This window comes from Scyliorhinus torazame, chromosome 1 (assembly GCF_047496885.1).
Source record: "Scyliorhinus torazame isolate Kashiwa2021f chromosome 1, sScyTor2.1, whole genome shotgun sequence".
NCBI lineage: Eukaryota > Metazoa > Chordata > Chondrichthyes > Carcharhiniformes > Scyliorhinidae > Scyliorhinus > Scyliorhinus torazame.
The window spans coordinates 398415798-398487886 of record NC_092707.1 but is presented as its reverse complement, the minus strand read 5'-3'; positions in this window follow the sequence as shown (position 1 = coordinate 398487886).

Sequence of the window (72089 nt, the reverse complement as noted above, 5' to 3'; positions counted from 1 at the left end):
GTTTGAAAGCAGCTGCGGAATTTGAGGAGTTTGAAATTTGTTGCAGAGTTTGGGGATTTTGAATGTTGTTGTAGTGTTTGGGGAGTTTGAAAGTTGCTGCAGAGTTTAGGGAGTTTGAAAGTTAATGCAGTGTTTGAGGAGTATTAAAGTTGTTGCAGTGTTTGGGAAATTTGAAAGTTGGTCCAGAGTTGGAGAGTTTGAAACTTGGTGAAGAGTTTGGGATGTTTGTAAGTTGGTGAAGTGTTTCAGAAGTTTGAAAGTTTTTGCAGAGTTTCAGAAGTTTGAAAGTTGGCTTTGGAAACTTGAAGCTGCTGCAGAGATTTGGAATTTTTAATGGTCATGCTGAGTTTCTGGAGTTTGACTGTTTGTGCAAATTTTGGGGAGTTTGAATGTTTCTGCAAAGTTTGGGAAGTTTAAAAGTTGGTGCAGAGTTTTAGAAGTTTGAACGTTGATGCAGAGTGGGAAGTTGTGAAGATGTTAAGGTTCCGTAACAGAACCTAACATTTTCTAGGATACCAAACCAGAGCCGAAAACACTTTTTTTAAATAACTGTACGGAAAGGATGCTTCTCCCCAGGATCTGATTCCACTGACCATAGGTATCTTTTATATTAAAACAAACTTTATTATTACCACAGAAAATTGCTTTTGAATTCACTGTTAAACAATTCTAAAAAATAAAAGGAACCCCTTTTTTACTACTAATGTCCACCTTCTCTATCTCCAATTAAGCAAACCCCATCACAGGTCAAAAACCATTTATAATTAAACTTCCCAAACACAGGGGGCGTTGCGTTTCTCGACGGCGTCAACACAGCCTCAGGACCAGCAATTCTTGCCCCTACAGGGAGCCAGCACGGCACTGGAGCGATCCATGCTGCTCCAGCTGCTGATCCTGGCGTGAACTGGGTGCCACAAGGTCCTCGCATGCGCAGTGGCACCGGCGCCAACGCGCGCATGCGCAGTGACTCCCTTCACCGCGCCGGCCCCGACGCAACATGGCGCAGGGCTACAGGGGCCGGCGCGGAAGAAAAGGGGCACAATTCTCCCATCGGGAGACTAAGTCCCGACGCTGGAGTGAAAACCGGAGTGTTTCACACCGGCGTCGGAGGCCGTTCCCAGCCCCCTATTCTCCCGCCCCCGGGGGGCTAGGAGAGGCACCGTGCCATTTACGCGCCGCGTAAAAGTGGCCTCGTGTAAATGACGCGACCAGCGCTGTGGAAATGACGTCACCCGGCATGCGCGGGTTGATGCGCGGTTGCCGTCCTCCCCGCGGCCGCCCTGCAAGAAGATGGCAGATCGAACTTGCAGGGCAGCGGAGGAAAGGGGGTCCTCCTTCAGAGAGGCCGGCCCGCCGATCGGTGGGCACCGATCGTGGGCCAGACCCCTTTTGAGCCCCCCCCCCAGTGCAGGATCCCCCCTCGCCCCCCACCGGCCGCCCCCCAAGGTTCCCGCGCTGTTCCCGACGGCAGCAACCAGGTGTGGATGGCGCCGGCGGGAACCTGTCGTGTTGGGCAGGCCGCTCGGCCCATCCGGGCCGGAGAATCGCTGCTCGCCCATTACCAACGGCAAGCGGCGATTCTCCCAGTGGCCAGCCGCGATTCGCACCGCGCCGGTTTGGGGGGGAGGGGGGGAGAATCGCGTGTGGGCGTCGGGACTGCATGGCGGGACTCGCGCGACTCCCGGGCGATTCTCCCACCCATCGTGGGGGGGGGGGGGAAATCCGCCCAAGAGGCCCCAGGCAGAGAGGCCGGCCCGCCGATTGGTGGGCCCCGATCGCGGGCCAGGCCACATCGGAGCCCCCCCCGGGGTCGGAACCCCCTCCCCCCGGCACAGGCCGCCCCGGACCCATCCACGCCGAGGTACCGCCGGCTGAGAGCAGACGTGAACGGCGCCGGCGGGACTCGGCTATTTTCCGACGGCGGCTCGGCCCATCCCGGTCCGAGAATCGGCGGGGGCGACCACGTCTAGCGGCCCCCAACAGGCGCCGCACCAACTACGCCGGCACCAATGGCGCCTATTCTCCGCTCTGCAGAGAATCGCGTGCCGGCGTCGGGGCGGCGTGGCCCAATTCGCGCTGGGCGCAGGGATTCTCCGGCCCGGCCCCAGGCTGAGAGAATTCCGCCCCATATTACTTGTTGTGCAATCGTATAAGCCTTCCTTGGAAAGACTGATTGAAGAGAGAGAGAATCCCTTTCAGGAAACAGCCTGCGGATCCTTCTGTCTGTGTCAGACCACTGTTCAACCTGCCAGCCTTTGGCAAAAGCTGCAGCTCTGATTCTCCTGCATACCTACCTGCTAAACTGCCCGCTACATTACCGGGCATCATTTAGTACTGGTTTCCACAAATGTGCACCAGGCATGATGGTACCTGGGGGAGGGAAGTCCCACAGGCCATCAGAGACCCCCAGGTGGTCGGGGACAGTGCAGAGTGGTACCCTGGCACTTCGGCTAGCACCTGAGCACCTTGAAGTTGCCAGTTTGGTACCTTGACAGTGTCACCCGCGCACCCTGGCAGTGTTGGCAACTTGTAGACATCCCAGACTTCATAAACTGCACCAACTTTCAGACTTCCCAAACTCTGCACCAACTTTCTAACACCTCAAACGAGGCGTCAGACTTCTCAAACTCTAGCCGCAATTTAAGCAACCCAATGTCTGCACAAATTTCCAAATTTCCCAAACTCATCAACAACGTTCAGTTGTCCCAAACACAGCATCAACATACAAATGTCCCGAACTCTGCACCTACGTTCAAACTCCTCAACATCTGCACTAACTTTCAAACGTTTCAAACAAGCAACACATTTCAGACTTCTCAAACACTGCACCAAATTTTAAAAACCACACTCAAACCAGGGTTGCAATGTCCCACACCAAGCCCCAATTTTCAAATGTGCCCAAATTGGCACAACATCCAAACTTCTCACATTATGCCCCAACTTTCAAACTTCCAAAACTTGGCACCAACTTTAAAGTTCGCCAAACATTGCTCCAACTTTCAATCTCCCCAGCCTCTGCAGCGAATTGCAAACTCACTGGGCGGGATTCTCCGACGCCCCCCGCCGGGGGGGTGCACACGGTGGCGGGGATCACGCCACGCCGGTCGGGCCGTTGGCAGTGGTCCACCCCTGCAATTCCCCGGGCCCCGATGGGCCGAGCGGCCGTCGGTTTCTGGCCAGTCCTGCCAGCGTGTATTGGACATGGTCCACACGGCGGGACCTGGCTGGTAGGCTTGCTGGTGCGGTCGTCGGGGGGGAGCGCGGGGGGATCTGGCCCCTGGGGGGGGGTCCCCACGGTGGCCTGGCCCGCGGCCGGGGCCCACCGATCTGCGGGCAGGCCTGTGCCGTGGGGGCACTTCTTCCTTCTGCGCCGGCCCCTGTCGGGCTCCGCCATGGCCGGCGCAGAGAAGACATTCCCCTGCACATGCGCTAGAATACGCCGGCCGATCTGCGCATGCGCGGAACCACGCCGGCGGTTCTGCGCATGCGCTAACTCGCGGCGGCCCTTCAGCGCCGGCTGGTGCGGCACCAACCTCTCCGGCACCGTCCGAAACTCTCCAAAACTCTGCACCAACCTTCAAACAGATCAAAATAAGCCACAGGTTTCAAACTTGTTCCCCAATCTCTGCACCGCTTTCAAACTCCCAAACACGACAATGGGCTGGATTCTCCGTCGCTCCCGCCGCCGCGAACCAAGTTGGCGATGTGCTGGAGAATCTAGCGACGTCCAAAAAACGGGATCGACACCCGGCAACGGTATCAAGGTTTATGCCCCACGCCAACAGGTGGATGCAAATAGGCCAAATTGACCCATTTGCTTCCTATTAAGGGGTCAGGGACCGGATTCTACAAGCCAGTGTGATTTCCCGGTCCTTTGGGCTGGGATTCATGTGAGCAAGAAGTGGTGCAGGTACTGCCCAGCGTGCCACTGGCATGGTGGACCTAGCGGTGGGCCAAGGGGATAACTCTGAAAGGGAATTGCCTCCAAAGTCCATCTGAGAGCCCTTCTACCCTCCCACAATTCAAATCCTACCCATCCAACCCCCACCAGATCCCCCACCACACCTTCCCCACCAGAGACAGCTCTTGGACCATGCCAACCGCAGTTAAGTGCCTTCTGCAGAGAAAAAGGACAAAGTGAGAGCACTTAGCTGCCTTTGAAGTGGTCCACGAGCTGTCAGTCAGAGCTAGATAGACAAAACGGTAAGTTTCATGGCTGGGTACTAAAGAGCCATTCATGCATGACGAGGAATGAGTTTAAACAATATGCACAGCTGGGTGTGTGAAGACTGTCAATCACTGCCTCGCAAAACCATTTTCCATTGATGTAGGAATGGCTTGCAGATCAAAGATTTGACTGGTTTTCTCTTCCTAGGAATTTACACCTGCTGTCTCCTCTGCCTGAGCCAGCAGGCGTATTGCACGGGTGAGTTTTAAAGCTGTGATTGTTTTCACTATCTCTGTCTGAACTGCACTCCGTCTTCCAGCCAGGGGTCTCTGTTATGGGGGGGTTCCAGGCAAGTCTATGTTATGGGTGGGATTATGGTGGGGGCTCTCTTATGGAGGAACTCTGCTGGGGGTCTCGCTATTGGGGCGTTTTCTGCTGGGGGTCTCGGTAATGGGGGAGTCGGTGGGGGTGCCAGGTTAGCCTCGTACTGTGGGGGTGCGGGGTTGACCCAGTAAATCCTGTGGTGGAGGTGGGCAGAATTGCGTTGCGGGGGGGGGGGGGAAGGGGGCCAGACCGACGTACCTCACTGTCAGGCCGCCTGCTCAAAATGGTGGCCCGATAGCGGGATGCGTGACGGAACACCTTGCAATCCCCGCCACGCATAACTTTTCATGGAAAAGGGGGGCAGTGAATCGCCTCTGGATTCTCGTTCCTGACGCAAATCAGAGGCGTCTCATCTCCGGCGGGAAAATATAGTCTCCCAAATGGAAATGTCATCCCGTTTTCTAACTTTCCAAACTCTGCCCCAACATTCAAACTTCCCACACTAAGGAAGTGAGTAGCCATCTTGGAAAACGGGCAGTCAGCAGGGGGGCAGCAGCCTACATGTGGCTCCAGACACACAGCAATGTGGTTGACTCTTAACTGGCCTCTCAAGGGCAATTAGGGATGGGCAATCAGTGCACAGCCGGCGACGCCCACGTCCCCTGAACATATTTTTTTTAAAGCGGATTCCCGCGAGTCGACATGCCACGTTGCAGGCGGGTGCCACTGCCGAGCATCTCACTCAGACCGTGAGGCCTAGACACAGGAGGCTACAAAATCCATTAGGGACAGCAGACAGCAATCGAACACCCAAGAGCTGGGCTGCAGCACTGGGGTACCCCACCAACCAGAGGGTGGGTCTGTGGATCGGGAGGTGGGGGGGGCCAAGGGGCAGTGGTGGGTACCCGCGCCAGGTCCCAGTGCTGTTCCCGGCAAGGGTCCAGTGTCCAGGGGACCCTGTTGTGGCCGATGGGGGTGGAGGGGGGGTGGTGGGGGTGGGTGCAGGGTGGGGGGGGTGGGTGCAGGGTGGGGTCCCCCAGCACAAGTGGTTGGATGGCACCCTGAGAGATGGCAGGGAATGTAAGGGTGTGGAAAGCTTGGGAGCTTCGATGTACCTGGGTGGAAGCCCAAACTGATTGTTGGTCCCTCACCCTCTCAAATCCCTTACAGATATCACATGCTGGATGATATTGTAGACCCTACAGCAGCTGTCCTCATGTTGCCGGTGGTAGTCCAGGCGGCCAGACGCCAGAGAAGGCAGCGGGCGGCAGCAGCGCCGACAGAGGCGGCAGCCCATGTGCAGGGTCCACACTGCACCCTGAGGACCAGGCCGCCTATCAGTCCAGGGATGGACGCAGAGTGGGAGGCCGGCGAATGCTGGGTGTACACGCGTTGCTGGTCGTTCCAAAAGATGTTGGACAGCATGTGCCGTGGGAGGTTCCGCCTCACCTAGGGGATGGTGCGGTACCTGTGCCATGTCCTTGCAGACTTGGCACCACGTGGAGGAGGAAGACACCCTTCCAGTGGCCATCAAGGTAACCCCAGCCCTGAACCTTTACACCTTGGGTTCATTCCAGGGCCCGAGCAGGGACTTGTACAGCATATCCCAGTCAACAGACCACCTATGCTCTGTTTGCCCGGGCAGCTAACTATATAAACTTTGACCTGGACCAAGCCCAACAGAATGCCCGGGAAGCAGGATACTCTGCCATCTCCAGGATGCCCCAGGTCCAGAGGGTGATAGATGGCACACATGTCACCTTGCGCACACCAGGCAGTTCAGAAGCGCCCTTTATTAACAGGAAAGGGCTCCACCCCTTGAACGTCCAATTTATGTGCGACCACCACCTCAGGATCATGCACGTGTGTGTAGCATTTACAGTGCAAAAGGAGGCCAGTCGGCCCATCCAGTCTACACCGACCCTTGGAAAGAGTACTTTACTTAAGCCCACACCTCCACCCTAACCCGGTAACCCCCCCTAACCTTTTGGACACTAAGGGGCAATTTGGCATGGCCAATCCACCTAATCTTTGGACTGTGGGAGGAAACCGGAGCACCCGGAGGAAACCCTAATCTGCACCGGCCCTTGGAGAGAGCGCCCCACCTAAACCCACACTTCCGCCCTGTCCCCATAACCCAGCAACCCTACACAACCTCTTTGGGCACTAAGGGGCAATTTAGCCTGGCCAATCCACCTAACCTGCACATCTTTGGACCGTGGGAGGAAACCGGAGCACCCGGAGAAAACCCACGCACACACGGGGAGAACGTGCAGACTCCGCACAGACAGTGACACAAGCCGGGAGTGCTGCATTGTCAGAGGCAGCGTGCTTTTGGTGACAAATCAATGTCACATCGGCTTAAAGATGCATTGGTGAGATGGCGGGGTTAATTTGTGAGAGATGGGGGCCAAATGGAGAGCTCCTTTCATCTGAATTCATCCGTTAGCAAAGCCAGAAGTTCATTGACTTAACAGCTAGACAGGATGCAATAATTCCGGATTGTTCTGAAAGCAACCATAATAATATATAGGCCACAGCACAAATCTGCCTTTTATGTTGTTTTGCGTGGCCTGCAGGCAGCAATATACCTGACTAAAACAGGACATCCCAAATGCCTGTTAATTGAACTTACAGCAGCCACCGTTTGTGTGCATGGTAATATTCGAGGAGACGTATATATTATAAGTGACAGAAACATTTAATTACACATTGCACGGTCCTTATGGATTTAATTTTCCTCTCTCCCTCCATCAGCCGAGACAGTCAGGGAGCTGGAGCACTGCACATGAAATAACTCAGTCCCGGGACCTGTGACATGAAACTCCGGGGGCTGAATTCTCCATTCTGGAGACTCTGTCCCCACGCCGTCAGGAAAACGCCAGGTTAACTGGCTTCAAAAGGCCACAGATTCCCCGTCTTGCAGGGGGCTAGCAGGCGGCGGTTGTAGAGCTCGCAGCGCTAGCTGCCGATACGGCCCCCCGCACTTCCGGGTCAGAGGCCGCGCAGGCGCCCGGCGGCCGCCGCCCACGGCCGCGCCATGCTCCATGGCGGACACAGCCCGCGGGGTTGGACGGCCGAAATAGTGCCCCGCATCGGCCGCTCGCCTGCCCCAGACCGCCCACACACATAGCCCCCAGCCCCGAATGAACCCCCTGCCCGCCCGCCGATCGGCCCTCCCCCCGACAGTGGCGGCTCCAGACATTGTGAGCACACGTAAGCCACGCCGTCGGGAATTCGGCCGGTCGGCAACGGAGCATCACGGGGAGGGCCTGAGGCGGTAGATTCTCGGCGCGGCGTACTCCACGAGTACGCCGACTTTCGGGGGGGGGCGGAGAATTTAAAAACCGCCGGCGCTCCCGATTTCGGTGCATAAACGAATTCTCCGCCATGTCGCCGAACGCGGTTTTGCAGTCGGGGGGGGGGGGGGGGAGAATTCAGCCCTAGGTTTGCAGACATACGGATCATTGTAAACACAAATGTCTTCAGAGATTGCCAACCCCATACACAAGCTCGCTGCAAATTCAGCTCTGCTGGTTGCATCCTCACTTCTGACAGCGCACCAGGGCTTAAACCACTCGAACCACTTTGGGGCAGCACGGTAGCACAGTGGTTAGCACTGTTTCTTCACAGATCCAGGGCCCCAGGTTCGATTCCCGGCAAGGGTCACTGTCTGTGCGGAGGCTGCACGTTCTCCCCGTGTCTGCGTGGGTTTCCTCCGGGTGCTCCAGTTTCCTCCCGCAAGTCTCGAAAGACGTGTTGTTAGGTGAATTGGACATTCTGAATTCTCCCTCTGTGTATCCGAACAGGCGCCGGAATGTGGCGACGAGGGGATTTTCACAGTAACTTCATTGCAGTGTTAATGTAAGCCTACTTGTGACAGTAAAGATTGTTATTATTATTATAAAAACCCAGCACTTACAGAGCCAAGTATTGACAAGCATCGAGAGATTTATCGCTCCAAACGGGCATGAATGTGTCAAGTAAAGAAGAGCGGGACCGTCTCCCAGTTCTGTCCGTTCTTCGGTGGGCTCCGATCGCGAGTCAGGCTACCATGTGGGCACCCCCAGGGGCCAGATCCCCCCGGTGGCCGCCCACGGAGCCAGGTCCCGCCGGCAAATACCTGTCATAACATACGGCGGCGGGACCCACCGAAAACGGGCGACCCCCGCGGGCCGGAGAATCGGCGGGGTGGGGGGGGGCGCTACCAGCAGCCGCCGACCGGTGCGGCGTGCTTCCCGCCCCCACCAAATCCCCGGCACCAGAGAATTTGGCAGCCAGCGTGGGCGGGATTCACGCCACCCCCCAGCTGATTCTCCGACCCGGCGGGGAGTCGGAGAATCCCGCCCATGGTATGGATCAGAGAGGCGTATTCATTTCCTCCCTGCTCATCCCACTGAGACTCTTTGGAGCCACAATCAGCTGATTCAATCCAGGTAGGGATTGAGCCTGGGACCTTTCTAGTCCCAGGGCATCGGTTACTCAAAAACGACTTGCATTCATGTAGCACCTTTTAATGCAGAATAAGGCATTTGGGGAGACGGTGGCTGAGTGGTGTTGTCACACTGGACTAGTAATCCAGGGACCCAGACTAATGCTCTGAGGACATGGGTTCAAATCCCACCACGGCAGCTGGTGGAATTTAAATTCAGCGGGTAAACCTGGAATAGGAAGCGAGTCGCATTAATGACGGCCGCGAAACCAGCATTAATTATCCTCAGACCCTTTCAGGGACGACATCAGCCATCCGTGTAGCCACATTCATAGCTGTGTGGATGACTCTGAAATGCCTCTCGGTGCAAGGGCAAATAGGGATGGGCAACAAATGCGGGTCAACTGAAGCCAGTCCCTGGGGCTCAGTAGTTTTGGCCATGATACCGTCCCACATGTGTATTTTCAGCACTGTTATGTCTTGGATTTAATATCCTTTGAAATCACAGTCTTCTGCTGAAGGCAAAACTATGCAGAAGCACTTAATTGCAGCATTACATGAGGAAGTGTTTTGTTCATATGGGCTGCATGATGCTGTGTAGCATAAGTTGCATTGTCAATGCGCAGAGGATGTGGAATATGAGTAATCAGTGTCCTCTGGTGCTCCTGAACAACACAACTACAAAGCATTTACGTCAATTGCGGCAAGTGAGGTTGGAGTGCAACTGAAAGTCGAATCGGGTGGGGAGAAGCGGCCAGATGCTGCCTTAAATTAAGAGTTTGAGAACGACCCCCTCGTGGGCTTCAGCAGCACTCCGAACCCGTACACACTGGGAGGTCCCCAGCTCCGTCCCAAATTGGGACTGAGCTCTCCTCCTCTCCGCTCGATCGAGGCGACGATTGCTCTCAGCCTTCCCAACCACGGCAGAGGGAATCACTGGCGTGTGCACAGATTCTTTAACCATTACTGTAAGGCAACCCTCACCCAGAACCAGCATGAGTCTAACACGAGAGGTCGTCATCTTAGAATAAGAGGTGGCAAATTCAAAACAGATCTGAGGAAAAGCAACTTCTCCCAAAGGGTTGCGAATCTGTGGAATTCGCTACCCTAGTGTTGATTGATTGACTGATTGATTGATATTTATTGTCACATGTACAGAAGTACAGTGAAAAGTACTTTTCTGTGGCCGAGGGAACGTACACAGTACGTACATAGTAGACGAAAGAATAATCGACAGAGGACATTGACAAATGGTACATCAACAAATAGTGATTGGTTACAGTGCGGAACAAGGGCCAAACAAGAGCAGCATATGGCATTGTGAATAGTGTTCTTACAGAGAACAGATCAATCGAAGGGGGAGTCGTTGAGGAGTCTAGTAGCTTTGGGGAGAAGGTGTTCCTATCTCTGGATATACGGGTTTTCAGACTTCTGTACCTTCTGCCTGATGGGAGGGTCTGGAAGAAGGCAATGCCTGGGTGGGAGGGGTCTCTGATAATGCTGTCTGCCTTCCTGAGGCAGCGGGAGGTGTAGACAGAATCAATGGGGGGTGGCAAGCTTGTGTGATATGTTGGCCGGTGGCGGCAGGGACAGTGAGCAAATTTAAAGAGGAATTAGATTTTTAATTGGTAATGGGTTGAAAGGTTATGTAGAATGGGCAGGACGGCGGAGATGAGGCCAGGATGGGATCAGCCATGGTCACATTGAGGGCGTTAGGCTCGGGAGGCTAAATTGCCGACTCCCGCTCCGAGGTCATGTGTTCTAGGGTGGAGATGCTCGGGCTGATTTTGCAATCCAGCTCTTGGTCTGTAACATTGTCGGTAGCAGATGAGGAACATATCGACCATGATAGAACGGCGGAGCAGACTCAATGGGCCGAATGGCCTAATTCTGCTTCTATATCTTATGAACTTGTGAATTTATGAGTCACCCCAAGCAGGGGATAACAATTAGTCTATGGTCAGCGGGGGCGGAGCATTGCGGGAGGCCAGAGATTACTGGGTCAGGCCCGTTCGTGAGATGCTAATGAATGCTATGTATGTTTTGTATGCCCACTGCCCTTGAGGCGCCAGAGAATGGTGATCAATTTTCGGCTGACGCCGCATTCTCCGCCCGACCGCGATTCGTGATTCCAGCGTCGGCCGATGTTATGTTCGTGCAATGTGAGCTGGAATTCTCCAGAGTCTCTGTTCCCGCCGGCAGAGCACCCACGCCCGTGAAATTCCTGGTGTTGTGGGATGGCATCAATGGGAAATCCCATTGACAAGCGGCAGGAGCAGAGAATCCTGCCATCGGCGAACGCCACACCGCCACCAGACGCATGCGGCTGGAAGGCTGCAGAATCACACTCCGTGGACTTATAGGCCGGAATTCTCTGGTCAATCGCCGGCAGCGCATCTCTACCCGCAGGTTTCCCGGCGGCATGAGCTGGCCACAATGGGAATTCCCATTGGCAGGCCGCTGGAACGGAGAATCCCGCTGCCGGCGACGGCACAACGCTGAGGAACACGGCGGCTGGGGAAGCCGAGAATTCACCCCACTGTTTCCACAATACCATTTTTGAATTCAGAGTTGAAGCCCAGAGAACGTGAGCGTGATTCAGCGGCCGCGTTGCGCCCGGCGCGAATCCGGGTCCGCTGGGCGAATAGCGGGAGAGGGCAGAATCGGGGCTTTGCGTCTCTGAGGCCTTCAAGCCATCTTCAAATATTGTGGAGACCCATAACAAGGGCAATGACAGCTGAAGCCTGTCTGTCCGACCAAAACTGCCCAAGGCAGAGCCCTGCTGCAGCTTCTCTTCTGAAAGCCAATTTCACTCCCTTTGACTGTGAGCAGCCTCTAGCTTCACAGCTGAAGGCTGTTTCAAATGAGGAATTAGCCTTGTTGGTTGTGAGAGCACTTCACAGCTGTAGATGGTGTTTGCTGCATGCTCCTGCTGGTGGCTGCAGAGGCCTGGAGGCTGCTGTTGTTTCCTTCTATTTCCGTAGCTGGAAAGAAGGACATGTTTTTCCAAGATACCTGAGTCCTGGAACATCGAGCTCAGAAGGATGTATGGAGTCCAGAAGACAATCCGGTTTGGAGCAAGAAGACGCTGCGGGATCAGGGGCGTCATTCTCCGACCCCCCGCCGGGTCGGAGAATGGCCGTTGGCCGCCGTGAATCCCGCCCCCGCCCCCGTCGAAGTCTCCGGTACCGGTGATTGGGCGGGGGCGGGAATCGGGCCGCGCCGGTTGGCGGGACCGCCCGCTCAATTCTCCGGCCCGGATGGGCCGAAGTCCCGCCCAGATATTGCCTGTCCCGCCGGCGTAAATCAAAGCTGGTATTTACCTGCGGGACCAGGCGGCGTGGGCGGGGTCCTGGGGGGGGGCGTGGGGCGATCTGACCCGGGGGGTGCCCCGGCGGTGGCCTGGCCCGCGATCGGGGCCCACCGATCCGCGGGCGGGCCTGTGCCGTGGGGGTACACTTTCCCTTCCGCCTCCGCCACAGCCTCCACCATGGCGGAGGCGGAAGAGACTCTCCCCATTGCGCATGCGTGGGAAACTGTCGGCGGCCGCTGACGCTCCCGCGCATGCGCCGCATTTCCGCGCCAGCTGGCGGGGCAACAAACACCATTTCCGCCAGCTGGCGGGGCGGAAATCCCTCCGGCGCCGGCCTAGCCCCTCAATGTCGGGGCTCAGCCCCCAAAGGTGCGGAGCATTCCGCACCTTTGGGACGGCGTGATGCCCGTCTGATTGGCGCCGTTTTTGGCGCCAGTCGGCGGACATCGCGCCGTTGGGGGAGAATTTCGCCCCTGGTGCGCGACATCGATCCAAATGGGCCACCTGATGAGGGCGTTGAAGAAATGCTTTCTCAGATTGCTGGTGCTTTTGTTGCTGGTGTGGTGAGAGCTGCAGGTAACTGGCACGTCTCCGCGGGTGACACACACTGGAAATCAAGGGTGTTCAACTGCGCCTTGAGCACCAGTGGAATATGTGACTCTCATCGATGGCATTGAGAAGCCTGGTGAGGTCGGTATCGCCAAAGCGAGGATCAGTTCTGCGTGCCGCCATGCTTGTGTGTTGACTGGAGTGAGTTTTTTAAAATTTGTTCACAGGACGTGGGCGTCGCCGGCCGTGCCAGCATTTATTGCCCATCCCTAATTGCCCTTGAGGGCACAGGTAAGAGTCAATCACATTGCTGTGGATCTGGAGTCACATGTAAGCCAGATTGGGTAAGGATGGCAGATTTCCTTCCCTTAAGGCAGCACGGTAGCATAGTGGTTAGCACAATTGCTTCACAGCTCCAGGGACCCAGGTTCGATTCCCGGCTTGGGCCACTGTCTGTGCGGAGTCTGCACGTTCTCCCTGTGTGTGCGTGGGTTTCCTCCGGGTGCTCCGGTTTCCTCCCACAGCCCAAAGATGCGCAGGTTAGGTGGATTGGCCATGCTAAATTGCCCTTAGTGTCCAAAATAGCCCTTAGTGTCGGGTGGGGTTACTGGGTTATGGGGATAGGGTGGAGGTGTTGACCTTGGGTAGGGTGCTCTTTCCAAGGGCCGGTGCAGACTCGATGGGCCGAATGGCCTCCTTCTGCACTGTAAATTCTATGATAAGGGCATTAGTGAAACAGATGGATTTTTACGAGAATCGACAATAGTTTCATGGTCATCATTAGACTTTTAATTCCAGATATTTTATTAAGTTTGCATTCCATCACTTGCCGTGGTGGGATTTAAACCCAAGGTCCCCAGAACATTATCCTGGATTTCTGAATTACTAGCCCAGTGACAATACCTCTATGCCACCGCCTCGCCCTGAGGTGAGGGAGCGTTTAAAAGCCGCTCCCCCATGTTGGCGGCGAGCCGCTGAGGTGCGAATCGAGCGAATCAGACAGCGAGGAAGCCAGGAACGACGAGATTCACACGGGGGCTCATTTTCGGGACTAAACGCCGTTGAATGCAGGCCAAGGTCTCTTCAACGCGGCCGACGCGAAACGCGCCCAAAAGCAGATTGTAACTCTTGTCCGCTGAATCGCACCCTGTCGTTTGAAAAAAGCTGTTCAATCTTGATGCTACGTGAGTGGAAGAAGATCAACCCCCATGGTTGACGATGGTCTTGACACAAGAAGCTGTTTACGAGGGCGATAGAAAGAGGATCTCTGGTCACGTGACGGAAACGGGGCTGAAACCTTCCAGCACATTCCCCGGCAGCTGATGGTGGGTATGGGGCAGGCAAAACCTTTTGGCTTCGGCACGCCTGGAAGAACCACAGGCCAATGGCGGGCATTCATCCGCTGGAAAACATGCGGTCGGGGGAGGGAAGGGAGATTTAATACAGTAACTCCTTGGAACAGAGAAAGAGAACGATCCAAAGCAGCAATGGAACAAGACCCTACTACGGAAACACCAGGAGCAGAAACATCTGGTTGGTCTTGAAACTCTCTACCTGAGGAGCTGCACGAGGGTTTCCCTCTCCAGCTCTGAGTAAACCTTGAGTAGAGCAGGAGAAATCTGCCACGGGACCTAATGAACCACTGCAAATTTATCTTCCTAAATCTCCAGTGGACCAAAAGGATTACCAGCCTATGTCATCCTACAAGCATATCTTTCTCTTTGGGTTATTCTCCCGAGGGTCCCAGCCAATGCCAATGCCTCAATCAACGTTACAAGGACAGATTATGTGGACATAATAATAATAATCTTTATTGTCACAAGTAGGCTTATATCAACACTGCAATGAAGTTACTGTGAAAAGCCCCTAGTCGCCACATTACGGCGCCTGTTCGGGTACACAGAGGGAAAATTCAGAATGTCCAAATTACCTAACAGCACGTCTTTAGGATTTGTGGGAGGAAACCGGAGCACTCGGAGGAAACTCACGCAGGCACGGGGAGAACGTGCAGACTCCACACAGACAGTGACCCAAGCTGGGAACCGAACCTGGGACTCTGGAGCTGCGAAGCAACAGTGCTAACCACTGTGCTACTGTATCCCTCATTATCACATTGTTGAAGGGAAATCATGTTTAACCAATAAATTGCGGTTCTTTGAAGGAGTCACATGTGCCGAGGATAAAGGGGAACCGGTGGATGTACTGTATTTAGATTTCCAGAGGGATTGGATAAGGTGCCACATCTAAGGTTTTTTGCAGAAAATAAAAGCTCATGGTGTAGGAGGGTAACATATGGCATGGATTGAACATTGGCTGGCTGGCAAGAAACAGAGAATAGGCAGAATTGGTCTTTTTCAGGTTGGCAGGATGTGACGAGTGGTGTCACTGGGATCAGTGCCTCAACTTCTTACAATTTATATAACTGACTTGGATGAGGGGGACAGAAGGTTTGGTTGCTAAATTTTCTGATGACACAAAGATAGGTAGGAAAGTAAATTGGGACAGAGATAGGTTGGGTGAGTGAGGACAAATGGAGCATAATGTGGGCAAATGTGAAATTGTCTATTTTGGCAGGAAGAATGAAAAAAAGGTAATTATCTTTGGTGAGAGATTGCATAACTCTGAGGTACAGAGGGATCTGGGTGTTCCAGTGCATGAATCACAGAAGACTAGTGTACAGGACAGCAAGTAATTTAGAAAGCTAATAAACTGTTATCATTTGTAGTGAGGGGAATTCAATACAAAAGTAGAGAGGTTAAGCTTCAGTTTTACAGCGCATTAGTGAGACCGTGACCGGAATTCTCCAGCCATTGGGATTGTCTGTTCCCACCGGAAGCACACACCCCCCCCCCCCCCCCCACCCCGTGTGTTTTCCGGCGGCTTGGGGTGGCTTCAATGGTGAATCCCATTGACAAGCAGCGGGAGTAGTGAATAACCGCCGCCAGCGAACGCCGTTCCATCGAGAAACACGCGGCTGAGCGGCCCGGGAATCCAGCCCCGTATCTGGAATGTTGGCCTGAGTTCTCTGGGTGTTGCGATCACTTTTTCCCGCCAGCAGCACCCCCTCACCTGCGGGTTTCCTGGCGACATGGGGGGGGGCAATGGAAAATACCATTGGCAAATGGCGGGGAGACATAATCCCACCACCAGCGAACGGCTCGCCGCCGAGGAACACATGGCTGGGGGACCAGAGAATCCATTGCGCACGGCATTGGTCTCCTTATTTAGGGAAAGATGTCAATGCACCGGAAGCCGTTCAGGTTTACTGAACTAATACAAGGAATGAGTGGGTTGTCTTGTGAGGAAAGGTTGGAGAGGTTAGGTTGGTATCCACTGGAGCAAGGGACGACTTGATCGAAGCCATTAAGATCCTGAGGTGTATGGGCAGGGTACTAGGTTGGCACTGCCAACGTGCCAAGCTGGTATTTTTTTGCGCGCTGGCGAACGGGCTGGAGGTGTCCCGCACGGGTATTGGCGGGGGTGAGTGGGTGGGGGAGGGGGGGGGCTGGGGAGCCTCTCATAGTGAGTTGGGGCTTGGTGGAGGGGGAGGGGTTGCGTTGTGTGCCTCTCTCGCTGAACCGGGGAGCTGCAGCGAGCGGAGCTGCTCAGCGTACAAAACGGGGCCATGTACGGCCTCGGCCGCCCGTGGCCTGCTCAGGCCCTTTTTTTGTTAACGCGGGTGGCGTTTTAGAGCCACGTTTTTCTGGGCGCTTCGAACGGCAGGTAACACGCAGCTAAACGCGCTCGCTGTGGGACTTTGTCCCCTTTTAATTGAATCGCTCCCAGAGTCTGAATGTTTTAAGACAGAAGTAGGTCGATTCTTGATTAACAAGTGGGGGGGGGGGGGGGGTGAATGGTTGCTGGGGGAAGGCAGGAATGTGGGGCAACCAGCCATGATCTTACTCAATGGTGTAGCAACTCTGAAGAGCCTTCTGCTCCTAGTTCGTATGCTTGTAATTGGGTTCTTTCCTTGGGTAGCCACACCCCACTGAGCTAAGGCCAGAGAGGCTATGGCAGTGCTGTATTTATTCCGAGACACAAGAGAAGACATTCCATTTTGGTGAACCACACCCAGAAATGTGTAACAGACGAGAAATCACTGGCTGGCCGGGACGACGGAAATTCCCCCAAAGTCTCATAATGCTGGCCTAGCGATGCAGAGGCCTGAAATTGAGTTCAGACCCCCCCCCGACAACATAATGGTAGGTTGAACTCGTATAAGACACTCGTTCAGCCTGAATTGGAGCATAGTGCCCAGTTCTTGGCGGGCACACTTTAGGAAGATGTGAAGGCGTTGGGCAAGAGTCCAGAAAAGATTCACAAGAATGGCTCCATGGGGTGGCGAGTTTCAGCTATGAAAAGTCAGGGCTGTTTTACACAGCGAGTGGTTCAGGTCTGGAATGGACTGTCTGAGAGTGTGGTGCTGGCAGGTTCACTTGAGGCATTCAAAAAGGAATGAGACAGTGATAAGAACTAGGAGCAGGAGTAGGCCCTCTGGCCCCTCGAGCCTGCTCCGCCATTCAATGAGATCATGGCTGATCTTTTGTGGACTCAGCTCCACTTTCCGGCCCGAACACCATAACCCTTAATCCCTTTATTCTTCAAAAAAACTGTCAATCTTCTTCTTAAAAACATTTAATAATGGAAAGAAAGAGTGTGCTGGGTTACCGGGAGAAGGAGAGGGAAATGGCACGAGGCGAATTGCTCATTTGGTCGACCTTGTGCTGATGCGATGGGCTGAATGGCCACCTTCTGCACTTTCACAATTCTGTGATTCATACACGCACAGACTCACTGGGTCGCTCTTTGAAAGTTCGGCTTGGGTTTCATCCGTCATGAGGTGAAATTTTCTCAAAAGCAAAATACAGTTTTTGTTTTCATTCATTTACGGGATGTGGGCGTGGCTGGTTAGACCAGCAATTTATTGCCCATCCCTAGTTGCCCTTCAGAAGGTGGTGGTGAGCTGCCTTCTTGAACCGCTACAGTCCTTGAGGTGTAGGTGCACCCGCTGTGCTGTTAGGGAGGAAGTTCCAGGATGTTGCCCCAGCGACAGTGAAGGAACGGCGATATAGTTCCAAGTCAGGGTAGATACCTGGGAACCTTCAGGCGGTGGGGTTCCCAGGTATCTGCTGCCCTTGCCCTTCTAGATGGTAGTGGTCGTGGGTTTGGAAGCTGCTGTCTAAGAAACCTTGTTGAGTTACTGCAGTGCATCTTGTGGTTGGTACACACGGCTGCCACTGTTCGTCAGTGGTGGAGGGTTTGAATGTTTGTGGAAGGGGGAGCAATCACGTGTGCTGCTTTGTCCTGGATGGTGTTGAACTTCTTGAGTTTTGTTGGAGCTGCACTCATCCAGGCAAGAGGAGAGTATTCCATTACCCTCCTGACTTGTGCCTTGTAGCTGGTGGACAGGCTTTGGGGGTAAGGAGGTGGGGTACTCAACGTAGAATTCCGAGCCTTTGACCTGCCCTGGTAGCCACAGTATTAATGTGGCTAGTCCAGTTCAGTTTCTGATCAATGGTAACCCCCAGGATGTTGAGAGTGAGGGATTCAGCGATGGTAATGCCATTGAATGCCATGGGGCAGTGGTTAGATTTTCACAGGGGATTTTCACTGTAACCTCATTGCAGTGTTAATGTAAGCCTACTTGTGACACTGGTAAAGATTTTTTTATAGATCCTCTCTTGTAGGAGATGGTCATTGCCTGGCACTTGTGTGGCATGAATTTAACTTGCCACTTGTCAGCCCAAGCAAGTGGATGCTGAATATCTGAAACTAAAGCAGAAAACTTTGGAAATCTGAAGAACTCGAGTTAATGTTTCAGTACAATGACCTTTCTACCTATTTATACTGTTAACTTCAATCACCTTCCCTGCTCAATTATTCACAAGTCTAACATCCTGTTGTTCATAGATGATCTGAGAGATATTTTGCTCCTTCCTATCTGGTACTCGGAATATTTTATGTTCTCTGAAATACCTGCACTCATATAACTTCAGCCTCTTGAGCATCCTGTTATGGGCGAGGCGTTTTCAGAACCCCGAAATGTATTATGGAGTTCAATCAACCGCTTTTATGTATTTGTTGCTTTTCCAAGCACGCGGCTTTTTCCCTAGGTGTGGGATTACAATTATGGACACGTGGGTTTTTAAACACAAAACACTGTTTATTCCATGAACTCAACTTAACATCTTAAATAAACATTGGATCTCTTAACACCCCTTACTTCAAAGATAACTCAGAAAATATTGCAACAGTAAATACTTCCTTAAAATGTTACTTCAAACTTCCAAGAGACTTAACACCTTTAACCAGTATCACATCAGGTTAAAGGATATATATTTTTTCTGTAGAATGGCAGAGATATATTAGCTTGGTTGATTTCAGCTCTAGCACCTTGTTTTTTTCCTGCAGCTCTCTGGACACACACAGACACACCCAAACTGCTTTCTCAAACTGGCTTTTTCCTGTTAATCAGCTCACAGCAAAACAACCAGGCACTTTGAAGCTGCTCTCAGCAAAACCAGCCAGGCACTTGTTAAAACTGAAACTAAAGAACTAAACTGCAAAATGGCTGACCTGAGCTGAGCTCCACCCACTCGATGGCATCACTGTTTTCTTAAAGGTACATTGCTTAAACTTCCAGTTCTTAAAGGCACTCCTGCATGACACCTCCCCCCAAGAAAAAAAAATAAACCATCAACTTCAAGATGGTTTCATTTTTCACTTTTGCACCATCCACTAAGAAATGCACACAGTATATATACATTTTCAATTAAAGTAAACAACACACGCAAACAGGTATAATAATATAGTCCATTTTTCTTTGTTCTTCTTCCTCCAACCAAAATCCTTCTCGATTGACAGTCTCTTTGAACAAAGTCTCTGCACGGTCCATCCATTCCTCTACTCTTCAGCATTTCTCTTCAGAATCAGATAATTTAGTTCAATCTGACCACAGAGCCCCTTGCAATTCTCCAATACAGGAACATTGGTGATCACAGCTTTCAGGCAGTCAAATGCCTGTTGAAAGTCCGCTGCCCATTGAAATTTTCTAGGTTTCTTCGGCAAGTCCATCAGCGGAGTAATCACGCCACAAAACATTTGCACAAAGGTTCAATCAAATTCATTCATGTTAAGAGATCGCATTGCCTCCCTTCGTCTTGAGGGTATCGGAAACTCCTCAAGGAACGTGATTCGGGCTTCTCCAAATTCACTTTCGGCTAGGTTCATCACCAAACCAGCCTCCTGAAGTCAATCGAAGAACTCCATACGATGTTTTAAATGTTCTTTCCATGTCTGGAAGTTGGAAATAAAAGCAGATTGTCCCAATTTCTCAATGCAACCCTCCAAACGTGGGGTAGGATAAGAGTCCGTTCTTGTAACTGCATTCACCTTTCGATAGTCCACACACAACCGTTGGGTACCGTCTGGTTTAGGTACCATCACTATGGGTGAGCTCCATTGGCTGAAACCCACTTCGATTATGCCATTCTTCAGCATACTCTCAATCTCTCTGTCAACCTGTGCCAATTTTAAAGGATTCAGTCTATATGGATGTTGTTTGATAGGAACAGCATTTCCCACATCTACATCATGTACAGCCATTTTAGTACTTCCCAATTTATCTCTACAAACCTGCCCATGTGATATCAATAACTCTTTCAGGTCAGTTCGTTTTTCCTCTGGAAGGTAACTTGGATTGGATGGATTGGATTTGTTTATTGTCACGTGTACCGAGGTACAGTGAAAAGTATTTTTCTGCGAGCAGCTCAACAGGTCATTAAGTACATGAGAAGAAAAGGGAATAAAAGAAAATACATAATACGGCAACACAACATATACAATGTAACTACATAAGCACTGGCACCGGGTGAAGCATTCAGGGTGTAGTGTTAATGAAATCAGTCCATAAGAGGGTCATTTAGGAGTCTGGTGACAGTGGGGAAGAAGCTGTTTTTGAGTCTGTTCGTGCGTGTTCTCAGACTTCTGTATCTCCTGCCCGATGGAAGAAGTTGGAAGAGTGAGTAAGCCGGGTGGGAGGGATCTTTGATTACACTGCCCGCTTTCCCCAGGCAGCGGGAGGTGTAGATGGAGTCAATGGATGGGATGCAGGTTTGTGTGATGGACTGGGCGGTGTTCACGACTCTCTGAAGTTTCTTGCGGTCCTGGGCTGAGCAGTTGCCATACCAGGCTGTGATGCAGCCTGATAGGATGCTTTCTATGGTGCATCTGTAAAAGTTGGTAAGAGTCAATGTGGACACGCCAAATTTCCTTAGTTTCCTGAGGAAGTATAGGCGCTGTTGTGCTTTCTTGGTGGTAACGTCGACATGGGTGGACCAGGACAGATTTTTGGAGATGTGCACCCCTAGGTATTTGAACCTGCTAACCATCTCCACTCGGCCCCGTTGATGCTGACAGGGGTGTGTACAGTACTTTGCTTCCTGAAGTCAATGACCAGCTCTTTAGTTTTGCTGGCATTGAGGGAGAGATTGTTGTCGCTACACCACTCCACTAGGTTCTCTATCTCCCTCCTGTATTCGGACTCATCGTTATTCGAGATCCGGCCCACTATGGTCGTATCGTCAGCAAACATGTAGATGGAGTTGGAACCAAGTTTTGCCACGCAGTCGTGTGTGTACAGGGAGTAGAGTAGGGGGCTAAGTACGCAGCCTTGCGGGGCGCCGGTGTTGAGGACTATTGTGGAGGAGGTGTTGTTAACAATGCATCCTAATTTTTAAGAACATCCTCATTTTCCAATTTAATTTGTGGTATGTCAAATTCACAGTTATCTGGATTTGGTTCGTCATCTTGAGTTAGAATCATTAAAACCTCCTTTTTCTCTCCTTCCCTTTCAAAGTATCTTTTAAGCATATTCACATGACACACTCGGTGAGTCTTCCTTTTATCTGGTGTTTTTACCACATAATTCACCTCACTTAATTTCCTTTCAATCTGATACGGTCCACAAAACCTAGCTTTTAAAGGCTCCCCTACCACTGGTAACAACACTAAAACTTTATCCCCACTGCAAAACTACGAACTTTGGATTTCTTGTCCGCTACCCGTTTCATCACATTTTGTGCAACTTTCAAATGTTGTCTAGCCAATTCACCTGCTCTATTTATTCATTCCCTAAAATTTGACAAGTAATCCAATAATGTAATTTCCGATTTCTCACCCACCAATTTTTTTCTTAATCAATTTAAGTGGTCCTCTTACCTCATGAACAAAAATTAGTTCAAAAGGACTAAATTTGGTAGACTCATTAGGTGCATCCCTAATTTCAAACAATACGAATGGGATTCCTTTATCCCAATCCTGTGGATAATCTTGACAATACGCCCTCAACATTGTCTTTAATGTCTGATGCCATCTTTCTAACGCTCTCTGCGATTCTGGATGGTACATAAGAACATAACATAAGAACTAGGAGCAGGAGTAGGCCATCTGGCCCCTCGAGCCTGCTCCGCCATTCAATGAGATCATGGCTGATCTTTTGTGGACTCAGCTCCACTTTCCGGCCCGAACACCATAACCCTTAATCCCTTTATTCTTCAAACAACTATCTATCGCAGTTGATTTAAATTGTTTTATTCCTAAGTTATCCATAACTTCTTTGAATAACTTTGAGGTAAAATTTGATCCTTGATCCGATTGAATTTCTATGGGTAGCCCATATCTAGTAAAGAATTTAAATAACTCCTCCACAATCCTTTTAGCTTTAATATTACATACTGGAATGGCCTCTGAAAACCTAGTAGACACACCCATTATAGTCAAAAGATATTGATTCCCACTTTTTGTTTTAGGAAGAGGTCCTACACAATCGATTAGGACCCTTGTAAAAGGTTTCTCAAATGCTGGAATGGGTATTAAGGGTGCTGGTTTTATCACTGCTTGAGGTTTCCCTATCACTTGACATGTGTGACATGATTGACAAAATTCAACTACATCAGGCCAATAAAAATGTTTCTGGATTTTAGCTTGAGTTTTCCTTATTTCCAAATGACCTCCCACTGGTACCTCATGCGCAACTCGCAATACCTTCTTTCTATACCCTACCGGCAAGACTACTTGATGAACTTCTGCCCACTTTTCATCCACCTGCATATGTACAGGTCTCCATTTTCTCATCAAGGCATCATTTTTACGGTAATAACACTCTGGTATACTCTCAGAATCCTCTTCCGTATATGTTTTCTGATATATCTGTTTTATTTCTACATCTTTCTGTTGTAACTCCGCCAATTTTCCTGAACTAAAAATATCCGCCTCATACTCCACCTGTTCTTGTTCTTTTTTAACCATCTGATCAAAAATCGTTTCTGATAATTGCACTTCAACTTCATCTTCACTCTTTGATTTCTCCTCTTGTCTTAACCTGTGACTTTGCGACCTTGCTACTGCACAATCCAAAAATATCCCAGGATATTTGTCCTTCAACAATTCAGTTGACTGATTTTCCAATGGCTTATCAACCACAGTAGGCATCACTGCCACCTGCGATCCAGCTATATCATTACCCAAGATAAACTGTATTCCTGGACAAGATAGTTTATCTATTACTCCTACTACCACTTCACCACTCTTCACTGGACTTTCCAACCTTACCTTATATAATGAAACACTACTCCTCTCACCCTGAATTCCACATATCACCACCTTTTCTGGCAACATTCTTCCCAAACTACATAATTCCTCATCGCTTACCATTAAAGATTGACTAGCCCCTGTATCTCTTAAAATTGTGACTCCTTTACCTGCTCCTCCTGATACACATGAGTAACCTTTACCCACAGAAGTAAATTCTTTAAAGACATCTGGCACCTTCTTAACAATTACTTCTTGAACAGGTTGTACAATCGTTTGCACCTCCTTCGCTTCCCTTGGGCTTTCTTTTACCATTCTAACAAACCCCACTGTCTTATCCTGTTTTACCACATCAGCCTTCCCAGTGCTTTTCTTCAACCACCAACACTGTGACTTTACATGGCCTAGTTTATTACAGTGAAAACATCTGAAACTTTTCATTCTTTTCCACCCTCCTGGATTTCTTTTTTAATCTGAGGTACACTCTCTTTATTGTCTCCCATCAGATCACCTTTACCGTTTCCACTTGAGTATTTCTCATGTCCCCAGTTTCTTTCCCTCACCGGCTGAAACTGATGTCGGAAACCAATCTTTGATTTCTGAACTAATTCATAATCATCTGCCATTTCTGCTGCCAATCTCGCAGTTTTAACCCTCTGTTCTTCCACATGAGTTCTCACTACATCAGGAATTGAATTTTTAAACTCCTCCAAAAGTAAAATTTCTCTGAGAGCTTCATATGTTTGGTGTATTTTCAAAGTCCTTATCCACCTATCAAAATTACTCTGTTTGAGCCTTTCAAACTCCATGTATGTTTGACCAAATTCTTTCCTTAAATTTCTAAACCTTTGTCAGTAAGCTTCAGGCACTAGCTCATATGCACTTAAGATGGATTTCTTCACCTCCTCATACGTTCCAGATACCTCCTCCGGGTGTGATGCAAACACTTCACTAGCTCTACCTACCAGCTTTGTTTAAATCAGTAACACCCACATGTCCTGTGGCCATTTCATTTGTTTAGCTACCTTCTCAAATGAAATGAAAAAGGCTTCCACTTCCTTCTCGTCAAACCTTGGCAATGCTTGGACATGTTTAAATAGATCCTCACCACGTCTTCGACTATGACGCTCTTTCTCATATCCTCATCACTATCATCCAACTGTACTTTTCCCTTTACGTCTGCCAATTTTAACTGATTGTCATGTTTCATGGCCATTTTTTGAAGTTCAAACTCCCTCTCTTTATCTTTTTCCCTGATCTGTACCTCCCTTTCTTTTTCTTTTTGTTCTGCTAGGGCTATTCTTTCTTTTCTCCTTTCTTCTCTCTCCTTTTCTTTTTCCTCTCTCTCTCTTTCTCTTTCTTTTTCCACTCTCCACTCTCGTATGCAAGCCGCTTTAATTCTTTCTCATGTTCCATTTGATTAATTTGCAACTGAATTTTTGCCATTTCCAATGAGTCAAACTCTATCTCAGGCAACTTTAAATGCTTAACCACCGCCATAATTACCTAATCTTTTCGCATTTTGTCAGGTAATGATAACTGCAATGCTCTTGCCAAATCTAATAGTCTGCTTTTCGTTTCTGTCCATAAAGTACTACGTGTGACATTCTCCACCCCAAAAAACTTCTGAGCCTCTGAAAGAGCCATTGTTCACAACACTCGCCCCACTTAAACTAAAATACCACACCGGAAAAGCAACAATCCTTCACTGTCTTTAGGTTCACAAAAGCAAATCCAATAGATAGACTTTTATCCCCCTCGAGCTCCCAATTGTTTTGGGGGCGGCATTTTCAGAACCCCAAAATGTATCATGGTGTTCAACCAACCTCACCCTTTTATGTATTTGTTGCTTTTCCAAGCACGCGGCTTTTTCCCTAGGTGTGGGATTACAATTATGGACACGTGGGTTTTTAAACACAAAACACTGTTTATTCCATGAACTCAACTTAACATCTTAAATAAACATGGGATCTCTTAACACCCCTTACTTCAAAGATAACTCAGAAAATATTGCAACAGTAAATAATTCCTTAAAATGTTACTTCAAACTTCCAAGAGACTTAACATCTTTAAACAGTATCACATTAGGTTAAAGGATATATATATTTTCTGTAGAATGGCAGAGATATATTAGCTTGGTTGATATCAGCTCCAGCACCTTGTTTTTTTCCTGCAGCTCTCTGGACACACACAGACACACCCAAACTGCTTTCTCAAACTGGCTTTCTCCTTTTAATCAGCTCAAGGCAAAACAGCCAGACACTTTGAAGCTGCTCGCAGCAAAACCAGCCAGGCACTTTTTAAAACTGAAACTAAAAAACTAAACCGCAAAATGGCTGACCTGAGCCGAGCTCCACCCATTCTAGGACATCACTGTTTTCTCAAAGGTACATTGCTTAAACATCCAGTTCTTAAAGGCACTCTCGCATGACAATCCCCACACTAATCCTCCACAAAGAGCAGGTAAAATCCAACCTAGCCAGTCACTGCCCCATCGATCATTAGTAAACTGATGGAAGGAGCCATCAATGGGCAGCACGGTAGCACAGTGTTTAGCACAGTTGCTTCACAGCTCCAGGGTCCCAGGTTCGATTCCTGGCTTGGGTCACTGTCTGCGCAGAGTCTGCACATTCTCCCCGTGTCTACGTGGGTTTCCTCCGGGTGCTCCGGTTTCCTCCCACAGTCCAAAGACATGCTGGTTAGGTGGATTGGCCATGCTAAATTGCCCCTTAGTATCCAAAAAGCTTGGGTGGGGTTACTGGGTTAAGGGGATTGGGTGGAGGCATGGGCTTAAGTGGGGTGCTCTTTCCAAGATCCGGTGCAGACTCGATGGGCCGAATGGCCTCCTTCTGCAGTGTAAATTCTATGATTCTATCAACAGTGTTGTCAAGCAGCACTTATTCATCAATAACCAGCTCACGGGCGCTGAGTTTGGGTTCTGCCAGGGTCACTCAGCTCCTGGCCTCCTTACAGCCTTGGTTCAAACATGGGCAAATGAGCTGAATGCCAGAGGTGAGGTGAGAGTGACTGCCCTTGACAACATTTGACCGAGTGTGGCATTAAGGAGCCTTAGCTAAACTGGAGTCGATGGGAATCATGGGGGAAACTCTCCACTGGCTGGAGTCATACCTGACACAAAAGAAGATGGTTGTGGTGGTTGGAGGTCAATCATCTCAGCTCCAGGACATCACTGCAGGAGTTCCTCAGGGTGTCCGAGTGCCTTCAAGGTTCTCCACCACACCTTCTTTCCACCAAGGTCATCACACCAGTGAATCTTAACTCTAGGAACCATCGTTTGAATCATACCTCTCTCAGTTTCAATGGTGAACATAGAACATAGAACATTACAGTGCAGTACAGGCCCTCCGGCCCTCGATGTTGCGCCGACCTGTGAAACCACTCTAAAGCCCATCTACACTATTCCCTTATCGTCCATATGTCTATCTAATGACCATTTGAATGCCCTTAGTGTTGGCGAGTCCACTACTGTTGCAGGCAGGGCATTCCACACCCTTACTACTCTCTGAGTAAAGAACCTACCTCTGGCATCTGTCTTATATCTATCTCCCCTCAATTTAAAGGTATGTCCCCTCGTGCTAGACATCACCATCCGAGGAAAAAGGCTCTCACTGTCCACCCTATCCAATCCTCTGATCATCTTGTATGCCTCAATTAAGTCACCTCTTAACCTTCTTCTCTCTAACGAAAACAGCCTCAAGTCCCTCAGCCTTTCCTCATAAGATCTTCCCTCCATACCAGGCAACATTCTGGTAAATCTCCTCTGCACCCTTTCCAATGCTTCCACGTCCTTCCTATAATGCGGCGACCAGAATTGCACGCAATACTCCAAATGCGGCCGCACCAGAGTTCCCATCTGAACAATCAGATGCCAACTCACCTGCTGTAAGTTCCCAGTCTTCTTACCCTCCTTCTGACTCCCCATGGTTTCACTTTTTCCACACCCCATCTTTCTTCCAAACGCAACGTCGCACTTCTTTCACTGTTATACCAACAGTATCCAACAGAGGGAGCTGTTGCATTACAGACCACATGTTCTAGGGTCACATTCCCTGATGCTTGCGCTCAGCTGCGCCCACGCCACCCCCGCGCCCACCCACCCACCCCCACCACCCCCTTCACCCTGTGGGAACCCCCACTGACCCGGGTCCAAAGATCAGGACAAGTGGATGGAGGTCGCCTTTGTTTCAAATTCAAGGAGCTGTCTCAAGATGCTGAGTCTGGGCCAACCCCTTCATTGGGCAAACGGCTGCCCAAGCTGAGGCCCCAGGGGTGTTTGTCCGGCCTCCCGCCTGCTTCCTCACTGGCGACCCAGTGAAAATGGTGCTATTCCCTGTCCTCAGAAATCCTGCCAAACCCATGGTGCAGGATATGATCCCGAATGGAATGAATGAAATGAAAATCGCTTATTGTCACAAGTAGGCTTCAAATGAAGTTACTGTGAAAAGCCGCTAGTCGCCACATTCCGGCGCCTGTTCGGGGAGGCTGGTACGGGAATTGGACCGTGCTGCTGGCCTGCCTTGGTCTGCTTTCAAAGCCAGCGCTTTAGCCCTGTGCTAAACGCAGGGTTCTTCCACATGCCAGTCTATGCCAGCAGTACATTTTCAGGAAGGTTTGCTGAGGGATGCAGCAGATTTTTTTTAAAATATTTTTTTTTTGGCGATTTGCTTGCCGTGTATGTTTGGACGCAAGATGAGAACAGGTCCGGGCGGGTCCAGCTCTGGTGCCCCACCTGGTTGAATTGCCAGAAGGTATTGTTGGCCAGGCTGCCATAGGACGAATGGCTAGGAAGTACTGGAGGGCACTTGACCCCGGAGGGTTGCTGTGTCATCGAGGCCCTCTAAGGAAACAGCAGGAAGACTTGCATTTATATATATAGTGCCTTTTATACCTTCAGGACGTCCCAAAGTGCTTTACAGCCAATGAAATTTCGGAATGTAATGTCGGAAGCTTGGCAGCCATTTTACACACAGCAGGATCCCACAAACACCAATGAGCTAAGGACCGGGTAACCTGTTTACAGTGATGTTGGTAAAGGGGTACTCCGAAACGGCGCGATGTCCGCCGACTGGCGCCCAAAACGGCGCCAATCAGACGGGCATCACGCCGCCCCAAAGGTGCGGAATGCTCCGCATCTTTGGGGGCCGAGCCCCAACATTGAGGGGCTAGGCCGACGCCGGAGGGATTTCCACCCCGCCAGCTGGCGGAAACGGCCTTTGTTGCCCCGCCAGCTGGCGCGGGAATGACATCCCCGGGCGGCGGGAGCATCAGCGGCCGCTGACAGCTTCCCACGCATGCGCAGTGGAGGGAGTCTCTTCCGTCTCCGCCATGGTGGAGACCGTGGCGGAGGCGGAAGGGAAAGAGTGCCCCCACGGCACAGGCCCACCCGCGGATCGGTGGGCCCCGATCGCGGGACAGGCCTCCGTGGGGGCGCCCCCGGGGCCAGATCGCCCCGGACCCCCCCCAGGACCCCGGAGCCCGCCCACGCCGCCTTGTCCCACCGTTGAAAAGGTGGTTTAATCCGCGCTGGCGGGACAGGCAATTTATCGGCGGGACTTTGGCCCAGCCGGGCCGGAGAATCCAGCGGGGGGGGCCCGCCAACCGGCGCGGCCCGATTCCCGCCCCCGCCGAATATCCGGTACCGGAGACTTCGGCAACCAGCGGGGGCGGGATTCACGGCAGCCCCCGGCGATTCTCCAACCCGGCGGGGGGTCGGAGAATGACGCCCAATGTCTTGCACAGCAATGGTAAACTTCCCTGTTCTTCTTTGAAATAGCTCCCATGGGATCTTGAACACCCACCTGAAAGGGCAGATGGGACCTCGGCTTGATATCCCATCTGAGAAACGGCACCTCTGGCAGCGCAGCGCTCCCTCAGCCCCGCACTGGGGATTTGTTTGGCCTTTGTGCTGAATTGGGAATAGAACCCACAAACGCTGGACTGAAAGAGGGGAGGGGAGAAAAATTGTGATCAAAGTTTGAAGAGCAGCCTGGATATTGGAGCCTGGTACAGAACACACTGCTCCTGCTGGGTAAGCCTGGTGAAAAGAAGACCGCAAATTGGACCATCATCTTTTCTTTCTTTTTTATAAATGTTTTTTATTGGGTTTTTGAATAAAATAAAGTACACAAAATAGAATACATACATAGATACATAGAAGAGAAGGGAACACACACAAAAACCAAAACAAACAACAACAAAAAAAAGTTAGAATACAATAACTGGTCGGGTATTATGTGCTGGCTCAACAACAGCCGCTCTGTACAATTGGCAGTATTGTTTTTAGCACATAAGTAGGCATCACTTGGGGGGGGGTGGTGGTAGATGTACATTTGGACGCCGGGGAAACAAATACAGAACAATTACAGAGGGCAACACGCGAATGGATCTGGTGTTGGTGTTGTCGCTTGCTTCCCCCGGACGGTTTTCGCTGCCGTTGTCGTCTCGCGTTCACCTCCGCTTCAGCCGTTCGTCCCATTTTTCGCCCGGGTTCTCCTTGTTCTCTGCTCCTGTAGATGAACTTGAAAGGGGCTGGTTTAGCACAGAGCTAAATAGTTGGCTTTGAAAGCAGGCCAGCAGCACGGTTCAATTCCCGTACCAGCCTCCCCGAACAGGCGCCGGAATGTGGCGACTAGGGGCTTTTCACAGTAACTTCATTTGAAGCCTACTTGTGACAATAGGCCATTTTCATTTTCAAGTTTGTTACTGTTCCCGTGCCCTCCTTCCGGCTGTTCCCTTGCCTCCCCCCCCCACCTCATTGATTCCCCTCTATTCTTCCCTGTCTCCTCCCTCTTCCACCCACTCCCCCCTGCCTCCCCTTCTCCTGTGGTTCGCCTTTCGTTTCTCTTATGTTTAGCCGCAGTCCCCCGCACATCACCCCCCCCCCCCCCCCCCCCGGGTCTATCCCTCCCTCCCCCGTCTCGGCTACTTTCCCCTGATTCTTGGCTACCTGGCTACTTCTTCTGTTTGTTCGTTGGCCACAAGCAGGCCCCGGAACAATTGGGTGAATGGCTCCCACGTTCTGTGGAAGCCGTCGTCTGACCCTCGGATCGCGAGTTTGATTTTCTCCATTTGGAGAGATTCCGAGAGGTCGGACAGCCAGTCTGCAGCTTTGGGTGGTGCTGCTGACCGCCAGCCGAACAGGATTCTACGGCGGGCGATCAGGGAGGCAAAGGCAAGGGCGTCGCCCTTCTCCCCAAGAATAGATCTGGCTGGTCTGATCCCCTGAACACCGCCACTTTCGGGCATCGCTCCACCCTCATCCCCACCACTTATACTTGGGGGCTTTGCGCGCTTTTAGGCGGGCCTTAAACTTGGTCCCAATTAATTGGGCAGCTTCTCGATCACTGCCATCGATCTGAGCCAATAAAGTTGCGGGTGCCTTGATGGCTGGGCGTGTCCTAAGTGGCCGCTGGCCTTGCTTTGTTTGTGTCTTCTTGCTGGGGTAGTGGCGCCGGAATGTCTGGGACAGTATCGGCTACCTGAGCACTAGTTCTTTGTTTCCCGGAGATGGGCCATCAATATGTAAATCGAAGAGAAGGAAACGCGCACAAAAAACAAAACAAACAACAACAACAAAAAAGTTAGAATACAATAACTGGTCGGGTATTATGGGCTGGCTCAACAACAGCCGCTCTGTACAATTGGCAGTATTGTTTTTAGCACATAGATTATCATAGTATTTACAGTGCAGAAGGAGGCCATTCGGCACATCGAGTCTGCACCGGCTCTTGGAAAGAGCACCCTACCCAAGGTCAACACCTCCACCCTATCCCCATAACCCAGTAACCCCACCCAACACTAAGGGCAATTTTGGACACTAAGGGCAATTTATCATGGCCAATCCACCTAACCTGCACATCTTTGGACTGTGGGAGGAAACCGGAGCACCCAGGGGAAACCCACGCAGACACGGGGAGAACGTGCAGACTCCGCACAGACAGCGACCCAAGCCGGAATCGAACCTGGGACCCTGGAGATGTGAAGCAATTGTGCTATCCACAATGCTACCGTGCTGCCCGTTAAAGTAGGCATCAGTTTGTTGGAGGTGGGGGAACTGGGTGGGGGGTACATGTACATGTACATTTGGACGCCGGGGAAACAAATACAGAACAATTACAGAGGGCAATACGCGAATGGATCTGGTGTTGGTGTTGTCGCTTGCTTCCCCCGGACGGTTTTCGCTGCTGTTGTCGTCTCGTGCTCACCTCCGCTTCAGCCGTTCGTCCCATCTTTTGCCCAGGTTCTCCTTGTTCTCTGCTCCTGTAATGAACTTGAAAGGGGCTGGTTTAGCACACTGAGCTAAATAGTTGGCTTTGAAAGCAGGCCAGCAGCACGGTTCAATTCCCGTACCAGCCTCCCCGAACACGCGCCGGAATGTGGCGACTAGGGGCTTTTCACAGTACCTTCATTGAAGCCTATTTGTGACAATAAGCCATTTTCATTTTCAAGTTTGTTATTGTTCCCGTGCCCTCCTTCTGGCTGTTCCCTTGCCTCCCCCCCCACCTCATTGATTCCCCTCTATTCTTCCCTGTCTCCTCCCTCTTCCACCCCCTCCCCCCCGCCTCCCCTTCTCCTGTGATTCGCCTTTCGTTTCACTTAGGTTTAGCCGCAGTCCCCCCCCCCACCCCCCCGGGTCTATCCCTCCCTCCCCCGCCTCGGCTACTTTCCCCTGATTCTTGGCTACCTGGCTACTTTTCTGTTTGTTCGTTGGCCACAAGCAGGTCCCGGAACAATTGGGTGAATGGTTCCCACGATCTGTGGAAGCCGTCGTCTGACCCCCGGGTGGCAAATTTGATTTTCTCCATTTGGAGAGATTCCGAGAGGTCGGACAGCCAGTCTGCAGCTTTGGGTGGTGCTGCTGACCGCCAGCCGAACAGGATTCTACAGCGGGCAATCAGGGAGGCAAAGGCAAGGGCGTCCGCCCTCCTCCCCAAGAATAGATCTGGCTGGTCTGATACCCCGAAGACCGCCACTTTCGGGCATGGCTCCACCCTCATCCCCGCCACTTTGGACATTGTCTCGAAGAAGGCTGTCCAGTACCCCGCAAGTCTGGGCCAAGACCGTGGGTGTGGTTGGTCGGGCCTCCTTGGCACCGTTCACATCTACCCTCCACCTCCGGGAAGAACCTACTCATACGGGTTCTTGTTAAGTGGGCTCTATGTACCACTTTTAGCTGCATCAGGCTGAGCCTTGCGCACATGGAGGTGGAGTTGACCCTATGCAGTGCTTCGCTCCAGAGTCCCCACCCTATTTCAATCCCCAGGTCCTCCTCCCATTACTTTATTTTTTGCGTCCAGTACGGTGTTGGCCCTTTCTACCAGTCGGTCATACATGTCACTGCAGTTTCCTTTATCTAGTATGCTTGCGTCCAATAACTCTTCCAGTAATGTGTGTCGTGGCGGTTGTGGGTACGTGCTTGTCTCCTTTCATAGGAAGTTTTTGAGTTGCAGGTACCTTAGCTCGTTGCCCCTGGCTAGCTGGAATTTCTCTGTCAGTTCGTCCAGTGTTGCGACCCTGCCATCCGTGTATAGGTCCCTGACTGTCAGTGTCCCTCCGTCCTGTCCCCACTTTTTAACGTTGGCATCAGTCAGCGTTGGTGCATAGGTTGTATGGTTGTTGCTGATGGGAGCTTTGTCCGACATTTTGGTCAGGCCAAATTGTTGCCCTTCTTTCTAGCATTCTTTCCCCCCCCTCTCCCCCCCCCCCCCCCCCCCCCCCCTACAAACACCATGATTAGTTTGTCTAGTGCTTCGAAAAAGGCCTGGGCGATGTAAATCGGGATGGATCTAATAGGAAGAGGTACCTGGGCAGCAGGTTCATTTTGATCGTCTGGACTCTCCCCGCGAGGGAGAGTGGGAGTGTCTTCCATCTTTGCAGGTCCTTTTTTACTTCACCATCATCTTTTCTTATTGGAGGCCAGAAATAGGTGCTGGGGCAATATCTCCACAAAAACATAAAAAGAAAGACTTGCAACTATCTAGAACATTTTACTACCAGCAGGCATCTCAAAGCTCTTTCCAGCCAATGAAATGAAGAGCACTTTGGAAATGTAGTCACTGTTGGAATGCAGAAAATGCGTCAGCCAATTTGTGCACAGCAAGCTCCCACCAACCGCACTGTGACCACAGCCAGATAGTCTGTTTTTGTGATGTTGGTTAGGGGATTGTTGCTCTATTTACTTGCTATAAATATGGCAGTTAATAAGGTCGCCTTTCTTAATCCTGATTATGCTTTCAGAGTCGCCAGGTATCTCTCGATACCGCCACAAGGTTCAACCGAATACCGATCAAAGAGTCAATACACCAGTTAGTTAGTTCAAAGTCAATACTACTTTATTTACACACAGTATGATTCACTCATGCACAATAACACTACAGGCTAAACTATATCTATCACTAACACCTATACTTAACTTCGGGTGCCCACTTAGGTCAGAGGAACAATGGCCGTTGTTTGAGGCTGTTGGGTTCGAAGAGGTAACAGGAGTACAGCTAAGGTTGTCCGTCTGGTAGCGAGCGTTGAACTTGAACTTACTTGCTTCTGGTGGTGCAGGTGGAAGGGTCTCTCCACTTGAGATCCAAATCCAAGAGACTGAATCTTTGGCGGGGGTTCCTTCTTATACTTGGAGGGGCTTTGCGCGCTTTTAGGCGGGCCTTAAACTTGGCCCCAATTAATTGGGCAGCTTCTCGATCACTGCCATCGATCTGAGCCAATAAAGGGGCGGGTGCCTTGATGGCTGGGCGTGTCCTAAGTGGCTGCTGGCCTTGCTTTGTTTGTGTCTTCTTGCTGGGGTAGTGGCGCCGGAATGTCTGGGACAGTATCGGCTACCTGAGCACTAGTTCTTTGTTTCCTGGAGATGGGCCATCAATATGTAAATCGACCCAGGATTTCGGTTCCGTCTGTAGACTGCCTTCCAAATATACATTCAGGCTCCGTGCCTGCTTGTTGCTTTGCATTGTCCATTTTTCCTTGTATGCTCTGCGAGTGTCCATTTTATATACAGAAAGTAGCCATCCCAGATGGCTACAGGATATATATTGGTCAAGGACGCCGGGGACAACTTCCCTTCTCCTCTTCAAAATAATTCCACTGGGTCGCCAAAGCTCACCTGGAAGGGTAGACGGGGCTTCAGGTTAACATCAAACCAGAAAGAACGCACTCCCTCACTAGTTTTGATCATTCTGTGCTCGAGTGGGATGTAAACCCACAATTTTATTGTAATTGAGAGGCCAACGTGCTAGCACCTGAGTCATAGCACATATCGAAGAATGGTCGACCTACATCTCCAGTGGCAGCCTTTGTACATCTCTGGTTAAACACTTAAAGGAACGTACTGCTGCACATACAGATTTTTGCAAGGGCGGGGGCCTCGAAACAGGGGTTCGTCCTTCCACTTGGAAATGCAAAGTCCCAGTGCCTGTTTCAAGGGTGCCAATGGGTGCCAATGAGCTGAGAGTAAAGGGCCCCTATACAGCAACCATCAGATTGGACCTGTCAGCTCCAGATTTATGCTTGGTAAACATAGCAAAGCACGATCCATTTTCTCGGCCGAGGCAATCAGCAAACCTTCCATGAGAGGTTTGTTGTCTTCCCTTCCCCAGAATATGACCCAATAATATCCTGCACTTTCATAGCACCTGTTTTTTTTTTGCGTCCCGAGCAGGTTCGGTGGATCTGGGTGGGGGGGGAAAGCAGCTAGGGGAGAGTAGGGGCAAAGAGATAGGTCTATCGGGAGGCTTTTGGAGATGTGGGGAGAGAGAGGTGGTCTGGGAAAGGGAGTTTCCAGAGAAAGGCTAACTTCTGAAGACTCTTGGTGCAGCAGTGGGCAACAATGTTGGAGGAGGGCAGGCTGAGCATGGGTTGGAGAAGATTACAGGCAGGAGGTGATTTGCGAATGGCTGTGAAGAGCGAGATATCGCTAAAGCAGCTCAGCAAGACTGGAATGCGAGAGTTTGTGGAGGACAGGTTACAAGGCCTGCATCCTGGATGAGTGCGGTTTGTGTGGTGGACGGTGTTAGACCTGATGGAGGAGAATGTTGAAGAGGTTAAACCACAAAATGACCTAGCCACTGGACCACGGAAGGTTTTGGAATGCCTTAGAGGTTTGCCACGTCCCACTGGCAACAACTGAGCAGAATCCCACGGCAGCTTTCTACCCTTCTCTCTCAGTCCGAGAGCCATCTCCTGCGGTGCCTAATCTCTATTGAGACTTTTTATTTTTGCTTAGAAATTACTCTGTACTCACAGTTCAAATTAATTAACTTTGGGTGCAATCTAGCCAAAATAAAACAGTCTGCTGTTCTGGGTGGGATCCTTCCCAGCGCTACATCTATTGCACTCTGTCTTATTTAGGTGCCCCTGGCATGGGCACAATGCCAGTGGTGTTACTGTAAGCCTACTTGTGACAATACTGATTTTTTTTTTTAGCTAAACTTGCCCTTCACCCATGCCAACCTAACTGGTGTCCAACTCTCTGGCCTTACGGACCCTAATGCTACATCTTGGTGGATCCCCAGACGGAACAGCATGAGTGGAGGCGGCCTGCTTTGGTTCCAACCCTGCCACCTGGGGTCGGCGTTGATGGCCGTCTTCTGGGGTGACCGGGCCTGCATGTGCCCGACTGCTGCTGGGTGTCCCAGGTGGTATGGTGCCACCCTGTTCTGCCGCTGCTCACCAGATGCGCCAGGGACAGGGCAACGGGGAGTCTGAGGTGCTGGGGTTTTGTGGCACCAGCCCTTGCGGGTGTCACCGGCACGGGACTCGTCATCACCTCCTCCCCTGGGGTGCCTGATGGCCCGTGGGCTACTCCATGGGATGGGGGTGCGAGTGGAGCTATCCCCTGAGGTCTCCCCGCCACCTGCCACTGCCAGTACTGGAGGCCCGTTCTATTCTGACGTGCCCGCGGCTGTTATGTTATGCTGTTTGATTAACATAAGTTGCTACTGACCATAGACGGCATTGAAAGACACTCCAGTCCTTGAAGTAAGTTGAAAGGATTTATTCAGTAACAACTAGATAAATGAGTTCGACACTCTGCTGATCGAGCTCTAGTAACTCATTGATAATGACTAACTGTACAACTGGGGTCTAGGCCACATGTGGAGACCCAGCCTGAGACCTAAATTATTCTGGTGCTAATCCTACAGTCCCTGCCAGGAGTGAGAGCGGGGGTCTAGTGTGTGTCTGGTTTTATAATGAACTGTGTAGTGCCCTCTAGTGGTTGTGCCACAGCCGGGTGTTCTGATTAACCGCTTAGTTTCATGTCAGTCTACATATCATTACATCTCCCCTTTTTTTTTGTTACATTACAGGTGTGGTACGAGGGAAATTGTGTGACAAAACTAGATATAATGATATGAAATATACAATTTTGTTATGTACAGAGCAAACAGGGAAGAGAAAATGGTCACAGGTTCAGTCTTTGAGGCTTCCGCCTCGTCCTTGATGACCTCCTGAGAGGCGGCAGCGGAGACGTCGTTGGCTTGATCGTTGTGTGTGCCTCACGACCAGTGGGAATGTCAGTCAGGATGTCTTGAGGGATTGCTTCAACAAACGGCAGTGAAGGGGCGATCAGTGGCGGCCGTATTTTCTGAAGTGCCCTTCGATTTCTGCGGACGATGGTACCATCAGCCGTATGTATCACGTAGGATCTGGGTGCAGCTTGTTGAATAACAACAGCTGGAGCAGACCAGCCACCATCAGGTATTCTGATTCTGACGGTGTCTGCTGGAGGTAGCGCATCCAGATCAGTTGCATGTTTGTCAGAGTGATGCTTTTGACCATCAGAAAGCCATCGCATCTTGTGTATCACCAGTAGGACATCTGGATTAGGCGGTTGTAGGGCCGGAAGCGTTATTCGCAGGTCCCTGGTCATCAGCAGTTGAGCCGGTGACATGCCAGATGCTGAGGGAGCAGCGCGATACGAGAATGTCGGATGCAGAATCCAAGGCTTTGTTGATGAGCCCTTTGACTATGTGCACCCCCTTTTCCACCTTGCCGTTGGACTGCGGGCAGTGCGGACGAGAGGTGGCGTGCTTGAAATTGTAGCACTTTGCAAACGCGGTCCATTCTCGACTGCGAAAGCATGGCCCATTGTCAGTCATGACCATGTTTGGGGTGCCATGACGAGAGAAGGTCTCTTTGCACGCTTTGATCACGGTTTGTGAGGTGAGGTCCGACAGCTTCAGTACTTCAGGGAAGTTTGAGTAGTAGTCTAGGAGTAGTACGTAGTCACGACAATTGGAGTGGAAGAGGTCAATGCCTACCTTGGACCACGGAGACGTTTCCACGTTGTGTGGTTGCAGAGTCTCCTTACATTGCACTGGTTCGAACTTCTGGCAAGTCTCACAGCTCAAGACCATGTTGTGATGTCCTGATTGATGCAGGCTTGTCGAGCCCTTCGTCTGCATTTTTCCATGCCCAGGTGGCCCTCGTGGATCTGACGAAGTACCATGGGCCTGAGATACAGCGGAATCACTATTCAGTCCATTCCCAGCAGTATACTGTTGATCACTGTCAGGTTGCCTTTGATGTTGTAGAATTTCGGGCATTGCCCTTTCGGCCACCCATGGTGTAGGTTGTGAATTACTCGTTGCAGCCAGGGTTCTGCGCCCGTCTCTGCTCTGATGAGAATTATCTTTTCGGCCATTGCAGGAAGGTTGGCTGCATATATTTGTACCTGGGCTTCAGTTTGTCGGATCATCACTGGTGGTTCACTTAGTGAAGTGACTGAGCGAGACAACGGGTCGGCAATGATGAGATCCTTGCCAGGCGTGTATATAAGATTGAAGTCATACCTTCTAAGTTTAAGTAGAATTCTCTGTAGCCGAGGAGCCATGTCATTGAGGTTCTTCTGTATGATGTGTACCAGAGGTCTGTGGTCTGTTTCAACAGTGAATGTTGAGAAGGCCTAGACACTCCTTTCACTTTGAGCGTACCGAGTCTCTGTCGGTATCATTGCACGTGATGCGTATGCTATTGGGACCCATGACGAGGTGTCATCTTTCTGCAGCAACACTGCTCCAATGTCACCCTGACTGGCGTCAGTCGAAATCTAGGTTTCACAATCTGGGTCATAGAATGCTAAAACGGGTGCAGTGTTGAGCTTTGCCTTCAACTCCAACCACTCGTTCTGATGTTCTGTCTTCCATTCGAAAGAGGTGGACTTCTTAATCAGTTGTCCTAGAGACCAGGGGCGGGATTCTCCGACCCCCGCCGGGTCGGAGAATCGCCGGGGGCTGGCGTGAATCCCGCCCCCGCCGGTTGCCAAATTCTCCAGCACCGGATATTCGGCGGGGGTGGGAATCGCGTCGCGCCGGTTGGCGGGCCCTCCCCCGGCGATTCTCTGGCCAGCGATCGAACGGCCGAAGTCCCGCTGCTGGAATGCCTGTCCCGCCGGCGAGAATCAAACCACCTCTCTTACCGGCGGGACAAGGCGGCGCGGGCGGGCTCCAGGGTCCTGGGGGCGATCTGGCCCCGGGGGGTGCCCCCACGGTGGCCTGGCCCGCGATCGGGGCCCACCGATCCGCGGGCGGGCCTGTGCCGTGGGGGCACTCTTTTCCTTCTGCCTTCGCCATGGTCTCCGCTATGGCGGAGGCGGAAGAGACCCCCTCCACTGCGCATGCGCACGGATACAGTGAGCGGTAGCTGACGCTCCCGCGCATGCGCCGCACGGCAAAGTCAGTTTCGTGCCAGCTGGCGGGGCGGAAATCAGTCCGGCGTGGGCCTAGCCCCTCAAGGTGAGGGCTCGGCCCCTCAAGATGCGCCGAATTCCGCACCTTTGGGGCGGCGCGATGCCGGACTGATTCGCACCGCTTTTGGCACCGGTCGGTGGACATTGCGCCGATTGCGGAGAATCCCGCCCATGTTGTGTGTGGCCAAATTTGGGATAATTTTGCCTAAAAAATTCGCCATTCCAAGGAAGCGAAGTATCGCTTTCTTTTCCTCGGGGACCTTCAGCGCTTCAATGACTTTTATTTTGTCTGTGTCGGGGTGTACACCGCGTTCCGACACCTGGTCGCCCAGGCACCTGGGCGAAATTCTCCTACCCGCCCCGCCACATTTCTGCCCCGACCGGCCGGCGGGAGTCTCCGTAACACCGGCCGGTCAATGGGGTTTCCCATTGTGGGGCAGCCCCACGCCGTCGGGAAACCCCCCCGGGCGCCGGCAAAACGGAGACTCCCGCCGGCGGAGAATGACGCCCCTGATCGTGGACATTCCAAAGCTGCATTTGGATCTGTTTAACTTGAGGTCATGCTCGTGTATGCGTCGGAATAGCCTCTTCAGTCGCGACACATGTTCCTCTGGAGTCGAGGACCAGATGATATGATCCACGCAGACACGGACTCCGTCTCTCCCTTCCATCATCTGTTCCATGATGCGGTGGAAGATTTCACATGCCAAGATGATCCCAATTGGCAGTCGATTGCAGCAGGACCTGCCGAATAGGCGTGTTGAAGGTGCACAGCTTGCTGCTCGATTCTTCTAGTTGGATTTGCCAGAATCCTTGGGGTGCATCTAGCTTGGTAAAGAAACACGCGTGTGCCATTTCGCTTGTGATCTCTTCTCTTTCTGGAATCGGGTAGTGGTCCCTCCTGATGTTTTTGTTGAGATCCTTGGGATCGATGCAGAGCCCCGGGGGCTCTTTGATTCACACTATCGAACTGACCCAGTCAGTTGGTTCAGTGATTTTGGAGATGATGCCTTTCTTCTGAAGACTCGCAAGTTCTGATTTTAACCGTTCCCTCAGGGGAGCGGGCACTCTCCTGGGTGGGTGAACCACTGACTTCGCATCAGCACGCAGCAGAATCTGATATTGATATGGAAGTGTTCCCCTGCCACTGAGGACACCTGGGTATTGTCCCAGTATTCCGTCAGTGCTGGTCTGGAGAGCGTGATGAGAAGACGTCATGGTGTGGACTCTTCGAATGAGGCTCAGTTGCTTGCGCACCTAACGGTGATGACTTGTCAGGTTGAACAATCTCAAACCTCAGGCTCGCCTCCCTGCCTTTGTTGGATACAGTTAAATGGCATGACCCCAGTGAGGAGATTGCATTGCCATTGTAGTCCTGGAGTTGGCAGGCAGCTGGAAGGATTTGGGGAGCGTTCTTGATCTTCGTAAAGTTGAGCTTCGAGATCAGGTAAGCGGAGGCACTTGTGTCCAGTTTGGACTTAATGGGGCTGTTGTTTGCAGTTAACACTGTGTTCCATCCAGCTTCAGCGTCAATGGCATGGATTGACTTCACTTTCGAAGTGTTCTGTGCGGAGGTTTCGAACTTGGTGATGATTCCCACTTGTAATGGTTTATCCAGGTATTCCTCATCTGGATCTGTTGAACTACCTTGAGATCAGGCTCATCCATTTGAAATTACACACTTCTGATGCGGCTCTGCTTTAAGAGCGGTCTTTGATTTCTGAATTGAGGTGCAGATCTGCACTGGGCAGCAGAGTGATTACGTTTCCCGCAGTTGAGACAGTGTTTGCAGGTTGCAGGGCATTCTTTTCTAAAGTTGGCGGTTCCACAATTTGTGCACGTCATTGCGTCACCGTCATGACGTTCCGTGCGCCTTCGCGCATGCACGGTGCGGTTTTTGGCCTTCTCGCACCTTCGCTCGTGGAGCACCCGCGCGGAGTGGTTCGCGGGCATTTCATACTTTTTCTTGTACTGCGCATGTGCAGGCCCCGAATTCGCGCGCGCAAGATGGCTGCCATCAGAAACATGGGGGCGCTGCAATCGGGAGGTGGCCTGGACACACTCGACTTCGAGGGAGGTCTTCTCACCATGTTCAGCTCTCTTATACTGTCGGTAGCGATTTTCTGAGTGTTCATGCACTGTGCACGTTTCTATGGCAATTTCTAAAGTCACGTGTTTGAGCTTTAGTAGTTGCTCTCTGAGAGAATCAGAATGGATTCCAAAAACTATCTGGTCTCTGATCATCGAGTCAGTTAGTGCACCAAAGTTACAAGATTGGGCCAGCGGTCTGAAGTTAGTGAAAAAACTGTTGAAGGATTCATCTGTTCCTTGCATCCTTTTCTTAAAAATGTGGCCCGCAAAGATTTCATTTTCCTGGACCTCGCAATGGCTCTCAGATTTTTTAAGGATGGTTTCATTCTTAGTTTTGTCCTGCCCATCTGTATATTTCAACGAGTTGTAGATCTCGAACGCGTGATCATCAGCAGTAGTCAATAAGAGCTATTTTCTGAGCATCGGTCGCGTTGTTAGATCAGATAACTCGACATCGAGTTGGAATTTTCGTTTAAACAAGCGCCAGTTAACACTCAGGTTACCGTTGGTCCTGAGGTGATGAGGAGCTTGTGGTTTGTCCATCGTGCCTGGATACGACAGGGTCGGTCCGGGTGCTTCTGTTGTCGAATAGCTGACTTGATTGTTTCCCTGAACTTACTGAAATTACCTAGGTAGATGCAGCAGTCACTACCGGTATGTTATGTTGTGCTGTTTGATTAACATAAGTTACTACTGACTATAGACGGCGTTGAAAGAAACTCCAGTCCTTGAAGTAAGTTGAAAGGATTTATTCAGTAACAATAACTAGATAAATAATAATAGCTTATTGTCACAAGTAGGCTTCAAATGAAGTTACTGTGAAAAGCCTCTAGTTGCCACATTCCAGCGCCTGTTCGGGGAGGCTGGTACGGGAATTGAGCCCACGCTGCTGGCCTGTCTTGGTCTGCTTTAAAAGCCAACGATTTAGCCCAGTGAGCTAAACCAGCCTGAAGGTAAATGAGTTCGACACTCTGCTGATCTAGCTCTAGTAACTCAGTGATAATGACTAACTGTTCAACTGGGATCTAGGCCACATGTGGAGACCCAGCCTGAGATCCAAACTATTCTGGTGCTAATCCTACAGTGCCTGCCAGGAGTGAGAGGGAGGGTCTAGTGTGTGTCTGGTTTTATAATGAGTTGTGTAGTGCCCTCTGGTGGTCGTGTCACAGCCAGGTGTTCTGATTAATCCCTTAGTTTCATGTCAGTCTACATATCATTACAGCGGCCATGGAGCACACAGAGTGGACCATCTCCTCTGGGACTTTGCCACATCACCCAATGACTGTGCCACCACCTTCTGGGTTTATGTCACATCAGCCAGTGCCTGCACCATTTTCCTCTGGGACTGGGCTACGCTTCCTCTGTGCCTGCGCCCCATCAGCCAGTGCCTTGGCAATGCCGCCGACGTTTCCAGCCACGGCCCGCGGTGACTGGGCCACGCTCAGAAGTGCCGCTGCGATTTCCCTGAAATGGATGCTTTGAACCACCTGGGCATATAAGGCGTCCGTGACGGCACAGATGCACCAGTGCACTAAGGTCGTGAGATCTCCGCCAGTTCCCGACTCGGTGCCTGGCAGGACCCCATGGCGTAAAGGTTCAGGGCGACCATCACCTTGACAGCCGCCAGGAACAGGTGTCCTCCCCCATACCTGCGCAGTGCCAGGTGTGCCATGATCTGGCAGATATGTCGCACTGTCTCCCTGCTGAGGTCTGTATAAAAGACAGACAGAAAGCGCACTCAGTAAGCGTTGCGCAGGTCAAGGAGACACAGCCTGAGTGACACACATCCAGAGAGGGAATTCGAACTTGGTAATTTGGTGCAGTGAGGTAATCAGGAAAGGTAAGTGGTAAGTCTAATTCTGCTGTTTTTCAGTTAAAGGTGCAGTGTGTAGCTTAGTGTCTGATTGGCTGAAGCTGCCCCCACCCTAATTGTTGAGAGGCAGTTGTCTGTCAGTCACCTGAGGCCTGTTTAGTGGCACGAGGGTGTACATGGTATTCTTCTCTTTGAAGCTTAAGTAGTGTGAGTCACCCTGGTTAGCTGAGGTCTGTATAAAAGACAGACAGAAAGCGCTCTCAGTAAGCTTTGCGCAGGTCAAGGAGACAATTCCTGAGTGAGTGAGACACATCCAGAGTGGGAATTGGAACGTGCTAATTTGGTGCAGTGAGGTAATACGGTGCAGAGTGGGAGAAGGTGCTTTTTCCCTACTGTTTTGTTCTCTTTCTTCTGGCATGTAACTTTTAATCTGCAGGGAGAGAAATAGAGAGCATCCTGGGAAGGTAAGTGATTTTTATGTTTTATTACCTTTTCAAATTGTGTGGGGGGGAAAACTTAAGTGACATCACAGTAAAGCTGTGACCTGATTGGCTGGTTGGGAATCTACACTAAATTTAAAAATTAAACATTGTTAAACTAATTAAACATAATTACTTAATTATAATTTAGAAGGATGATGCGACCATCAATTCACATGAGACGATTAGCAGAAGGGAACAGTGGTTTTAATAAGCTAGATCTGTGCCTGCCTGCAACTGCTCTGTACTGAGTGCCGCCTACAGGCTGCAGGTTTATATACCACCCCCGAGGGGGCGGAGCCACAGGCTGAGCCCACAGGGGCATCAACATAATACAGTACAATACAGTGGTGAATTGCAATAGCAATACATTCACCACATTCGCCCCCTGTTAAAAATTGAAGTCCAGCGGGGGTGAAGTGGGCTCACATATTGAGTCTGTCTGGAGCCTTAATCGTTCTCTGTTTTCACCTCAGCTCCGGCTTCGCTGCGGGCATGGGTGTTGGACTCGTTGAATCCGGGAGCGTGTCATCTGGATCTTCATCACGGTGTGTCGGCGATGGGGGAAGGGGGGGTGTAGGCCATGTAGGGGCGGGGGCGGTGTTCAGGATCCCCAGGGGGGCAGCTGGTAGCCTGTCATGGGGGATTGGGTTGATGGTGATAGGCGGTGTATGGGGGGGTGATGGTCGCTGGGGGGTATGGTTGGTGATGGTCGCTGGGGAACCGGCGGGTGCCAGATCCCGGAGCAAGACTGTGTCCTGTTGTCCATCGCGGTGTGTCACGTAGGCATACTGAGGGTTGGCATGTAGGAGCTGGACCCTCTCGGCCAGGGGGTCGGACTTATGGCTCCTCATGTGCTTCCGGAGGAGGACAGGCCCCGGTGTTGTCAGGCAGGACTGAAGCGAGACCCCGGAGATGGACTTCCTGGGGAAGACAAATAGACGGTCTTGAGGGGTCTCGTTCGTGGCTGTGCAGAGGAGCGGCCAAATGGAGTGGAGCCCGTAGGGGAGGACCTCCTGCCAGCTTGAAACTGGGAGACATCTAGACCGTAGGGCCAGAAGGACGGCCTTCCACACCGTTGTGTTCTCCCTCTCCACCTCTCCATTTCCCCAGGGGTTGTAGCTGGTAGTCCTGCTCGAGGCAATGCCCTTACCGAACAGGTACTGACGCAGCTCATCGCTCATAAAACAGGAGCCCCGGTCACTGTGGACGTAAGTGAGGAAACCGAACAGGGTGAAGATGCTGTGCAGGGCCTTAATGACAGTGGCTGCGGTCATGTCGGCACATGGGACGACGAAGGGGAAATGGGAGTACTCGTCAACGACGTTGAGAAAGTACACGGTGTGGTCAGTGGAGGGAAGGAGCCCTTTGAAATTGACGCTGAGGCGCTCAAAGGGGCGGGAGGCCTTCACCAGGTGGGCCTTGTCTGGACAATAGAAGTGCGGCTTGCACTCCGCGCAGACTTGGCAGTCCCTGGTCATGGCCCTGACCTCCTCGGTGGAGTAGGGCAGGTTTCGGGCCTTGATGAAGTGGAGAAGCCGGGTGACCCCCAGGTGACAGAGGTCATTGTGGATGGCCTGAAGTCGGTCATCTTGCGCGCTGGTGCATGTGCCGCGTGACAGGGCATCTGGGGGCTCGTTGAGCTTCCCGGGATGATACACGATATCACAATTATAGGTGGAGAGTTCGATTCTCCACCTCGCGATCTTATCATTCTTGGTCTTGCCCGCTGTGTGTTGTTGAACATAAAGGCTACCAACCGTTGGTCGATGACGAGGGTGAACCTCCTACCGGCCAGGTTGTGCCTCCAATGTCGCACAGCTTCCACAATGGCTTGAGCTTCCTTTTCGACAGAGGAGTGTCGAATCTCGGAGTCGTTGAGGGTATGGGAAAAGAAGGCCACGGCCTGCCTGCCTGGTTAAGGGTAGCGGCCAGGGCGACGTCTGACGCATCGCTCTCCACCTGGAAGGGGATGGACTCATCCACCGCGTGCATCGCGGCCTTGGTAATGTCTGCCTTGATGAGGCTGAAGGCCAGGCGGGCCTCAGTCGTCAGGGGAAAGATGGTGGCTTTGATAAATGGCCGGGCTTTGTCCGCATAGTTGGGGACCCACTGGGCATGATATGAGAAGAACCCCAGGCATCTTTTCAGGGCCTTGGGGCAGTGGGGAAGGGGGAGTTGCAGGAGGGGGCACATGCGGTCGGGGTCGGGGCCTAGGACTCCGTTTTCCACAACATAGCTGAGGATGGCTAGTCGGGTTGTGCGGAAAATGCATTTCTCCTTGTTGTAGGTGAGATTGAGGGATTGGGCGGTTTGGAGGAATTTCTGAAGGTTAGCGTCATGGTTCTGCTGTTCATGGCCGCAGATGGTGAAATTATCCAAGTACGGGAACGTGGCCCGCAGCCCGTGCTGGTCAACCATTCGGTCCATCGTTCTTTGGAAGACTGAGACCCCGTTAGTGACGCCGAAGGTGACCCTGAGGAAGTGGAAGAGGCGGCCGTCTGCCTCAAAGGCAGTGTAGTGGCGGTCTTCCGAGCGGATCGGAAGCTGGTGGTATGCGGACTTCAGATCTACTGTGGAGAAAACCCGGTAGGTGCAATCTGATTCACCATGTCCGCTATGCGGGGAAGTGGGTACGCATCGAGTTGCGTGTACCGATTTATGGTCTGGCTGTAGTCTACAACCATCCAGTTCTTTTCCCCGGTCCTCACGCCCACCTCTCCAGGGGCTATTACTGGCCTCGATGATCCCCTTCCTCAAGAGCCGCTGGACCTCCGACTTGATAAAAGTCCTGTCCTGGGCCATGTACCGCCTGCTCCTGGTGATGACAGGTTGACAGTCGGAGGTGAGGTTCGCGAAGAGCGAGGGAAGGGCGACCTTAAGGGTCGCGAGGCTACATACGGTGAGAGGGGGCAGGGGTCCGCCGAACTTCAGGGTCAGGCTTCTGAGGTTGCACTGGCAATCCAGTCCTATCAAGAGGGGAGCGCAGAGATGGGGGAGGACGGAGAGTTTAAAATCGGCGTACTCGGCGCCCTGTATCGCAAGGTTTGTGACACAGTACCCCCGGATCTGCACTGAATGTGATCCGAAAGTAAGGGAGATTGTTTGGAACGCGGGGGAAATCTGGAGGGAGCAGCGCCTTACCGTGTCCGGATGGCTGAAGCTTTCTGTGCTCCAGGAGTCGAACAGACAGGGCGTTTCATGCCCATTTACCCTGACGGTCATCATAGAGTTCTTGAGGTGCTTGGGCCCTGACTGGTCGAGAGTGACCACGCCGAGCTGCGGGTAGCCGGCGTGGTCGATGGTAGCGAGGTGGTCCCAAGATGGCAGCCAATATGGCGGCCCCCGTCGGTCGCACGTGTCGGGTGGCGTTGAAGATGGCGGCCAAGATGGCGGCCCCCATGAGTTGCATATGTCGGGCGGAGCTAAAGATGGCGGCCCCCACGGATAGCATGAGGCGGATGACGCGTCAGAAGGGGGCGGTACCGGCAGGCACGCAGACACGATGCGGGGTCTGCGGGCTTGTGAGTCTGTGAGTCGGGCCTGCGATCTTGGAACTTTCGGGCCAAGGAGACTTTGGCAAAATGTCCTTTCCTGCCGCAGTCGCTGCAGGTCGCGTTCCGAGCTGGCAATGCTGCTTGGGGTGCTGATTCTGACCGCAGAAATAGCAAGACGGCCCCCCCGGGTTGGGCGGTCAGCCGCGCGGCACAGGCCTGGGACACCCTCGGGTCGGGTGATGGCCGCGCCTCCGGCGCCCACGAGGAAATTGCGTGGTCAGAGGGGAAAGCATTTAGGCTCTGGAAGGCTACCACTAACGAGGTGAATAGTTTTATCGTCTCTTCTAGGTCGAGGGCACCCGGACTCCAGCCACATAGGTGTCCCGGATGGCGAGTTCCATGTGCTGCGAGGCCGTGACGTCCTTGTAGTTACAGTTCCGAGCGAGTACCCTCAGGTTGCGTAGATATTCCTCCAGCGATGTCCCGGGGCGTTGACGACATGTGGTGAGGAGATGTCGCGCGAACACTTCGTTCACCGGCCGCACGTAATGTCTTTTCAGGATCACGACCGCGTCTGCGTACGTGGTCGCGTCCCCGAGTAGTAAAAAGATTCTGTGGCTCACCCGGGCATTGAGGAGACTCAGCTTGTGTGCCTCAGTGACGGCGGGCGAGGAGGAGGAGGCGAGGTAGGCCTCAAAGGAGTGGAGCCAATGTGAGAAGATTCCTTTGGCTTCAGCTGACTGTGGGTTGAGTTCCAGTCGATCAGGTTTGAGGGCGGCCTCCATTGCGCTATCTTAGCTTATTAAATTGATGCGACCATCAATTCACACGAGACGATTAGCAGAAGTGAACAGTGGTTTTAATAAGCTAGATCTGAGCCTGCCTGCAACTGCTCTGTCCTGAGTGCCGCCTGCAGGCTGCAGGTTTATATACCACCCCCGAGGGGGCGGAGCCAAAGGCGGAGCCCACAGGGGCATCAACATAATGCAGTACAATACAGTGGTGAATTGCAGTAGCAGTATGTTCACCACAAGGGGTATCTAAGCCAGAGATCGGAGAGTACTGTATTTAGCTTTCACATTTATAGTAGAAATCTAGTGCTAGGAAACATATAGTTAACAGTAACTTTATTTATTTTAATTTTAAATTAAATTTACTAATTAATTAACGCAATGCCAATTAGAGGGGTGCAGTGCTCTGACTGTGAGATGTAGCAGGTCCGGGAGGCTTCCAGTGTCCCGGATGGCTTCATCTGCAGAAAGTGCACCCAACTGGAGCTCCTCACAGACCGCATGGTTCGGTTGGAGCAGCAGTTGGATGCACTTAGGAGCATGCAGGTGGCGGAAAGCATCATAGATAGCAGTTATATAAATGTGGTCACACCCAAGGTGCAGGCAGGGAAATGGGTGACCACCAGAAGGGGCAGGCAGTCAGTGCAGGAATCCCCTGTGGTTGTCCCCCTCTCAAACAGGTATACTCCTTTGGATACTGTCTGGGGGGATCGCCTATCAGGGGAAAACAACAGCAGCCAGAGCAGTGGCACCACGGCTGGCTCTGATGTTCAGAAGGGAGGGTCAAAGCGCAGAAGAGCAATAGAGATGCGGAGAAACAGATTGGGAAACAGATTTTGGAAAGGTGCAGAAGTCATAGGGTAGTAGTCATGGGCGACTTTAACTTCCCAAATATTGAGTGGAAACTCTTTAGATCAAATAGTTTGGATGGGGTGGTGTTTGTGCAGTGTGTCCAGGAAGCTTTTCTAACACAGTATGTAGATTGTCCGACCAGAGGAGGGGCAATATTGGATTTAGTACTGGGTAATGAACCAGGGCAAGTGATAGATTTGATAGTGGGGGAGCATTTTGGAGATAGTGACCACAATTATGTGACTTTCACTTTAGTAATGGAGAGGGATAGGTACGTGCAACAGGGCAAGGTTTACAATTGGGGAAGGGTAAATACAATGTTGTCAGACAAGAATTGAAGTGCATAAGTTGGGAACATAGGCTGGCAGGGAAGGACACAAGTGAAATGTGGAACTTGTTCAAGGAACAGGTGCTACGTGTCCTTGATATGTATGTCCCTGTCAGGCAGGGAAGAGATGGTCGAGTGAGGGAACCATGGTTGACAAGAGAGGTTGAATGTCTTGTTAAGAGGAAAAAGGTGACTTATGTAAGGCTGAGGAAACAAGGTTCAGACAGGGCATTGGAGGGATACAAGATAGCCAGGAGGGAACTGAAGAAAGGGATTAGGAGAGCTAAGAGAGGGCATGAACAATCTTTGGCGGGTAGGATCAAGGAAAACCCCAAGGCCTTTTACACATATGTGAGAAATATGAGAATGACTAGAGCGAGGGTAGGTCCGATCAAGGACAGTAGCGGGAGATTGTGTATTGAGTCTGAAGAGATAGGAGAGGTCTTGAATGAGTATTTTTCTTCTGTATTTACAAATGAGAGGGGCAATATTGTTGGAGAGGACAGTGTGAAACAGATTGGTAAGCTCGAGGAAATACTTGTTAGGAAGGAAGATGTGTTGGGCATTTTGAAAAACTTGAGGATAGACAAGTCCCCCGGGCCTGACGGGATATATCCAAGGATTCTATGGGAAGCAAGAGATGAAATTGCAGAGCCGTTGGCAATGATCTTTTCGTCCTCACTGTCAACAGGGGTGGTACCAGGGGATTGGAGAGTGGCGAATGTCGTGCCCCTGTTCAAAAAAGGGACTAGGGATAACCCTGGGAATTACAGGCCAGTTAGTCTTACTTCGGTGGTAGGCAAAGTAATGGAAAGGGTACTGAAGGATAGGATTTCTGAGCATCTGGAAAGACACTGCTTGATTAGGGATAGTCAGCACGGATTTGTGAGGGGTAGGTCTTGCCTTACAAGTCTTATTGAATTCTTTGAGGAGGTGACCAAGCATGTGGATGTAGGTAAAGCAGTGGATGTAGTGTACATGGATTTTAGTAAGGCATTTGATAAGGTTCCCCATGGTAGGCTTATGCAGAAAGTAAGGAGGCATGGGATAGTGGGAAATTTGGCCAGTTGGATAACGAACTGGCTAACCGATAGAAGTCAGAGAGTGGTGGTGGATGGCAAATATTCAGCCTGGATCCCAGTTACCAGTGGCGTACCGCAGGGATCAGTTCTGGGTCCTCTGCTGTTTGTGATTTTCATTAATGACTTGGATGAGGGAGTTGAAGGGTGAGTCAGTAAATTTGCAGACGATACGAAGATTAGTGGAGTTGTGGATAGTAAGGAGGGCTGTTGTCGGCTGCAAAGAGACATAGATAGGATGCAGAGCTGGGCTGAGAAGTGGCAGATGGAGTTTAACCCTGAAAAGTGTGAGGTTGTCCATTTTGGAAGGACAAATATGAATGCGGAATACAGGGTTAACGGTAGAGTTCTTGGCAATGTGGAGGAGCAGAGAGATCTTGGGGTCTATGTTCATACATCTTTGAAAGTTGCCACTCAAGTGGATAGAGCTGTGAAGAAGGCCTATGGTGTGCTCGCGTTCATTAACAGAGGGATTGAATTTAAGAGCCGTGAGGTGATGATGCAGCTGTACAAAACTTTGGTAAGGCCACATTTGGAGTACTGTGTACAGTTTTGGTCGCCTCATTTTAGGAAGGATGTGGAAGCTTTGGAAAAGGTGCAAAGAAGATTTACCAGGATGTTGCCTGGAATGTAGAGTAGGTCTTACGAGGAAAGGTTGAGGGTGCTAGGCCTTTTCTCATTAGAATGGAGAAGGATGAGGGGCGACTTGATAGAGGTTTATAAGATGATCAGGGGAATAGATAGAGGAGACAGTCAGAGACATTTTTTCCCGGGTGGAACAAACCATTACAAGGGGACATAAATTTAAGGTGAAAGGTGGAAGATATAGGAGGGATATCAGAGGTAGGTTCTTTACCCAGAGAGTAGTGGGGGCATGGAATGCACTGCCTGTGGGAGTAGTTGAGTCGTAAACATTAGGGACCTTCAAGCAGCTATTGGATAGGTACATGGATTACGGTAAAATGATATAGTGTAGATTTATTTGTTCTCAAGGGCAGCACGGTAGCATTGTGGATAGCACAATTGCTTCACAGCTCCATGGTCCCAGGTTCGATTCCGGCTTGGGTCACTGTCTGTGCGGAGTCTGCACGTCCTCCCCGTGTCTGCGTGGGTTTCCTCCGGGTGCTCCGGTTTCCTCCCACAGTCCAAAGATGTGCGGGTTAGGTGAATTGGCCAATGATAAATTGCCCTTAATGTCCAAATTGCCCTTGGTGTTGGGTGGAGGTGTTGAGTTTGGGTGGGGTGCTCTTTCCAAGAGCCGGTGCAGACTCAAAGGGCCGAATGGCCTCCTTCTGCACTGTAAATTCAATGATAAATCTAGGACAAAGGTTCGGCACAACATCGTGGGCTGAAGGGCCTGTTCTGTGCTGTATTTTCTATGTTCTATGTTCTAGGGGACTCTATAGTCAGGGGGCACACATAGGCGCTTCTGTGGACATGAAAGAGACCCCAGGGTGGTTTGCTGCCTCCCTGGTGCCAGGGTCAACGATGTCTCAAAACGGGTAGTGGGCATCCTGAAGGAGGAGGGCAACCAGGCAGAGGTCGTTGTACATATTCTAACGACATAGGCAGGAAGGGGCATGAGGTCCTGCAGCAGTTCAGGGAGCTAGGCAGAAAGTTAAAAGACAGGACCTCAAGGGTTGTAGTCTCGGGATTACTCCCTGTGCCACATGCCAGTGAGGCTAGAAATAGGAAGATAGAACAGCTAAACACGTGGCTAAACAGCTGGTGTAGGAGGGAGGGTTTCTGCTATCTGGACCACTGGGAGCTCTTCCGGGGCAGGTGTGACCTGTATAAGAAGGACGGGTTGCATCTAAACTGGTGAGGCATAAATACCCTGGCCTTGAGGTTTGCTAGTGTCACACGGGAGGGTTTAAACTAGTATGGCAGGGGGGTGGGTACCGGAGCAATAGGTCAGAAGGTGAAAGCATTGAGGGAGAACTAGGGAATAGGGCCAGTATGGCTCTGAGGAAGAGCAGACAGGGAGATGTTGCTGAAAACAGCGGGTCTGGTGGCCTGAAGTGCATATGTTTTAATGCAAGAAGTATTACGGGTAAGGCAGATGAACTTAAAGCTTGGATTAGTACTTGGAAATATGATGTTGTTGTCGTTACAGAGACCTGGTTGAGGGAAAGACAGGATTGGCAGCTAAACGTTCCAGGATTTAGATGTTTCAGGCAGGATAGAGGGGGATGTAAAAGGGGTGGCAGAGTTGCGCTACTGGCTAGGGAGAATATCACAGCTGTACTGCGGGAGGACACCTCAGAGGGCAGTGAGGCTATATGTGTAGAGATCAGGAATAAGAAGGGTGCAATCATAATGTTGGGGGTTTACTACAGGCCTCCCAACAGCCAGTGGGAGATAGAGGAGCAGATAGGTAGACAGATTTTGGAAACGAGTAAAAACAACAGGGTTGTTGTGATGGGAGACTTCAACTTCCCCAATATTGACTGGGACTCGGGGCTTAGATGGGGCAGAGTTTGTAAGGAGCATCCAGGAGGGCTTCTTAAAACAATATGTAGACAGTCCAACTAGGGAAGGGGCTGTACTCGACCTGGTATTGGGGAATGAGCCCGGCCAGGTGGTAGAACTTTCAGGAGGGGAGCATTTCGGGAACAGTGACCACAATTCAGTAAGTTTTAAAGTGCTGGTGGATGAGGATAAGAGTGTTCTTAGGGTGAATGTGCTAAATTGGGGGAAGGCTAATTATAACAATATTAGGCGGGAACTGAAGAACCTAGATTGGGGGAGGATGTTTGAGGGTAAATCAACATCTGACATGTGGGAGGCTTTCAAATGTCAGTTGAAAGGATTTCAGGACCGGCATGTTCCTGTACGGAAGAAGGATAAATACGGCAAATTTCAGTAACCTTGGATAACAAGAGATATTGTAGGCCTCATGAAAAAGAAAAAGGAGGCATTTGTCAGGGCTAGAAGGCTGGAAACAGACGAAGCCAGTGTGGAATATAAGGAAAGTAGGAAGGAACTTAAGCAAGAAGTCAGGAGGGCTGAAGGGGTCACGAAAAGTCATTGGCAAATAGGGTTAAGGAAAATCCCAAGGCTTTTTACACATACATAAAAAGCAAGAGGGTAGCCAGGGAAAGGGTTGGCCCACTGAAGGATAGGCAAGGGAATCTATGTGTGGAGCCAGAGGATATGGGCGAGGTGCTAAATGAATACTTTGCATCAGTATTCACCAAAGAGAAGGAATTGGTGAATGTTGAGTCTGGAGAAGGGTGTGTAGATAGCCTGGGTCACATTGAGATCCAAAAAGACAATGGGCGAAATTCTCCGGTATCAGCGCGATGTCCGCCGACCGGCGCCCAAAACGGCGCAAATCAGTCGAGCATCGCGCTGCCCCAAAGGTGCGGAATCCTCCGCATCTTTGGGGCCGAGCCCCAACCTTAAGGGGCTAGGCCCGCGTCGGACTAATTTCCGCCCCGCCAGCTGGCGGAAGAGGCCTTTGGTGCGCCGCCCGCTGGCGCGGGAGCGTTAGCGGCCGCTCACGGCATCCCCGCGCATGCGCTGTGGAGGGGGTCTCTTCCACCTCCGCCATGGTGGAGATCGTGGCGAAGGCGGAAGGGAAAGAGTGCCCCCACGGCACAGGCCCGCCCGCGGATCGGTGGGCCCCGATCGCGGGCCAGGCCACCGTGGGGGCATCCCCGGGGCCAGATCGCCCCCCCCCCCCAGGACCCCGGAGCCCGCCCGCGCCGCATTGTCCCGCCGGTAAGGTAGGTGGTTTAATCTACGCCGGTGGGACAGGCATTCTAGCAGCGGGACTTCGGCCCATCCGGGCCGGAGAATCGCGGGGGGGGGGGGGCCCGCCAACCGGCGCGGCGCGATTCCCGCCCCTGCCGAATATCCGGTGCTGGAGAATTCGGCAACCGGCGGGGACAGGATTCACACCAGCCCCCGGCGATTCTCCGACCCGGCGGGGGGTCGGAGAATCTCGCCCAAGGTGTTGGGCGTCTTGAAAAATATTAAGGTAGATAAGTCCCCAGGGCCTGATGGGATCTACCCCAGAATACCGAAGCAGGCTAGAGAGGAAATTGCTGAGGCCTTGACAGAAATCTTTGGATCCTCACTGTCTTCAGGTGATGTCCCGGAGGACTGGAGAATAGCCAATGTTGTTCCTTTGTTTAAGCATGGTAGCAAGGATAATCCAGGGAACTACAGGCCGGTGAGCCTTACTTCAGTGGTAGGGAAATTACTGGAGAGAATTCTTCGAGACAGGATCTGCAGCCATTTGGAAGCAAATGGACATATTAGTGAGAGGCAGCATGGTTTTGTGAAGGGGAGGTCGTGTCTCACTAACTTGAGAGATTTTTTCGAAGAGGTCACAAAGATGATTGATGCAGGTAGGGCAGTGGATGTTGGCTACATGGACTTCAGTAAGGCCTTTGACAAGGTCCCTCATGGTAGACTGGTACAAAAGGTGAAGTCACACGGGATCAGGGGTGAGCTGGCAAGATGGATACAGAACTGGCTAGGTCATAGAAGGCAGAGAGTAGCAATGGAAGGGTGCTTTTCTAATTGGAGGGCTGTGACTAATGGTGTTCCGCAGGGATCAGTGCTGGGACCTTTGCTGTTCGTAGTATATATAAATGATTTGGAGGAAAATGTAACTGGTCTGATTAGTAAGTTTGCAGACGACACAAAGGTTGGTGGAATTGCGGATAGCGATGAAGACTGTCAGAGGATACAGCAGGATTTAGATTGTTTGGAGACTTGGGCGGAGAGATGGCAGATGGAGCTTAATCCGGACAAATGTGAGGTAATGCATTTGGGAAGGTCTAATGCAGGTAGGGAATATACAGTGAATGGTAGAACCCTCAAGAGTATTGAAAGTCAGAGAGATCTAGGTGTACAGGTCCACAGGTCACTGAAAGGGGCAACACAGGTGGTGAAGGTAGTCAAGAAGACATATGGCATGCTTGCCTTCATTGGCCGGGACATTGAGTATAAGAATTGGCAAGTCACGTTGCAGTTGTATAGAACCTTAGTTAGGCCACACTTGGAGTATAGTGTTCAATTTTGGTCGCCACACTACCAGAAGGATGTGGAAGCTTTAGAGAGGGTGCAGAAGAGATTCACCAGAATGTTGCCTGGTATGGAGGGCATTAGCTATGAGGAGCGGTTGAATAAACTCTGTTTGTTCTCACTGGAACGAAGGAGGTTGAGGGGCGACCTGATAGAGGTCTACAAAACTATGAGGGGCATAGACAGAGTGGATAGTCAGCGGCTTTTCCCCGGGGTAGAGGAGTCAATTACTAGGGGGCATAGGTTTAAGGTGAGAGGGGCAAGGTTTAGAGGAGATGTACGAGGCAAGTTTTTTACACAGAGGGTCGTGGGTGCCTGGAACTCGCTGCCGGAGGAGGTGGTGGAAGCAGGGACGATAGTGACGTTTAAGGGGCATCTTGACAAATACATGAATAGGATGAGAATAGAGGGATACGGACCCAGGAAGTGTAGAAGATTGTAGTTTAGTCGGGCAGCATGGTCGGCGCAGGCTTGGAGGGCCGAAGGGCCTGTTCCTGTGCTGTACTTTTCTTTGTTCTTTGTTCTTTGTTCTTGGTTGAGCCGGAGTTTTCAACGGCATGCCCTTGCCAGCGGTATGCTCCGTGACCCCGCCCAGTGTCCCCACAGGGGCTACAGTGGGCATTGCCCTGGCAGGGCCGTCTGATTCCCCAGCGGCGGGTGGCAGCCGGGTTGGGGGGGGGGGTTGCAGGGGTGAGGGGGGCTCACCCATAAGGATGGTGTCAGTCTGCAGGACCAGGGGCCAAGGAGGGTGGTCAGTAGGGTGCGAAGCAAGATGGCTGCCTTGCAGTCCGCGGCAGTGGCGGTCCGTGCCCCAGTCCTGTGGGGGGGGGGGGGTCACACCGGCCACACGGCCCTTCCCTGTCACCCCCTCCACCCCCACCCCCTCCCCACCCCTACCCTGGTCCTGACAGGAGCCCCCTACCCCAGCCAGCCCGTCCAATGTCCAGCCTGGCAGCCCACGATCACCCCTCTCTGTGTCCTACCTCCTCTCTCGCTCCCTCAGCAGCCACCACACCGGTTTCACCAGCCCATCGGAGGCGAAGAATCACGGAGGCCCCGACAAATACCGGGTCAGGTTCGCTAATGATATGCAAACGGTGTTTACTGTACGTGTGTTTGACACCGCTGTAGAGGTGACGGAGAATTGCGATTTGCCGTGAATTTTACCGTTGTAACCTATTCTCCGCCCAATCACTTTTCACGAATCTGCCGTCGGCCGATGGAGAATCTCGCCCACAGTCTCCTCTCTCGCCCTTGGTTGGTTTTGTGAGAGCCACGATGAATCCAGCACGTGCTTGTGGAGTCGAACAGGAATTAACTTTATTTACAGCATTATATACACAGCAGCAGTAGTTCCCCACTGCTTCCTTCACGGACCGGTACCACACTGGCCAACTCTATTTCATAGAATTTACAGTGCAGAAGGAGGCCATTCGGCCCATCGAGTCTGCACCGGCTCTTGGAAAGAGCACCCTACCCAAGGTCAACACCTCCACCCTATCCCCATAACCCAGTGACCCCACCCAACACTAAGGGCAATTTTGGACACTAAGGGCAATTTAGCATGGCCAACCCACCTAACCTGCACATCTTTGGACTGTGGGAGGAAACCGGAGCACCCGGAGGAAACCCACGCACACACGGGGAGGACGTGCAGACTCCGCACAGACAGCGACCCAGCGGGGAATCGAACCAGGGACCCTGGAGCTGTGAAGCAATTGTGCTATCCACAATGCCACCGTGCTGCAACTACTAGTGATTGTCACCCCCACCGCACCCCCACCCCACCCCCACCATCCCCCCACCACACACCCCCTCATTAAGGAAGCTCAGATTCCCCAAGAGTGATGGGATACCCAGTTGTCCCCAGCCAATAGAAATATGACCATTTGGTCCATTGAGCCAGCTCCACCATTCTGTAGGATCGTGTTTGGTCAGATTGTGGCCTCACCTTGAGTGGGGTGCTCTTTCCGAGGGCCGGTGCAGACTCGAGGGGCCGAATGGCCTCCTTCTGCACTGTAAATTCTACGATTCCCTTTCCTGCCTGCCCGTCCGCCGTAACACTTGAGTCCCTCAGAGCTCAAATATCTGCCTAACGCAGCCTTGAACCTATTCAGTGACCCAGACCCTACTGCTCTCTGAGCCAGCAAATTCCAAAGGTTATCCCCCTCTGAGACAAGAACTTTCTCCTTATCTTTGTCTTAAACTTATATTTAAACTCTGCCCGCACCCCCGCCCCCGGTTTAGATCCCCCAAAAGGGAGAACACCCTCCCTGCGTCAATACTGTCAAGGCCCCCTTGGGATCTTTTACATTTCAGTAAGATCGCCTCTCAAACCCCTGAGTATAGGTCCCAATTGCTCAGACGTTCCACATAAGGCACAAGTCAGGAGTGTGATGGAATACTCTCCCCTTGCCTGGATGGATGCAGCTCCAACAACACTCACGAGGCAGCCCACCTGATCGGCACTCCTTCCACAAACATTCACTCCCTCCATCACCAACTCATATTAGAAGCCATGTGCACCATCTGCAAGATGCACTGCAGGAACTCACCAAGGTCCCTGAGGCAGCACCTCCCAAACCCACGACCACCACCATCTAGAAGGAGAAGGGCAGCAGTCACATGGGAACCCCACCTCCTGGAGGTTCCCCTTCAAGCTCCCCACCATCCTGACTTGGAAATGCATCGCCGTTCCCTCACTGTCACTGGCTCAAAGTCCTGGAGCTTCCTCCCTAACAGCACAGTGGGTGTACCTACACCACATGGACTGCAGCGGTTCAAGAAGCCAGCTTCTCAAGGGCAATTAGGGATGGGCAAGCAATGCTGGCTTACGTCCACATCCATATTAATTAATTTTTACAAACCTTTCATCCCAGGAATTAGCCAAGTTAACTTTCTCTGAACTGCTTCCAATGCAAGTAAATCCTTCCTTCAGTAAGGAGATCAAACTGTAGACAGCACTGTCGGTGTAAGCTCCACAATGTATTGCACAGTTGTGGTAAGACTTCGCCACATTTAAGTTCTTTTGTTATTTACACCATTCTCACCATTTTAAAGTGAAGCATCATTCCTTCCCAATCTCTTTTCCTCTCAATAGCAGAAGTTCAGTTGCATGAATCTTTCTCCACAGTTTTGCACTTTAAGCCCAAGGAGCGTATTTACTGCACCTGCTTCATCTTCTGTAGAATGCAGAGAGATGGCGACTGACGTCGACTTGAAACAAGACTGTCCCAAATGCCACACAATTGGGCTGGATTCTCCATTATTGGGACTGTGTCCCCCACGCCGGCGTCAAAACGGGGGAGGTTTCACGTCAGAACAGCTGGCGTGAAAGGGCCACATATTCCTCGCCCTGCAGGGGGCTAGCAGGGACCAGACGTAGATCCAGCAGCTTTTGCTGCAGATACCGGCCCCCGCACTTCCGGGTCGGAGGCCGCAGATGCGCACGGCCTCCAGCGGCCGCGCTGTGCTCCGAGGCAGACTCAGGCCGCGGAGATGGACCCTAAAAATACCCCCCCCCCCCCCCCCCCCCCCGATCGACCGAGCGCCCGACACTGTCCGCCTGCACAAACATTTCCCAGCCGCCTATCAGCCCCCCCCCCCCACCCCACCGCCCTCCGATCGGCCCGCCCCTGACCAGGGCGGCCGCGGACTGAGTCCACAGCCGCCACGCGAGTATCCCGACCGGCTGGAGCACATTACATCCACGCCGTTGCGGCTTCGGTCAGTCAGGGGTGGAGAACGGCGGCGTGGGCCTCTGGCAATGGCCCCAGGTAGGTCCTAGGTAGCGCAGCATACTCGCCGTCACTTTCGGGCCCCGCAGAATCGGGGGAACCGGCAGCGGTCCCGATTCCGTACGGGAAAATGGATTTTCCGCCCCCGCGCCGGCTGCGATTTCGGCGTCAGTAAGGCGAATCCAGCCCAACATGCTCCAAACAACCTTTCATCCTCACAATGTTGAGATAACCTATTTGGGCATATCACCAAATGCACTGAAGATGTATCCTGATATTTCGATAACCTTACCTCAACCTTGCCTGGAGGGTCAGCCTTCACTTCCAAATCCCGTCCACTCATGCCTTGGTTAATGAAGCCCTGTCTGATGCGTATTGGAGGATGTTGGACACCATTTGGTAAATCTTAATTACGTCTTTGTATTCTTCAGTGGCTTAACTGTGTTTATCAACAAGAACCTTTCACACAGATGCAGTAAAGGGCTCAAGCTACGATCTGTCTCTGTGCTTGTTTGTACACACAGCTCTGTCCAACACTAAACTGGCCCCTAGGTGTGGGTCATTTGTGCTCTTACATCACTGTGTCCACGAAACTATACTCAGCCCCACATCAACCCTATATTTACACCTTCCCCAAAGTCGTTATCCAATATATTCTATACTACCCCATGTAATTACATTGATATTAACGCCCTATCTCCACCATTCAAGTCTCTGAGTTCATCAGTTCAGGCAGTCTGAAGGCCTTCCATCCGTTTCTCGTTCCTACCACTGTCGCAGGAGTGGTAGACTCTGCCACTGCAGGTAAACTCCATTTATTGTTCTGGCATCGGGGTATCTTTCTATCCTCTTCTTCCATTTCTTGGTATTGAACTGCTATTAGTCAATTTGGCAGTTGAGGGGTGGGTGGTTGTTCTAATTTCTTGTGGGGTGGATGAATGTTGATTGATCGAGAGATTGATTTATTGTCACATGTACCGAAGTACAGTGAAAAGTATTTTTCTGCAGCCGAGGGAACGTACACAGTACGTACATAGTAGACAAGAAGAAGAATCGACAGAGGACATTGACAAATGGTACATCGACAGACAGTGATTGGTTAAAGTGCGGAACAAGGGGCCAAACAAAGCAAATACATGAGCAAGAGCAACATAGGGCGTTGTGAATAGTGTTCTTACAGGGAACAGATCAGTCCGAGGGGGAGTCGTTGAGGAGTCTTGTCGCTGTGGGGAAGAAGCTGTTCCTATGTCTGGATGTGCGGGTCTTCAGACTTCTGTATCCTCTGCCTGATGGAAGGGTCTGGAAGAAGGCAATGCCTGGGTGGGAGGGGTCTCTGATAATGCTGTCTGCCTTCCTGAGGCAACGGGAGGTGTAGACAGAATCAATGTGGGGGTGGCAAGCTTGTGTGATGCATTGGGCTGAGTTCACCACAGTCTGCAGTTTCTTGCGATCTTGGACCTAGCAGTTGCCATACCAGGCTGCGATGCCGCCCTCAGCCATGAAAATAAGTAAATTACTGCGGATGCTGGAATCTGAAACGAAAGAGAAAATGCTGGAAAATCTCAGCAGGGCTGGCAGCATCTGTAGGGAGAGAAAAGAGCTAACGTTTCGAGTCCAGGTGATCCTTTGACAGACCTACTGAGGTTTTCCAGCATTTTCTCTTCAGCCCTCAGCCATAACCTTTTGTGACTGGGCCAAGCCCTGGCGCACCAATGTCCATGTGGGCCAGTTACATGGCTGCCTCTGACTGGTCCCCTGTCCTGAGCCTCAGCATCGACTCCACAGTGTGCCCAGGCCTTGGACCTCTTGACCTATTCGCCACACTCCGGGGCCTGTTCGAGTACACTGAGGGAGACTTCAGAATGCCCAATTATCCATTCCAGAAGCTCTACATCTGTCCAGACCACAGCTGGGTCCTGGAATCAGGCAGCCCTCCACTCCTTCGGGAGTCCCTACCTCCACCTGATGTGCTGCAGCCTGTGTGACGTCCGCACCAGGTGGTGACCCAGGAGCCTCTTCACCAAAATGCCCCACCGAGGTGATGGTCTCTGGGATGGTGGAGGGTGCAGGTGAATGCGGTGCTGAGAAGTCGGTGTCATCCCCGGACTGGTCCTCCAGAATGGTGCCGGGATTGTGGCCGGGGGGGGGGGGGGAGTTCAGGCGGATCCATTTAATCTGATGGTCATCCTGCAAGACAAGACAAGACACATGGTGAGATCTCGGGAAGGAATGGTCTGGGGGACAGGGGTGACTCACTTGCTAAAGCGACATCACTTTGCACTCGGGGCTGACTTGGTTGCTCCATTCTGACCTCCGCATGGGAGATAGCCCTCTCCACGCAATTCTCCTGCACCTGCCCAGACATAATGCCCTTGCCCTCTGCTCAGTGGGGGTGAGAAACCAGAGGCCTGGCTCACCCCCTTCAGTCTTCTCCCAGTCTCTTCTGTTATAAGCTGTCTTTTCCTAGAGGACAGATAAAGGACATGGAGAGACGCATGGAAGCGAGTTCCACGGGGGTCTGTAGATGGTGACATGTGGGTGCCAAGTACTTGACCAAAGAGGACAATACAGGTGCTGGAGTTTGGTGCATGGTGATTGTGAGGGAGACACAGGCAGATGGGTTGTTATTGGCCTCTAGGGAGGGGTGAGGGGTAGGGCGAGATGCCAGGGGCACAGAGGTGGTGACTTACCCGAGCTGACCTAAAGAGTTAATTCATCTTTTTGCAGCACTGCAGGCCAGTCCGCCGGGTGAGGCCCACAGCCCTCGCTGTCTCTCTCACCTCTGCCCAGGCCCGGTTGATGTTGGCGGGCGGTAGCCTCCTTTTCACCCTGGGGAAGAGGGTCTCCACTGCATCTAGCATCTGGTTGAGCTCTCTGTCAGTGATTCTTGGTGCTGCTTTTCACGGGGTCGTTTTCTTGGCTGGAATGAGACGTGTGTAGGGAGTGGAGTGCTTATAAGCAGCTCCAGCTTGTCAAGCTCCCCAGTGCCAATTCTGGCCCCAGTGAATCCAACACCGGCGGCAATGAGAATTGCTCTGGATTCAGGTGGACAGAGTGCTGGTTAATTAGCATGTCCTGAACAGCGCACAATTCAGTCCCGGCATCAACACTTAGTCTCTCAAACAGAGAAATTTGCCCAGTATGTCTACTTAAGATGTGATTAAGGTGTTGTAAAAATGAGATAATCCTTGGTGTTATTTTCCAGGTGGAGTGTTCCTCTGATAGATTTGAAAAGCATTAACTTGTTTACAGATAGCTGGCTAATGGGATGTTGTTTTGGTTTGTAGATAATTTATGAGGGATTGTGTTTGGTCCTGGTTAAACAGGTCATGGGACATTTTGGTGGAGGAGACAGAAGAATGCCTTATGTTTGGGTGCAAATGCTGTGGTTGGGTGAAGGAGCCAGGTCTGTCTGCAGTTTCAGTTTGCCAAAGGATTTTAGTCTGACAAGAAGTGTCTTATGTTTGCTCCTGAAAAGTTCTTTCCCAGGACTCTTCACAATGAAAAGCAAGTGCAACCTGACTGTTAACTTTACTTATAAGTGGTATTTGAACTATATTAGCTTGCTTGATTGAAATATTTAGTCATGATGCGGAGATGCCGGCGTTGGACTGGGGTGAGCACAGTAAGAAGTCTTACAACACCAGGTTAAAGTCCAACAGGTTTGTTTCGAATCACTAGCTTTCGGAGCACTGCTCCTTCCTCAGGTGAAACCATTCACCCGAGGAAGGAGCTGCGCTCCGAAAGCAAGTGATTTGAAACAAACCTGTTGGACTTTAACCTGCTGCTGTAAGACTTCTTGCTGAAATATTTAGTGTCAGAATTAGGAAGTACCTTAGAGTTCCTTCTTTGATTTAAGAACTGTTAACTGTAAAGTTATTCTTTGTTGTTAATGTGGTTCATTCTGTGTTTAAATGAAAGGTTGTTTCAACATAAAAGATATCTATTGGCCAGAGTTGTTACTCCTGTGGGGCAGTAACATTTCATTAGAACGTTAGAACATTACAGTGCAGTACAGGCCCTTCGGCCCTCGATGTTGCGCCGACCTGTGAAACCAATCTAAAGCCCATCTACACTATTCCCTTATCGTCCATATGTTTATCCAATGACCATTTAAATGCCCTTAATGTTGGCGAGTCCACTACTGTTGCAGGCAGGGCATTCCACGCCCTTACTACTCTCTGAGTGAAGAACCTACCTCTGACATCTGTCCTACATCTATCTCCCCTCAATTTAAAGCTATGTCCCCTCATGCTAGACATCACCATCCAATGAAAAAGGCTCTCACTGTCCACCCTATCTAATCCTCTGATCATCTTGTATGCCTCTATTAAGTCACCTCTTAACCTTCTTCTCTCTAACGAAAACAGCCTCAAGTCCCTCAGCCTTTCCTCATAAGATCTTCCTTCCATACCAGGCAACATCCTGGTAAATCTCCTCTGCACCCTTTCCAATGCTTCCACATCCTTCCTGTAATGCGACGACCAGAGCTGCACGCAATACTCCAAATGCGGCCGCACCAGAGTTTTGTACAGCTGCAACATGACCTCATGGCTCCGAAACTCAATCCCTCTACCAATAAAAGCTAACACACTGTATGCCTTCTTAACAACCCTATCAACCTGGGTGGCAACTTTCAGGGATCTATGTACATGGACACTGAGATCTCTCTGCTTGAATCTCACCTCTGCCCAAGAATCTTACCATTAACTCAGTACTCTGTATTCCTGTTGCTCGTTCCAAAATGAATCACCTCACACTTTTCTGCATTAAACACAATTTTCACCGCTCAGCCCAGCTCTGCAGCTTATCTATGTCCCTCTGTAACCTGTAACATCCTTCCGTCCACAACTCCACCGACTTTAGTGTCATCCGGAAATTTACTCACCCATCCTTCTACACCCTCCTCCAGGTCATTAATAAAAATGACAAACAGCAGTGGCCCCAAAACAGATCCTTGTGGTACACCACTAGTAACTGGACTCCAGGCTGAACATTTCCCATCAACCACCACCTTCTGTCTTCTTACAGCTAGCCAATTTCCAATCCAAACCGCTAAATCACCCTCAATCCCATGCCTCTGTATTTTCTGCAATAGCCTACTGTGGGGAATCTTATCAAACGTTTTACTGAAATCCACATACACCATATCAATTGCTTTACCCTCGTCCACCTGTTTGGTCACCTTCTCAAAGAACTCAATAAGATTTGTGAGACACGACCTACCCTTCACAAAACCGTGTTGACTATCCCTAATCAAATTATTCCTTTCCAGATGATTATAAATCCTATCTCTTATAATCCTTTCCAAGACATGCCCACAACAGAAGTAAGGCTCACTGGTCTATAGTTACTGGGGTTGTCTCTATTCCCCTTCTTGAACAAGGGGACAGCATTTGCTATCCTCCAGTCTTCTGGCAGTATTCCTGTAGACAATGACAACATAAAGATCAAAGCCATAGGCTCTGCAATCTTCTCCCTAGCTTCCCAGAGAATCCTAGGATAAATCCCATCCAGCCCAGGGGACCTATCTATTTTCACACTTTCCAGAATTGATAACACCTTCTCCTGATGAACCTCAATCCCATCTAGTCTAGTAGCCTGTATCTCAGTATTCTCCTCAACATCATTGTCTTTTTCCTGTGTGAATACTGACGAAAAATATTAATTTAGCGCCTCTTGTATCTCCTCAGACTCCATGCACAACTTCCCACTACTGTCCTTGACTGGCCCTACTCTTACCCTAGTCATTCTTTTATTCCTGCCATACCTATAGAAAGCTTTAGGGTTTTCCTTGATCCTACCTGCCAAAGACTTCTCATGTCCCCTCCTGGCTCTTCTTAGCTCTCTCTTTAGGTCCTTCCTGGCTAACCTGTAACTCTCAAGCGCCCTCACTGAACCTTCACGTCTCATCTTTACATAAGCCTCCTTCTTCCTCTTGACAAGTGATTCAACTACTTTAGTAAACCACGGTTCTCTCGCTCGACCACTTCCTCCCTGCCTGACAGGTACATACTTATCAAGGACATGCAGTAGCTGTTCCTTGAACATGCTTCACATTTCAATTGTGCCCATCCCCTGCAGTTTCCTTCCCCATCCTATGCATCCTAATCGCATCATAATTGTCTTTCCCTCAGCTATAACTCTTGCCCTGCGGTATATACCTATCCCTTTCCATCGCTCAAGAAAACGTAACCAAATTGTGGTCACTATCACCAAAGTGCTCACCTACCTCCAAATCTAACACCTGTCCTGGTTCATTACCCAGTACCAAATCCAATATGGCCTCGCCTCTCGTTGGCCTACCTACATACTGTGTCAGGAAACCCTCCTGAACACATTGGACAAAAACTGACCCATCTAAAGTACTCGAACTATAGCGTTTCCAGTCAATATTTGGAAAATTAAAGTCCCCCATAACAACTACCCTGTTACCTTCGCTCCTATCCAGAATCATCTTTGCAATCCTTTCCTCTACATCTCTGGAACTTTTCGGAGGCCTATAGAAAACTCCCAACAGGGTGACCTCTCCTTTCCTGTTTCTAACCTCTGCCCATACTACCTCAGTAGATGAGTCCTCATCAAACATCCTTTCTGCCACCGTAATACTGTCCTTGACTAACAATGCCACCCCTCCCCCTCTTTTACCACCTCCCCTGAGCTTACTGAAATATCTAAACGCCGGCACCTGCAACAACCATTCTTGTCCCTGCTCTATCCATGTCTCCGAAATGGCCACAACATCGAAGTCCCAGGTACCAACCCATGCCGCAAGTTCACCCACCTTATTCCGGATGCTCCTGGCATTGAAGAAGACGCACTTTAAACCACCTTCCTGCCTGCCGGTACACTCCTGCAACTTTGAAACCTTACTCATGACCTCACTACTCTCAACCTCCTGAACGCTGGAGCTACAATTCAGGTTCCCATCCCCCTGCTGAATTAGTTTAAACCCTCCCGAAGAGTATTAGCAAATTTCCCCCCCAGGATATTGGTACCCCTCTGGTTCAGGTGCAGACCATCCCGTTTGTAGAGGTCCCACCTACCCCAGAATGAGCCCCAATTTCCTCACAGGTTTACAAATTGAAAATAGTTGGAATCTCACCCGGGATCCTAACATTCCCAAAAGAATATTAGTGAGCCTGATGGGTTTTTACATCCAAAACAAAATGATGGCTTTATGATGACTATAACTAAATTTCATTCCAGCCATTTCTAGATTAATTCCTTGAATTAAGCTTAAATTCCCCAAGCTGTTATGATGGTGTTTGAACTTGTGTCTCCAGAGCCGTAAATAAGACTTCTGGATTAATAGCCCAGTGACATCACCGTTACTGCGGCATCTCATTCTGTCTAAACCCCCTCGACTAGGACAAGATTGGAACAGAGGTGCAGAATTGCTGGGTTCCAATGACTGGTGACCAAGGATTTAGAACGTAACAGTTTATCGAATGCTCTGAACAGCTCTTACACACTGAGTGTCTGCCCACAGTCTGGAGAGAACTCTTGCTCAAGTGACCCCTTAGGTACCCGCATCGACCCAACATCCACATGACCAGCCGGTCTGCAGGAGGTTTGAAGAAAGGCTTACTGGACTTACATTGCCCCATTTCCATCGGTGCTACTCGATATCGTGTTGTGCATACTCTTTGATCATTTTCAGGAGCTGTTTCTAAGTCGATTGTCCACATGTCCCTGAGCCAGTGAGTTCCTGGCTTGTATCCCACTCCAGGGCGGAGTGCAAAGGTCAAGGTTGAAACTCAAGTGCCTTGTCGAGGGTGCGCTGACCTGTTGAAGGTCCTTCCTTTCAGGGACCCATTTCAAGGTAGATGAAACTGATGCCTGCCCTATTTTAAACAAGATTTCTTCCCCATGCCAATATCACCATCACGCAAAAAAAAATAGATTGTGGGCGGCCCGGGGGGGGGAGGGGGGGGGGGGGGGGGAGGTGGTGCGGAGGGGGCAGTGTTTAGCACTGCTGCCTCACGCGCCGAGGACCGGGTTCGATCCAGGCCTGGGGTCACTGTCCGTGTGGAGTTTGCACATTCTCCCCGTGTTTGCGTGGGTCTCATCCCCACAACCCAAAGATGTGCAGGGTAGGTGGATTGGCCACGTTAAATCGGCCCTTAATTGGGGAAAAAAAATTGGGTACTTTAAATTTAAAAGAAAAAAAACATTAAAAAAAAACGATTATCTAGTCATTCATTACCATGCGGCTGTTTGCCAAGAGGATATTGGCTGCTGTGATCTCTACAGTGACTACACTCCAAAAAGTACTTCAGTAGTTGCAAAGTGCTTTGGGATGTCCGGTACTTACAGAAAATGCTATAGAAATGCAAGTTCCTATTCTACCTTGATCTCCCTTCCATCACTTGTCCGCTCAGTCCCTTTGAACGTTATCGATCCCCCCTTTGAGCTGTCGCCTGGCCACACAGCTCAGTGTCATTAGAAAAGTTATCTCATCAGCTCTCCCAGCCACAACCACCCACAATGTTGTCTATGAGCAACGCGAACTGCAGGGTCTCTGGAACAGACCCCTGCTGAGCATCATCACATTGCCCCTCCTGATGGACCCGAAGCCATTGATCTCCCTTCACACAAGCAGCTGACTCACTGCCCCCCATGAGCGAAACGGGAAGAAGAAAAGGAACGGTAACCTTTTCTGAAGGTGAATCAATTGCTTTTGACAAAGACAGATTTGACTCCTCGCTCGTTTCGCTCTGGAAGAAGCTCTGCTGAGCGTCTCACCTGGTTTCTCGCATCTTTCGCTCTGAGCAGTTTAATTTTGTTGCTTTATCCTCCTCCATTTCCTGTCACTGGCTGGAAATACACCTCGCTCTTGTTACCTTATTATTTGCCAGGTCGAAAAATAGCATGTCATCTGTCCAAACAGCAGGTATGACCCAGTTTGACAAATATCAACACTAATGATGGCTGCCAGGCGCAAGGCAGTCACCGTTCCCATTACACACCAGGTCACCATAACAACCCAACTACTCAATTAAAGGGGCCGCTGTGTGCCAGCAAAGCATGTCGCAGCTACGGCTTACATTGAGACAGTGCCAGTCTTGTTGCGAAAGAGAAAAGAAACAGTACTGGAAGTCATATAGTTTATTTCACAGCCTGGAGGCAGCCTCAAGTCCTTTGCAGCTGATCTAAGTATTTTTTGACGTGTGCAAGAACAGAAAGTGTCAGGAGCAGGAGGAGATCACAAATCCCATTGAGTCTGTTCCATCATTCACTCTGAACATGGCTGATCTTCAGTTTCAACTAGATTTTCCCACCCACTCCCATGATTCGCCGAGACACCAATAATCTGTCTATCTCAGCCTTAACCCAATGGTACCGAGGTGGAGATGGTTGACAGCTTCAAATTCCTTGGTGTGCACACCACCAACTATCTGTCCTGGTCCACCCACTATGACGCTATGACCAAGAAAGCACAACAGCGTCTCTACTTTCTCATGTCCACATTGACTCTTACAGATGAAATGAAATGAAAATTGCTTATTGTCACAAGTAGGCTTCAAATGAAGTTTCTGTGAAAAGCCCCTAGTCGCCACATTCCGGCGCCTGTTCGGGGAGGCTGGTACGGGAATTGAACCGTGCTGCTGGCTGCCTTGGTCTGCTTTAAAAGCCAACGATTTAGCCCTGTGCTAAACCAGCCCTGCACCATAGAAAGCATCCTATCTGGCTGCATCACAGCCTGGTATGGCAACTGCTCAGCCCAAGACCTTAAGAAACAACAGAGAGTCGTTGAACACAGCCCAGTCCATCAAGCAAACCCAACTCCCATCCATTGACTCTGTCTACACCTCCCGCTGCCTTGGGAAAGTGGGCAGCATAATCAAAGACTCCTCCTAGCCGGGTTATTCTCTCTTCCAATCTCTTCCATCGGGCAGGAGATACAGAAGTCTGAGAACACGCACTAACAGATTCAAAAACAGCTTCTTCCCCGCTGTTACCAAACCCCTGAATGACTCTCTTATGGACTGAGCTGACCTCTCCACACATCTTCTCTACTGAGTAGTAGTACACTCCGTATGCTCACCCGACGTCTGTGCCTATGTATTTACATTGTGTATTTATTGTATGTCCTGTGTTTTTTCATGTATGGAATGATCTGGCTGGGGTGTACGCAGAACAATACTTTTCACTGTACCTCAGTACACGTGACAATAAAATCAAACCAATCAGCGATGGAGCAACTATAACCCTCTGGGGTCGGGAATTCCAAAGATTCACAACACTTTGAGTGAAGCAATCTTTCCTCATCTCAGTCCTCATTGATTGGCCCCCTTATCCTGAGACTGTGTCCCATGCCCCATGGTTTAGGTTCCCGACCATGGAATCAACCTCTCAGGGCCCACCCTATCAAACCCCTTCAGAATCTTGCAGGTTACAATGAGATCATCTTTCACTCTTCTCAACTCCAGAGAATGTAGTGTAGACAGAGAGCCATTGAAACATGGGGCGCGATCAAACCGCCTCATCACGTCTGACTCGGTGATGCAACAAGGCCGTTAAATCTGGCGAGAGCCCTCTGGCAAGATTTGAAACACTCAGGACGTCTGGCATTATCGAACGAGATCCCATGAGACGTCGCGACCTGGAACTCGCCCCCGCTGGGTGAGATCGAGATTAACATATTTAAGTGAGTCGTTAGGCTCATTCAAATATGTCGCTCCCGATTCTACTGGAGCCCAGGAACAAACGCCCCCGCCTGGTAGACCTCGTCATTGCGCCATTTAGCACTGGTCCACACAAACATGAACCAGGTGTAAAACACCTTGGGGGTTCTCTCGGGCTCTCGGCAGGGTGGTACCCTGGCACTCTCACTGGCACCCGTGCACCTTGGCACTGCTAGCCTAGCACCTTGGCACTGCCACCCAGCACTGCCAGAATGACCGGGTGCCAGCGGGAGCTCCAGGATGCCGGCCTGCCCTGTCCCCAACCATCCGGGGGTCTCCAATAGCTTGGGAGACCCCCCCCTCCCCATCTGCCATTATGACACATCCACATTTGTGTGGAGCAGTACTAAACAGCACCCTGGCGAGGTGTCCTAGGCCTGGCCGTTTGGTTCCTGACGCCAGGAGAACCCAGCGAGGGCGAGATCCAGATTGCGACATCTCCACAAGATTTGGTTGAATCTTGCAAGATGTCTCGTGCATCACGAATCCCGCAAGAGGCATCTCACGAGACTCAACGGTATTGTCACGACACCAAGTCAGAGCGTGGCGAGGCCGATAAATTGCACGCAGAGAGTCATAGAAACATAGAGTTTTACAGCACAGAAAGAAGCCCTCAGCCCTGCACACCTCAGTCACGTCTCCTTGGATTGGATTATCATAGATTATCATAGATTATCATAGAATTTACAGTGCAGAAGGAGGCCATTCGGCCCATCGAGTCTGCACCGGCACTTGGAAAGAGCACCCTACCCAAGGTCAACACCTCCACCCTGTAACACCATAACCCAGTAACCCCACCCAACACTAAGGGCAATTTTGGACACTAAGGGCAATTTATCATGGCCAATCCACCTAACCTGCACATCTTTTGGACAGTGGGAGGAAACCGGAGCACCCGGAGGAAACCCACGCACACACGGGGAGGTTGTGCAGACTCCGCACAGACAGTGACCCAAGCCGGAATCGAACCTGGGACCCTGCAGCTGTGAAGCAATTGTGCAATCCTCAATGCTACCGTGCTGCCGTGATTGGTTTACTGTCACATGTACTGAGGTACAGTGAAAAGTATCATTCTGCGTGCAGCTCAGACAGGTCATTCCGTACATGAAAAGAAAATACGTAATAGGGCAAACATAAAATACACAATGTCCGGTCTCCTCTCATCCTCCTCTGCTCCAAGGAAAACAACCCCAGTCTAACCAGCCTTTTTCCATAACTGAAATGCATCCTGTTGCAATGTAGGAAACATGGCAACGGATTTGTGCACAGCAAGCTCCCATGATCAGCAATCTGATTATGACCAGTTAATCTCCTTCTAAATTGGCTGAGGAACAAACACTAACCCAGGATAACTGTGCTCTTCAAAATAGTGCCATGGGTTATTTTGTGTTCTGTGACAGAAAATGTTAGAAAGACAAAAGGTACTTTTAAGGGACTTATATTTGTATTGGTATTCATTAGAAATAAGGTTTAGTTTAAAGTATGTTTAATTTAATGTTTCTGTGCGTGAAGGATAAACCAGTGGTTAGATTCATGCTGGACAAAGGTGTTTGTATATGTGGAGGTTGGTTTCAATTCCAATTGTGACTCGATTGTGCTTAGAGAGGGTTACGGCGGGAACAATAAATAAAGGGCATAAGCATGTGGATATTGCTTATCAACTGGAAGACCTTCTCAGGGAAAAATGCTTTTTAAGTTTTAGTTTTAGCTGGATATATCGCAGTTGGAGGCAGGGAACTGGGGAGTGAACATTTCCCAACTCTGCCAGAAGAAGCTGGACAGGACAAGGGAGTTGCAGAGATGCAGACTTTCTAAGGAACATGATGCAATCCAGATAACCAGGGAACTGGGACAGAAAGAATGTTTAAGATGACTGGAGTTCAAAGAACAAGAGACCGAGGTACTGTTCAGAAAAATTCAAGGAAGAATAAACAAAGTATTCTGAATTAAAGAAACAATTGTAGTAATCAGATTTAAATTGGGACAGCAGACTTCAGAGGTAAATTAATCATTTGATGCCATTTTAACAAGAGTCTTGGCATCGAGAGTGAACACAGTTGTGAACAGTTTGTACATCAGGCAAGACAAAGAAATTCCAAAGGGGGAGTTGAAAGCCCTGGACTGGATTTTCTGATAAAAGTGGAGCGGAAGCTTTGTATGTCCTGCACTGGATTTCAGAATGAAAATCGCTAAGGGAAAGACTCATTATGAGAGAAGATTTTAAAGTGTGTTTTTTGGGAGGGGAGTTGGGAAACTCTCATGTGATAATCATCTGGGGGGATTCTGAGGAGAAATCCGCAGACATTCACTTGAGTTCAGAGTGAACAGTGTATTTGACCACAGTCATCTTGTGTTTTTTGAGGGATGTTGCGTTACTGAGACCACTGTAGTTTGAGATGTACTTCGTAATCCATGTTAATCTTTAAATCTGTGTGTATTTGTTAAGATAATGGGGGAGTTAAAGAAGTGTTCGATCATAATCCATTTCTTCCATGTTTAATTTTTTTTTAAATTGTTGTTTTATAAAAAAAGTAAACATTACGGACTTTTGAGCTGGGGTTCCATTCTGGAACCTTCTCGTCCAGTTGTAGCATCAATGGGAC